The following is a 61,350-nucleotide window of genomic DNA, read 5'->3' on the forward strand; positions in this document are numbered from 1 at the left end:
TATATCAGCTGGGATAGCCCAGCTGGATGAGACTGGAGACAAAATGGATTTGGGGCTGTCAGTGAGGTGACAGAAGCTCAACGTCCACCTCTGTTTGAAGAAAGAGATTGCTTTGTCTTGCGCTAGTGATCACAACCTGACTGAGAAAGAAGGTTCTTTGCAGGGTCTTTCACTCATCCTGAGAACGGGCACCTTGCTCTATCCTGCTGCTCCAGTACAAAAGGGTCCAGTGGCTAAGCTTGCTGTTAAAAATTTGGACTTTGCCCAGGACGCATCCCCAAAATAGCCCTAGCAAAAGAGAAGAATCAACAATGTGGCATACTGGTCTCAAAAAAGAAAAATGTTCTCAATCCCAGTAAGACAGAGCCCGAGCGCTATTAAATCCCTTGCTCTAAGTGAATTTTACCCATACTCTACTTTTTTGACACATCCGTTTTGTAAGGGGAGGTCTCGGGTTTATTAACCACCCATCGTGGAATAGCAACACTTCCTGTTTAATCTATAGAAGAACAATAGGAGCATGGAGACAGTTGCAATGTGCATTCAACCGCACTGGGGTTCAGCTGCTTCATCTGTAGAAGGAATACCTGACAAACTCTAAAGTCCTTCTGGCTCTAAAACTTGACTTCTGCGACACAAGCCATCAAACTGCCGGCTTACTGCCACAAGCACTGACTGTTCTGCTGATTCCGGATCAAAACACACACAAGACAGATCTTGCTGTTGAAGAACTCAGTGTCCCAGGGGTTAACTATCAATTGGAATAAACTTCCTTCTTCTCATTTAAGATATTAAGGCACTAAGCCAAAGGTGTTCAGGAAGGATTAATTTCAAAAATCAAAGTACAAGGTATTGGAGAAATATTTTTGTTTTTAACATAAAGAACTGCTTCCTAGAGAAAATGGAGCAACTGGTTGATTATTTCGAAGTTGCTTTGTTTTTCTTCTTTAAAAAGATATACAGATTTTACTTGAAGAGTCTCTTCCAGCACCACAAATAGACATTTTATCACTTTGCATAAACAATACAAGTATGAGAAGGAGCGATCTTGGGCTATTGGAAAAAAACATCCAATCAGCAAATCCCATCATCGTTGTCTCTTGTCAGAAGAAAAGAAGGCAGAGGGAATGCCCCCCAAATTTGTTTTCGTGTTTGGTAATTAGGAACAGTGAGGTAGCTTGGAAGAGAAGTAAGGTTACAGAAGTATGGGCATCACGCTGGAATCTGCCTCCTGTGCTGCCCACGACAGAAAGGCACCTTCTGCTGACTGTGGGGATTTTACTATTAACCCTCTGCATATGATAGAGGCTCACCCAACATCGCTGAGGTATATACACTTTGACGTTTTCACAGTCGTGGTGAAGGGTTGGTGTGAACGATGCTGCGTGCCCTGCCTTGGTTCCCCTGGGGACGGAGCAAAACTAGCTGGGCTTCATAAGCACCGATGCTGCACCCTTCAATGTGAGTGTAAAGGATCCGGCAGATACATATAGATCACTTCAGTGGTTTCAGCTGCCAGACAAAGGAAATGACTCAGCCCGCACCCAGAGTGCAAGGAGCACAGGAGAAAGAAATGTCCAAATCAAATGGCGTCAATGCACGTTTTCTCAAGGCAATTAGCCCACTTTCTCTTCCAGCGTTCTGGGGTTACTGTTGTGGTTATTGTTTGGCTTTGCTGCTTAAATTTTATGTGCAATTGTGTAACAGATGAGTACCATTAAAATAGAGATCTCCATCAAACCACACCCGTGAATACAACATATGACCCACATTTGTGTTGTAAAAAAATTAATACCTAATAATTCATTTGTAGTCTATAGGACTATAGGGAATTAATAACTCTGTTCTGAGTTTATGAAAGGACTTCTGGCCCAGCTGGATTGAGATCTCTGTAGACTCCAAGAAAGGAAGAGATGAACTCCCTAATATATACTTAAAAATGAGATTTTAGGTATGCCCCAATTGAAGTTGCCGATATCTAGACTTTTTAAATGGCAAAATTCGAGATAAATTCATCAGAACAGAACCTTTGTCCTTTTCAGTGCCTCTGCTTTAACTGCTTACTAGACAACCCAGCTGATATTGGATGGTTAGCTTGGCCCCATCACTCCCAAGTGGGAGATGAAAATTTATACCTTTGTGAAATCACAAAAGAGTATGTGTCAAGAGCTTTGAATAAACATCTCCGAAGGAAGGAAATTCATGGGCTTTATCATAAGATAAAGACCTTTAGTTGTGGTTATTTGGGCCTCACAGTTTCTTCTGAGAGACTTACTCCTGACCAGCTGGGGTGTCATTTTATGTAAATGGTGCTCCTTTTACATTTTTTTGGTATTGAGGAGTCTAATAAAATAGGTTGTGTCCTATTCCCTGCTTTGACAAAAAAAAAAAAAAAAAAAAAAAAAAAAAAAAATTGACCTGAATTCAAAGCCATGGTCAATGGGTTCCTGGATTGTTGAACCAGTGTGAACACTAAGGGATGGATGTTGGCCCCAGAACCTTAGGTAGAAAAATCCAGAAGGCTCACTTTTCATGGGTGAAATGCTTTCCTACTCCAAGGCATCATCCAACACGATTTCATTTTGCTATTGCTGAACCCAATCCAGGCTCTAACCCAGGGCTCGATACTTTACAAATGAGAGAGGCCTGAAGACATATTCCCAGTAAGCTAGAACAACTCAGTGCAGTCACCCTCAAATACCTAGAGTGGGCGAAGTATAGCAGCAACACCCAGCAATGGAGATCGTTTGGAAAGCAGACATTCTTCGTATTTACTGAATAATTACTTAATCCTTAGAGACGAAGTATTGGAAACCTCCTTCTGACCTGCTCCTTTTGAACTAGGCTGCAGTACTGCCAATTCTTGGCATGGAACAATCAGACAGCACATGATCTCCTTCTGAAAGCTCATAGCTTTAAAAATTCTTCACTTTATGGCAAAGTTTGTATGTGTGTCTGTTGATAAATACATGCATTAAACACACACTTATTTTGTGTTGATAAATCCATGCATTAAACATACACTTATTTTGTGTACTAAGTGCCGTGAGCTGACCCAGGTGTCGGGAGACATCAGTGCACATCCCCACTCTCGTGGATGTGACATGCTGGTTCAGAGGCGTCTCACATAACCTGAGTCAACTGAGAGCTGGATGCATTTCACCAGAGAGCGCACTTTTTTCCATAGCTTGTCATAGTCAAAGAGGCCATTTGGGAAGAAAATTAAAACCGTTTCTAGTACCATGAAAATCTTTTGCAGTTTTAGTGTCCTAAAACCTGTATTAAAAGCATGTCTTTCAAAAGACCACCTTTTTTACAGCAAATGAACATATTTCTAAGCGATGAAAAGGATGAATATTTCTAAGCATGAATGGAAATGAGGAGACATGCTCTTATCCACATGAGTTTCCACATGGTAGATTCATTCTATTTTGAAAACGGCATAAAAATTCTACACTATTGTATAGTGTGGAATATGGATGACCTGACCCGAAGGATCAAATGATCTAAGTCTTAAAAGTGGCATCATTTCCTAACGAATGACCTGTTTAAGCAAAATAATAATAATATAATAATAATAATAATAATAATAATAATAAAAAATTATCTCATTTAATTCTCTATGGCAAATTATTTTACACACTACATCCTAAAGGTCCCAGCTGTGCTGAATGATACTGTACATACTCAGCGAAAACAGCACCTTAAATTATTGTGACATTTAGTAAAAGGGTCTAATTACTTTTTGAAGCTGGTTTTCTTTTTTTGAGTATATAAATAATTCTAAACTATTTCTTAACCTGTAAAATTTCACCTTCCTAAATGAGTAAGATTATTAAGAGATTATAGTCATTTCTCACCTTATCCTATAATCACACACATTTTTATTTACCACAGATACATATCAACATCTGTCACTATAAATAATATTTTTCAGTTGTAAATTTCATTCCATAGTTAAGGAAAAAAATTAACTTGTTTAAAATATTTATTCTCTCTATGGGATGGTCTCTCATCCTCCTGTATACCTTTTAAGAATATAGTTATCTAAAAATGAGAGTTTCATTTTCTGGAATACCATATTTTCCTTTATGCTCCTCAAATAATTTCCTCAGCTCCTCCATGTAGGTCTGATGCAGCTCCTCAACCTGCTCCGAGGTTGGGTTCGGAGTCTGATGAACAGGGATTGGGTGGCCAACTGCAAAAATAGAGAAGAATACATCAGACGTCAGAAACCAAAGCCACTCCACCAGACCTCTGCCTCCCATGGACAGTCCTGGAAAGATCCGCCAGTCAGAACCCACCGGGCCTGCTAGCTCCGATCCTTCTTTCATTTCACTGGCTGCCTACACCGGTCACACCATCCTCCTTGATAACAAATAAAGAACTTTCCTTCTCAGCAGACACTGGGTTGTTAGTACCCTGGTGGTTTTGACTTTGAGTCAAACGAACTACTGTGCCAACTGCAGCTGTGAGGTGAGAGAACACAGCTGTGTGTGTGTGTGTGTGTGTGTGTGTGTGTGTGTGTGTGTGAGACCAGCGTTCTTCCTCTGGTACAGCTGACAGCCAGACCACAGCACCCTGTTATGACTGGCTGTGAAATCTTGAATCATGAGGCAACAACCCTCTACTCTGACTCTTTTTGATGCCATCCTAAAAATTTAAAAGACTAGATATCTTCATAGCTAAATATCTGTCCTAGAACACACACACTAGCAAGGATTCTACTGCCTGTAACGGTGGGAAACAAAACCAAAAGTCTCGATAGAATGATTATTAAGTAAGCCACAGAAATCATTCAATGGAATCCTAGGCAACAACTTTTAAAAATGAAATGCTTTTGTAACTATGTATGATAATGAATGCTAACTAGATTTATTGTGATCATTTTGCAATATATACAAATATCAAATCATTGTGTTGTATATCTAAAATTGTTATATGCCAATTAACTTTCATTTAAAAAAATAAAATAATATGTGTGTATACACATACACAGAGATGTCTAAAATGTATTAAGTGGGAAAAACAAATAATATAGCATGATCCCATTTATGAAAAAAATATTATATTTCTAGGTGCATTATAAGCTTTTAGCATATTGAAAAAGTCTGGAAAGACTGATAACTGTTACACTGAGGGAGGGAGGACAGGGGAAACTTGCAGTTTATCTGCATTGTATGAATTTTCATTTTACAATGAGTATACACGTTTATGTTTTACCTATATAATTTAAAATGAACTAATTTTTTAAAACATGCAACTTCTATACGTATTTTAAAAGGCATTTATGTAACAAATAACATTTATCTACTTGTCTCAGATTCTGGGAAAATACAGCTAGGCACTCATGGCACATGACTTTGGCGCCTGCTCTCCTGGGTCCTCGCTGGTACTCATTGCGCCCTCTGCTGGTCCAACGCTGCTATTGATGCCAAGAGTTTAAGTAAAACACAGCATAGCATGTTCAGTGACCAGCTGGGCAGCAAACTGCTTCTTATTACCTTTCATTGCTTGGGCATGAGATCGAGTGAGGCTGTCGGTAATAGAATACAACTCGTAAAAGAGATTTCCTTTGGCCTAATCTGAGTCTCCCCGTGCTACAACCAAGATTCAAATCCATATCAGCAAGGTGGTTAGTTAAGGAAAAACCAGTAAGATTACATATGTATTATATATAATACATATATAATATATAGTATACACACACACACACACACACACATACACTCACCTATCGTTACTACATTAATGTTTTTAAATTGTTAAGTTTTTAACCAGATATAGCTTCAAGAAACACATCGTTTAATAGCTTAGATGTCAAATTTATATATAGTAGACATCAGATCTTTTTAATTCTCCATAAAAAACTAGAAACATAATCGTCTTGCTGTCAGTTGTGGTGGAAATGTGGGATGGGGTGGAACTGGGAGCCGGTGTTGCACAAAAAGCACCAGGCCAGACCAGGTCCAGCACTAGCTCACAAGCAAGTACATTGAGGTAGTAAGTAACTTCTTCCCTGGCCTTAACGTTTACAGGTATAAGATAAAAAAATAGAATTGAAATGACCTTGAAGCTTCTTTCCAGCTCTGAACTTTGTTGTTGTTTGAAGAAAAATTCGAGACATTTACATGCAAATTGAGAATCTGCATGCCAATCTGCTAACAAATTCGTGGTTTCCTAGAAAAAGCTGGTTTTCTTAGTTTTCTTAGCTGTCCCAAGGAGAGAGATCTCACACAATCATTCAGGGTGGGGGACTTATCAAGAGACACAGCCACTTAAGAAGATGAAGTGTGTTGTTCCCAGCTTACTTTAAGTCTTGTGAATTCTGAATTATTAGTCTTATTTTCTATGAGCTATCCTATTCTTAATTTTGATTTTGATTCTGTTCTCTTCTTAATGGTTTTATTATATTATAGATAGTTCTACTAGAGAACTCAAACATGCCCCTACGCACTGAATTTGTCATCATAAGTTTTCCCTTTAAAGTGAGACACAGTTATTCTTGCCTTTCTCTTGTTTACTGTAGAGAAAGTGAGATACGGAAAGTTCCTGAACTACACAAAAATAACAGAGGAAATGATCATTTAAACCCAGTACTTCCGCCCCTCATTATAAAACCCGAAATTGGATTAGAGGGTAAGAAACTCTTCTCAACTGCTTTTCAGAGATAAAGGAGGCAACAAACAAAAATCTGCAAAGCTGAGGAGGGTTCCCTGAGTCCTAGAAGACCAGAATTCTCTCTCTCCACAAAAGGAGATTTTTACTACTAAGGAGAAGAAAAAATCCTTTTTAACAGAGGACTAAGTTAGCTGCAAATAGCTGCATAATTCTTTTTACAACAGAAAAAAAAAGCCACATCAGGCTCCTCTTGGAAAGAGAACTGCTTGCCCTGCAGAAATCAGCCAACATCTACTTGTGGCAGGGTCAGGCATCACAGCCTCTGTTTATGTTTCTTTCAGTGGTTTCTGTAGCTGGCATGCTCGCCTGTTCCATTTCCAATTCCGTCCAACAGTTCGAGGTTAGTTGTGCATCTATTGTCCTTCTACAGCACTCTCGCTCTCATTTCTAGGGTGCTGTGCTGCATTTATAGAAGATGAAGAATGAGCAGCTTCATGAGCCATTGTACACACAGCTGGAAAAAAAACTGAAAATGGGCATTATTTTCTTCCCATTGAGGCAAAGAGTAGATCTTTCGTGTAAGAAATTTTTGTTCTACTATTTTATAATTATGAAAATTCCAGACTGTATCTCTAAGGATCTCACACAGGAATCACTCCTTCTCTAGATGCTAATTGCCTGTACGCTACAGAAAAATAGGCACGGAGCTGTGTGGCAGAGTGGGGTTGTGAGAAGTCGAAACGTGGGTGCCTGATGAAACCTGAGTTCAAGTCCAACCTCTGCCTACGGTGGAGACTTGAAAGATGCCCGATGTTAAGTGCGTGTTTGTGTAAGCACGTATATGGATGGTACATACATACACACCCATGAACACTTATTAAGCACTTAATATATCATACTTGCACCATACTAATCCCCTTAACGTTATTCTCGCCTTTAATCCTGGCTGTATAATTAAAATTTAAATTAAAGGGTTCTCTTTTCATTCCAGAGAATCGTTTAGCCTGCTTTTTTTCCCATCAAAATATAATGACTTGAAACATAATGATCTACTTTTATCCTTATGTGGTTTCAAACTTTATTTCAGTTCTATCGAAATAAAGTACATTCCCTTCTCATTTTATTTTTTAAAAATTTCAAACCTATAGAAAAAAATAATGCAATAAGCACTACTATCCCCTTCCTCTAGACTCACCAATTCTGAACCTTTTGCACACACACATATGTATATACCTAGGTATTATTATTATTTTTATTTCTGTAGAACCATTTGAAATTTGTGGACACCAATGATTCAACCGTATTAATCATCCCTAAATATTTCAGCACGTCAGAGCGAAAACACTATCTTATATTCCACCACCATTATCGTACCCAGGGAATTCAACTCCTACACAATATTATTTTGTGCTGAAGTCACATTCCAGTGTGATCCGTTGTCTCAATCATCTCCTTCACAGCTGTTTCCCCCCAATCCACAGCAGCTGCTGTGTCTCTTCCAATGCTCTTTTTGGTCTTCCACATCATTAATAGTTTTGAAGAGTCCAGACCAGTCGTTTTGTACAATGTCCCACAATTGTATTTGTTTGATTATTTCCTGATGATTCGACTCAGATGAACATTTCGGTGGGAATACTTACACAGGGAAACTGCAACAGACCTGCTAGCTCTCAACAATCTGGTCAGGAAGCCTTCTGCTCTCTACACCAACCTGCATTCGCCTAGCACCTGGGAGCACAAGGGGGTGCTTTTCCAGAATGATGTCATCTAGCCCCCAGTGACTCTGAGAGAAGACAGGACAATGATAACTCCCTCCTCTTTAGAGCTGGTAAAAACTGAGGCTCAGAGAAGATAAATGAAACATTCTAAGCCACTCCGAGTCAGACCTCAAACCCACACTGCTTCCTTCAGTACATTTGGCGGATGCATCGTAAACGCCCCCTTCACGTCACTGTCCACTGTGTGTGTGGCTGGTGCCTGAGCGTTAGCCGCGGCCATCACAGGGGGCCTACCGATAAAAAGACCCGATTCCTTAATGGCACCGTTTGCATTTTCTCATGTCGCCATAAGAATGAAAATGCAATAAACACTGCTATCCCATCCGTAATTGGAAGACAGGCTCAGGAGTTCATGGGAAGCCAGTGGCAGTCTCAAGGCTAGAGAAGATGAGAACGGAGCCCTTCCTGAGCCACCTGCAAACATAGCTGGTGAACCTCTCTGGGTATCCGTAATTCAAATCATCTAACACTGGGACTTTATGGTAAATGAATTAATATAGAAGGAATGCTAGATTTAGAAAATCACCAGTTTGCAGCCATGACTGTAATAACTGATTGAGGTAAGAACTATCAACAGATGTTATAAACATCAGGTAAAGTGTAATGAAGAACAGGGTAATTAGACAGTCTCTAAGGAACATTAGCCCCAGGTTACTTCTTAATGAAAAGGGAAAAAATATATTGATGAATATAAAAAATAAATATAAATTTATATAGATAAATCTATAACTTTATAGTAGAGAAATCTGGCAAACACCTCACCCACGTGATCAAAGTCACCAACAATGAGAAAAAGTGGCATCAAATGTCTCCTGATGAGATGTACTGAGGAGGACACAATCCCATTCTGTGGAATTCTTGCCAAATATAAATCCCCAGAATATAATCACGTTGAAATGTACCAACCCAAGGTAAGGGATATGCCATGAAACAATCGACCTGCATTCTTCGAAACGCCTCATGTTTGTCATAGATAAAGAAAAGCTGAAAAACGATTCCAGCTTAAAGTACACTAAAGAGATGCAAAAATTAAACGCAATGTATGATTTTGCTTATGGAAATATACCACTCCCCTCTCCCCACCAAAAAGCCACAACTGACGAGGAAATTTATTGTGGCAATTGGCAAAATATGAATACAGACTGTACACTAGTTAATCGTACTTTATCCATGTTAAATTTCCTGAACTGCACTGACATAATAAAAGACGATCATCTTGTTCTTAAGAAATATACAGAAAAGTAATTGGGAGCACATGGTCACAATGTCTGTACTATTCAAACAGTTCATAACAAGAGTAGGAAATGTATTTATTATACCATTAGAGACAGAAAGACTGTAGCCAGGTGTTAGCAACTGGTGAATCTGGGAAAAAGGCACACAGGAGTTTTCATTGTATTACTCATGAAACTTCTCTGAACCTCTGAAATTTTTCAACATGAAATTTTAAAAATTAAAAACAACATACACCTGAAATTTCCTCCTTTAAACAGCAAGTTGCCCTTGTATTTTATGTTCTTGTCCAAACATGCAATGTCCTGTCATAGCACCTGTACTGGCTCTATTACTTTAATATAAGTTCCCCTTAAAATTTTTAAAGTGTAATTGTTAGATGGCTGAAGAGTTAAGGAGGCCTAACTAAAGACTAGTTTGTTTTTTCACCAATGTGTCTTGAGCTCCTACTCTGTGGGCACTGGGAACACAGCAAAGAAAAAACGAAGCACAATTTCTGCCCTCCTGGAGCCCTGTAATACAGAAACAAGTAAAGCAAAGACCATGATTCTTTACACATCATTCGGAAGGTCTAAACGTATTTCCAATTGCCGCCCCTGGGCGTCAAGATGGATGTGACATTAAAACCAGTTTCTCTCCATTATTACGTAATGAAAGGCAATATACGTGAACGCTGTATTCTATTTTGATAAACTGATAATAATATGTATAAAATATCTAAATTATATACTATTTGTGAAATGTGTAAAGAAAATATACGGTAGCTGCTTTACAAATTATTCCCCATTAAGAATGACCCTCAGCAAAGAGAAAAGAGGGTTTTGATGGAGGATGCAGAGAAATCTGAGGGGTTAGCAAAGTTGGGTGGAGGAAAACAGGCAGAGAGGATAACTCTGACCCAATGCTGACACTTTGGGATCTAGTAGGAACAAGTTTTAAAGAGGTTTAATAAATAGTACATTAACGAAACCATTACAGCATTAGTGGTTCTCACTCGTGTTAGACAATCAGTGACACTAAAGTGAACACTCTGGTTGAGGTCACTGCGGAAGTGAGGTCTGAAAGATGTGATGGAAACTATTTATAGGATGGAGAATCAGGGCATCGCTGGCCACTTATGAACGAGAGGATTACAGATGAAGTGATCATTCAGGATGAGTTCAATTAATATTTATTGAGTTTGTATAATGCGAGGTAGAACTTATTTAAGTTAACATACTTAATTAACTAGGAAGAGAAGCAGAGGGGCCACAAAATAACTTGCTGCTCTAGATGCTGCCTGAATCGCACCTGGGGTATGTCAGGGGTCAGCAAAGAAACAATCCTGGGTTTGAAGTGCATGGATTTAAAATAGAAATGAACAAAGTAACTTAGATCACTGTTTCAACATCATATCCTGTTTCATTCTCTGTTGCATCTGACTGATACATAGCTTTGTTTTTGTTTATGGGATTTCAAATGTCTTATCCTCAACGTGTGATATTTCAAGTCAATAAACAAAAGTCTTTAAATACACATCGTCTAAGAGTCTGGTTCACACAAAATCAAGCTGCTCTCAATCATCTGACTCCCACTCTGCCACCCCAAGATCACAGCAGCTGAATCTTTGAAATGTTCATTTCTTAGCTTGGGTTTCAAAAGACCTTAACTAATAGTGGATACTGAGATGCCGGACTAGAAATGGTGTTTCTGAGGTGATTGTTTGGGGAGGATGTAGTGAAGTAAATGTTCCTTTTTCTGAGTCTTTAACAGAAAGTACTTTGGACAGGCGTGAGTGAAAACCAGAGCTATAGTTTTCTAGTTTTTACGATGAATTCAAATTTGGTCATTTCCATTTAACCCTTAACCAATTAATTACTTATCAATTGAGGAATAACCAGGCTGTATCGAATGACAAACTACTTCACTTTACTTTAAAATATATATGTTTAACCCAACCAGGTGATAACTGTAATCATTTAACTTCCCAAAATATACTTGCTTCCAACATTTCTAACTTATTTTACGGCACAAACTTTTAGTTCCTAAAATCATGTCTTATAATTTTCGTTACATTCTTCAAAATACCAAGTATAATACTTTGCACATAAGAAATCAAAAATGACTAATTAATAATATGCCCCCCAAAGTTACCAGCTTATCCTGAAAAACACAATTACGAACTTAAACTTATCTCAGTATTTCTGTTACAGTAACTAATCGAGTCTGCTAACATTCCCTCTGAGTTAAATATAGTATTTAAAATTAAAGTCACGTAACTACTTGTGAAATGCAAAGCTCTGATAAACTAACAGTAGTAAAATCCCATTCTAATGAAACAGACCTGAAAAAAAATCTGAATTTCATTTAATGAGCTATCCATAGTAAAACCAACACCTCTAGTTTCACACGAAGTATATAATTTTGGTTAATTCTGCTATTAGTAGACTCATCACTTTCTCATTTTCAACTCCTCGGTTCCTTTTCAACCTGAGTAGCTAATTACTTGCCTCCTCGGTCCTTTTATTAACATGGTCTGTCACCCTCCTCCCTCATCTCCGTCCCCGCAAACATGCGACTTTTAAAAACAAAAGTAGTCTGTATCAGGATACGTTAACCATAGCTAGCTGCAGAAAGAATGTCTAGCTGTAGAAACTGATGCCTGTGTGAACCGAATGTGAGGAAGACAGCTGTTATACAGAAATCTGCATTTATTAATAGACAGTTGTAAACTTGTTCATTGAAGAATTGCTGTGTTATAAACTGCCGGTCCAGAGAAATGGATGCATCCCAGAGGATTCGACATTTTATGTCTAAAACTGGGTTCTAAAACTAGTTCAATAGCAGTATGCTTGAAAGTAATCAATTCCCATTCATAATGGAAAATACAGTCATTTCATCAATAAAAGACAAACTGGAAATGAAGCTCAAATAACATCTATAGGATTATTATTTTAGGAAGTTCTTACTCAAACCCACTTGCACTAGCACATTAGCCAATAACAATACACATTGCTCAAAATGAGAGAATATTTTTACTTATTTTAACAAGCGTTTTAGTCTTTAATACATACCAACAGAGTAAATAGGTTTCCTATAGGGTATTAGGCCAAAATTGTATTGAAAAATTCCTCTGGCATGGAACAGCGGCAAAGCAAACCCCATGACCTTCTGCATTCTGTTCTGCAGAGTACGAAGCCACGAGCCCTCGGGGTTGCTAATTTGTTTAAACAGTTCGTTTTCACCAAAAGAGAACACTGGGACCAAATAGGCACTGCGAATAACAAAAAGGAAGAATAAGAATTTTCAACAGAAAGGATTTAAAGATTTTATTCTGCCTAGATGACTTTCACAACAAATTTCTAACGATTCTCTAGCGCCCCCCAGCCTCCCTTATACTGCTGCCTGCATGTTCCCCACGTTAAAACTGACGTATACTTGAAATTCTTTGGGGAGGTCCTGGAGCAGTCTAGCAATTTGTGCCATTTTACTCTATTGAAAATCAAAGTTCCAGGGAGCTTCTTTTTCACCTATAGCTTTGGCCATAGTTCCTTTGTTCATTTGGCTGGAAATTTTGTATGTTTTTTTTTGTTTGCTTTGTTTTTAAAGACAAATTCGTTGCCAGATGCCATAGCATTGAGATACCTTGGTGGGAAGGCCACATTCCATGCCCCCATGTACATCCAGCCTGCTTCCATAGTAAGGTCGATGAGGAGGAGGTCTGTCTTTAAGGCCTAGAAAAATGACTTCTTTGTGCTCATTTAATAATGTCTTACCTTCCCTGAGCCAGTCTCCCGAACGAAAGCCACTTACCCACAGGTCAAAGCAATTTTCACAAATCCTTTTCGCTGGCGGATGAACAGAGTGAATTTTCCTGGATGGGCATCTAAGGACTCCTCTGCACCCCCGAGGACAATGACTGAAATGTTCCCACCTGTCTCCTTGCTCAGCACGTGGGACACACTTTTCTTGGAAACTGAGACTGGCCCTTAGTGCATAAAATAAAAGGTGCAACTAGTTATCCTTTTTTAAAAAACGTAAACATTTCTATCATAATATTCTATGTATCAGTGAACACCTAACAAAATTTCTTACACTGCTTATATTTGGAGCACCTTGCAAGTTTATAATTTTTTCATAGGCAAATCTTTAGTAATATATTCCATGAATACGAGCTAACATTTTGGCAGGTAATGGATTAGGTCTTTAAACTGTTGCTGGATCATTATTAGGTCGTCTGCTTGTTAGGGTAGATTGTGTACTGCTGGATGTTACGGACTCCATATTGCATTCTAAGTAAAAGACGCCCCTGGAGTTGTTCAGTGCACAACCTGCATAGCTGTACGTGAGGGTCTTGATCACTGCCCTGGCGGGTCATTGCTTACAACTGCAAAGTGTATCTTCCAAGAGGTTGCAGTGGAGCTTCTGAACACACATTGTTTTCAGATATTCTATATAGAGTTTTGTTTTCCAAACCTGGATTTATAATGTAAATGGTTTCAAAAAAAAAAAAAAAAATCAGACATTTGACAAAGAACCTCAATCACTTGCTCGATCTCTACATGATTCCAAAATGTCTAGTCTGACTTGGTTGGTTATTTAAGACAGTTACATAATTGTTCAGTCTTTGTATCAGGCTTTTCCATGTAAATATAACTTCAAAGATTCCTTTTCAGATTTTTAAATGTACTACGTACTCTTAGAAGAAAATATTATGAACTCCTGGAAGAAAAGAGAAAGATGAAAACACAAACCACTCATGACCCATGTTTCAGAGATAATAGCTTTTCGATATCTTATTGTTTCCTCTCATTCTTGGTCTTACCTATTTTTTTAATTAAAATGACTGAGGTGTTATCTATTTTTTTTTTTTTTAGTTATAAAAAATGTGTTAGATGGGCTTTATAAAGACATACCAAACCTCATCTCTGGAAGGAAATTACAGGCTGTGGGTTCCTATTACTGGGGGAATGTAAAATTATGATAGCATTCTGAATGACCGACTACTCTCTTAAGAGAAGAGGCAGGGGTGGTGGGTTAGAGGGTAGAGAATCTGAGCCCAGATGGGTTTGAACTTTCCCTGAGTTCAGAGTATGGCCATCTTGCCTGCATGCCCTGAGGGCTGGATCACTTCCACCAGAAGGAGGGTCTCTTGGATGTTCAGACACTGGCCCTTCTAGTTTGCCTCTGTCACTTCTGTGTCCTCTTTAGGTTCTCTTTCTTTGGGCCATCCTAAAATGCTGCTATTTTTTAGGGTTCTATTAGAGACTGCATGTCTGTGTACCCCCTAAATTCATATGCTGAAATCCTAACCCCCAATAAGATAGTATTAGGAGGTGAGGCCTTTCGGAGGTAACCAGGTCTCCTAAGAGTAGCGCCCCCATGATGGGATTACCGGTATTAAAGGAAGAGAAAGAGGGATACCACGCAGTCTCGCCCTCGCTCCACCAGGCGAGAATACAACGGGAAGATGTCTGCCTGCCAGCTGGGAAGCAAACCTTCACCAGACCCTGGATCTGCCAGCATCCAGAACTGTGAGAAATAAATTCCCACTGTTTAAGCCACCCAGTCTGCGGCAATCACTAACAGCAGCCAGAGCTGACTAAGCCGTTGTCTCTACTGTCTTCTGAACTTACTTACATACATGGATTCACCTAACTTATGTGCGCTGAGTTCTCCTAAATCTATCTCCTGGACGACCTTCCTGCTAAAGCTTCAGGCCCACACCTCTAATGGCCCAGAGGACATCTCTACCTTGACAGCTCAAAGACACCTCAAACTCCGTGTGCCCAAACCCAACGCATTAAATTCTTCTTCAAAGCTGTTCCTCTTCCAACATTACCTATTGAGGTGAACAAAACCATCATCCATCCAGTCATGTGACTCAGAAACCAAGTTCCACATGTATCGTTCTCTTTTTAGGCACCACGTTGACTCATTATTCATTCATTCAAAAGCATTTATTGAGTACCTGTTACAGGGAAGACACTTGGCTAACTCCTGGAGGATGACAATATACAGTCGTTCCCTTCATGAGGTTGAATCAATCACTAAGTCTTGTTGAATCTGTTTATCAACTATTTTTATATCGATCCCCTCCTCTGTATTTCCACTGCCATCACTGTGCCAATCGACCCCTTATCACCTCTCCCTTGATCATTGCAATAGGCCCCTTCCAGCACCCCCGTCTCCAATGCATTCATCAAGCCCACCTCCCTTCAACTTGTCTCCAGGCTGCTGCCTGCATGATCTTTCTAACATGCAAAATCCAATCAGGTTCTTCTTTGTTCAAAATCCCTCACAAATTCCCGTGGCTTACCTACAAGATAAAACCTCAAGTCCCCTTCATGGTATATAAGGCCGCTGTGATCCGATCTCCACTACCGGCCCAGCCTAAATGGAGACAGAAGGGGACTCGAACCTTGAAACAGAGTGTTTTTGAAACTCTAATCCCATGTCTGACACCTGCTGAGTACAGATTCACCGAAATGGGCCAAGAGGAATGGTTTGGAGGTGGGGCTTATGAGGACTTAGAGCCACAGAAATCTCTTAGGTGAGAGCAAAACAGACACCTGACAGCAAAGGACCTCTGAATCCCCAGATTCCTCACTACATGAAGTCTGATGCACATGTCTGTCTGTCTGTCCTTCACACCTCAAGAGGCAGGTGCAGAGCAGCAGAACAGCCTCGGACCAGGGACCGACCTAGGAAGCAGGTTTTGGGAGGCTTAGGTTATAACAAATGAAAAGATCTCATGATGACATAAGCCAGTGATTGCAGACAAGTCTCATCTTGGCCATGGAGTCACTTTATGCAGAGACTCTAAAGTGGATTAGTTCTATCTGACATGACCGTGGGGAGGGTGAACTTACATCTTGTGTGCCATGAATTTGCCATACCTGATCTCAATCACACTACTCAAACTCACCCATAGATATACTTTAAATCAGTAAACTATATACTGTAAATATATTTCTTTGCTTTTTTGAAATTTTGCTTTTTTGAAATTTTTTAAAGTTTCCCTCTGATTTTCTCCCTTTTACAAAACTAATCCAATGTCTGCAAAACAAGGAAGAGAAGGGATATTTTTTCTCTACAGTAGTTTGGGGGTTTCAGTGCACCCCCTAGGGGCCATACTCAGTGGCAATCTAGATCGGACCTACAGTCCAGGGTTTTACACAAGGTCCATAAACAGAACCTAAAAAACCAAGCCACGGATCCTGGTCCTTCAGTGCTTAGTGATTTCCTACTGGGTATTAATGACAACAGAGACTTGAGGAATTAATAGGAACTAATAAAAACCTGGAAGACCATGAAAAATGCTATCTCCGATATGTTACTTACTGATCCTGAAACTGGGATTTTTCAAAAAGAGACTATCAACTTTTCTTTATATCCAAGAAATGCAAAGACAATAATAATTAACCTACACAATGATCACAAACATAAAGCACTTTGTAAGTTACTATAGCTCATGGTTAATCAATAAGTTAGTCAAGATGGAAAACCAAACAAAGTGAGCCTCTTAATTTGACATGAGAGCTATGAACACAAGTTTAGCCTTTTCTACACATTCATATAGTGTCTTTATAGCATTTCAGCTGAATTCTGTTCTCATAATTATAGTTGCACTACCCCCAAGAGTCTCTCACTTATTTAGAATAGCAAAGTAGAATGGACTCTTATTTCTAATACATTATATTTAATCTAGGAAGATAAAAATAGCAGATTGAGTATATTTGATTTATATACTGCCATTACTTCAAGACATACTAGAGGATATTTTTCATCTCTAATATTCATAAAAGCATTCAAAGTGCCTTTCCAAAGGTGCACTTTATCACTTACTCGATCCATGATTCTCTCTGCCACATCTGGATACACAGAATGCATTCATGAATTTATTCTTTCACATCTGTTGAACATTCCTATATTCCAGGCACGATGCCAGAAACTTGGGTAGAACAGCCAAAAAGGGACAGGCTGTGTCTTCTTGGCACTTACGGTGCAGTGGGGGAGGCAAGAAACATCTCAACAGCATAGAAGGTGCCAGATCAGGATAAAGACGCTAAGAAACAGTAAACTCCACTGGGTTTGGAGGAGAACATTCTTCGTGGTCCTGCCTCCCCTAGAACATGGCAGAAACAATGATCTGCCTCCACTTACCATGGCTCATCAGATATTCTCGGAAGAGAGGACACCAGAACCAATTTGGAAGCGTGTGAAGATACGCGGTAAAGCCGGGGAACAGCTTCTTGAAGTCCGAATAATTTGTACAAAAATTTCCAAAGGCTCCGGTCGCGAGCACTCCATGGGGGTGAAACCCAAACATGTAGTTGTGACTTGGATCCAGATCCGAAGTTTTGATGAGCTACGATGCATTTATATTGAGATTAAAAAAAAAAAAAAAGTCTACTGATTAGCTTCCAAAAAGAAATAAAAGGACCCATGATTTGTTCTTATGTCAAGAGGAAATAGAGGATATGACCTGTTTTTGTTCCCTGGGTTAGAGCTGTTCCCCCCAAATTTTTAACTATTTCCAGGGCCCGGAGTCCCTCATAATATCCTTCTAAATTTTGTGTTAGCTTAGAGTCCATTCAGTAACTTGGGCTGAACTGTAAGCTTTCTCTCTGTAAAAGGGGAAAAGTTTGAAATATAGGCGATGAAAAATTTTCATTGTTCTCCCAGCTCAAAATCATACTATCTAATAAGTCTACTCACATGAATTGGAAAATAGTCCTTAAAGTGCCTCCAAATAGCCCAGCTTCTGGTCCAGTTGCATCTCCTGCCTCCTTGCTCTGGGGTATGCCAATCGAAGTAAAGCCATGTAAAATAAGGAATGTAGAGAAACCAGTAGTTGCGTAGGACCAGTATCACGAGGATTCCGACGCACACCTCCGCTGTAAGAAAGGAAAAGACCTCAGGAATCGGGCTCCGCTGGCATCTGCTCACTGTGCTGAACAATCATCAGCCCATGGAGGAAGACTCAACATATCCAAAGGGTATTAAACGGAGCCTCAGTTCAAGCCAGTAATAAAACAACATAACAATGACGGTATCGTTTAACATTTATTAGATGTTTACTACATACTGAGTATTGTGTTCGCTGTCAAAATATTTCCATTTAGTTCTCATATGGCTACAGTATCAGTGAAGAAACCACAGTATCTTCAATGTCCTTTTTATAGAAGAGGAAATGGAAGCTTAGAGAGGTTAAAGGAATTGCCCAAGCCATACAGAGTGCAAGTAGTTGATCCATCTAAATTCGAAGTTCATGGCCCTATTCGCCCTCCCTGATATGAGATATGGGGGAACTGTCATTCATAGGAGGGAGGGACAGGTGTTTACCTTGACCACGGAGGGCACATTCTAGTGACAAACTTCATTTTCAGGCACTTTATTGCCAGAGATAGAGCTAGCTCAGGAGGGACTCTACATCTCAGCTTGTTCATCGCTGTTTGCAACATTTCATAACGATAGACTGGAAGCCAAATCGTCCGTGCTCCTAATGACATAGCTTCAAGATATGCGAAACAAAGACTGACCAAATTCAGCAAGAATGTATGCCTTAAAGTAAGACATTAAGCTAAGCTAGACATTTCTTTTTATGCCTGTACTGTGTGTTACACTAAAAAATATTTACAAAGAGAGATATATCAGTGAGAGGGGAGGGAGCATAAAGACATTAAAGCTTGGCACATAGTAAGTGCTCAATAAATGCCACCTATTACTATTACTTTAAGGAGCGCCTCTGTCTCTTTCTCTTCTGCGATGTGTTGCCGGTGATCTAGTGCTGACTTCAGTCTCCAAACTCCTATCCACTCCCTATCAACTTTATTGAAAAGAGTTTTGTCCCCACACAATCCATCATGGGTAATGGCACCTTGATCTATTATTTTTTTATAGATATAGATGTAGATATAGACTTTTTTTTTTTTTGCCAAAATCAGAACACGTGTGTGTGTGTGTGTGTGTGTGTGTGTGTGTGTGTGTTTCTGGAAATATTTAAATCAATAAATTTCCCAGTATAGATTTAACCCAGTCTACGGTCATGCTACCCTGAACAAGCCCGATCCCTGGCTGATCTGGGAAGCTAAGCAGTGTCGGGCCCGGTCAGTACTTGGGTGGGAGACCACCTAGGAAGACCGGTGCTGTAGGCATAAAAAATTTTTTAACATAAGGAATTGTAAACTGACAAGGTCCTTGCAATCTGTGAGGTCAACCAAGGGTTGCCCCGCCTAAAAAAAAAAAAAAAAAGATTTAACCCAAACACAGAACTGAACTCCATCAGAGAACTGACCTGCTCTCTTCAGGGTGGGTGACAGGTTAAAAGAATGCACGAAAGGTTAACAAAGCGTGTGCCCGGCACCGTGCTGTGGGTTGTTCTGCTACATTCTTGGAACTGCCGACGATGCTTCCACACATCCAGAAGCAAGGCCAGACGGGCGTTCTCTACCCTCGTTCCCACCAGGACCATCCCTTTTCATTTCACCTGCTTCCCTCTACCTGGATCTGAGTGCTGACAACTTACCGCCATTGGCTGATTTTGTTTATTTTACTAAAATGTGCAAAACATTTCTAAGAAACGTATGCAGGTCTCATTATTCTGTACTCCAAGTGAGGTCACGTGGGCCAAGGTGGAGCAGGGAAGGGAGAGACAGGTTATTGAGAAGTGACTGTCTCCCACTGGCGACCCTCAGCGTACCTATTACTGTCCCCATTTTGCACTTGTGGAAACTGAGGCTCAGGCACTTTCACTACCGAAAGGCCTTGAACCTAGATCTGCCTAATCTGTAAACCCATGCACTTTTTTGTACAAAACCAAACCATCTCCACTTAATGGTGCTAACACCATAAACTCACAAGTATTTATTACACATGTATAAGCAAGTTCACAAGCATAAAGACAGGGAACTTAGGCGTAGCATTTGTTTTATTTTGTGGGTTTTTTTTTTTTTTTTTTTTTGCTATAATGATGGAGAACTGAGACCAAAAGCAAATTAACCTGAGCCACAGAGTCAAGAGCAGATCCAGTAATAAACGTACCCAGCTAGTGGTGTTCCACTCACCCAAACACACACATCCTCTAACTGAATACACATTGCATATCTTTCATACTTATATGTTTTGCATGTGGTTAAGACACGGTTCTGGAATTAGACTCCTTATGTTGGAATATGCCACCGACTAGCTGCTTGACCTGGAGCAAATCCTTTTACTTCTTGAGCCTCAATTCTTTTACCTGTGAAATGGGACAATAACAGCAACTCTCTCCAAGGGCTGTGCAGAGGCTAAACATAGAGATGCTACAGTTCCTGGCACACAGCAAGCGCTTGACGATGGGGAGCCATTGTTATAATAATTTTGTTTCCTATTATACATCGGGGAATGCAAAAAGTAGAAGCAGACAAATATCATCCATATTCCAGTCACCCAACAAAAACTTAAAATTTTACTTGTTGTCTTTTTTCCTAGGAACAGGTTATGTTCCTTTAACAAGGCTGATCATATATCTTTTGTATTCTGTATTTTATCACAATGATCTCACATTAGCTGTTTGGTAAGAAAAAAATATGGTAATATAATCTTCATAAACATTATTTTTAATGACTGATCAACAGTCCATTGATTGTCAGTGCTAAATCAACCATTCTTTTATTTTTTAATATTTGGGCTTCTAACAAATTTTCTCTATAAATGTACTCCTGCATAAAGTTTCCCCACATTTTGATTTACTGCCATTGGACAGTAAGTCAAATACTGGATCACTAACCAGAAACATCTTTGTCACTTGATACACTTTGATACACTTACTATCTAAAGAAGTTCTAATTTAAACTCCACTCCACACATTGCATAAGTCCTTTCATATTTCATATCATAAACAGTACCAAAAGTTTTTTAATTCCTCGATACTAAATTGGAAGCAGAAAACCCTACAGAAACTAGGTGAATAGATCATCTCTATTTTCTATTTTTATCTCATTAAGCAATCCAAAGTAACACGGTTCTTCTAAATTGGAAGTCAAAGGCTACAAGGAAGATACAAAGCCTACTCCAATATGTTCTGCAGTTTTCAATGTTAATACCTGCTAAAACTGTCTAGATTCACAAACCAAGCTACACTGAAAGCCTGAATTTTAGCTGCCTTGATTTAGGTATATCCTGGGCTAAAAAACCACAGGTCAGCCCCTTATCCCTTATACTCCCATAGACTTGACTTTCTCTAACACTGTTGGGGAAGCTGCCTCCCACCATTTTTTAATGACGTGAAATTCATACAACATAAATTAACCATTTAGAAGAAATCAATCCAGCAGCATTTAGTGTATTAATAATTTTGTACAACAACCACTTCTACTTAGTTCTAAAATGCTTAAATCATTCCAAAATAAAACACTTGTATTCATTAAGCAGTTACTTCTCATACCCCTCTCCCTTACCCCTGGCAACCAATAATCTGCATTCTGTTTTTGTATGGATTTATCTATTCCAGATATTTCATATAAATGGAATGATCCCATATGTAACCTTTTGTAGACTTTACAAAAACGTGTAAACCTCAAGTTTTTGAGGTTCATCTGTGTTGTAGCTTGTATCAAGTACTTCATTCCTTTTTATGGCTGAATAAAATTCCCGTGTATGGATACGTCGCAATTTGTTTATCTAGTCATTCGCCGATGCACATCTGGGTTGTTTTCACCGTTTGGTTACTGTGAATAGTACTGTCATACTCCCCTCACGTTAACAGTACTAAAAGTCAGAAACGAATACGGCTCAGCCAAAGGGTATGCACCATCAATAAAGGGACAAAGTGAAATATGCCTCTCGTTACGATCTAATGGAAAATACACCCTGTCGCCTATGTGGTCTTCTTGCCAAAAATGTTTAACCTGACTCTAATCATGAGGGCATAATTTGGCAACTCCAGACTGCGGGGGCCATTTCTAAAAATCAGTTATAGAATATTAAAAAACAAAAGACAAATAAAAGGAACTGGTCTAGATTTAAAGGCAAATGTAAAGACTATTAGGGAAATTTGAATATGAACCATATATTAAATAAGATTATTATATCACTGATAAATTACTTGGAGATGATAATGGGATTGTGATTATGTCTTCTTTTCAGGAGACACACTCTACAGTATTTCAAGATGAAGTACCATGATGTCTACAGCTTAATTTCTTACTTTCAAAGGTTCAAGAGCAACAATAACAACGAAGTGTGTATGTATGTCTGTGTGTACAGACAGAGAGAGAAAGCAAATGTAATGCTAAAAGTTGGTCCATAAAAGTAAAAATAATATTTACTGAGCTATTCTTTCAGTACTTCTTGAAATTTTCTAAATTAAAAGATAGAGGGAAATATATGAGTGACTCATATAACTGATAATAATGCATAGCAGGTTAAACACTGCTGCCAGGCTGGGGACCAGTTGGAACCTCACAGAAAGGCCTACATTTGCCAGAAAGTCTTGACTTCTAATCTCATCCAAGTAGAGGGAATGGTTGATCCAATGACCCACTTTTAGCTTCAAGGCTGCCTTTAGATATTCCCAGCTTTCTAGAAAAGAAGTATTCTAGCAAAATCGGGGCTGTAAATGTCATTTTTTCCCTCATGAACTGAAGAGTTTGGGCAAGGAATGGTGTCCAGGTCTACGGCTATTGGGTGGATGGTCCTTCAGAGCCCACGTGGACACTTCCCATCTCTGCAGCTCTTGGTAATGATCTTCCTCTGCTGCCTCCACCCTTTCCAATGCCAATGCACTCACCTGGATACTTAAAATCAGTGAAATTGTGCTGAATGAGAAAATACAAATTAAAATGGATTGGACCATGTCTGGCCCAGGACCAATGGTCCATCAATGTTAGCAGAATTTGAAAAGTAAATGAGTCCTAATGACACACTTGGCCTATAGGCACTTCTCCAGTCAAAGACCTGATGTGTGTAAATTGATCAACTCCTTTAAGTCCTGGGTTTTTCTTTATTGGTTTTTCAAAATTTAGCATAGTAAGTTTAATATGGAAAAATAATTTTATGGAAAAATAATTGGTTAGTGAAGCTAATAAAATAATACACAGAAAACATTTAAACATATAGAAAACTCTCAATAAATGTTAATTAACTACTGTTGACTGCTTGAGACCCTCAAAAACACCAGTTTCATAGGGTTCAACCCAATATGTGATTTGATTTGTTTTCTAGTGCATATATTATTTTGGTAAAAATAAAATCTTTCAAATGGGTAAGCAGGAGGAAAGGAATATGCCAAAATTTTAAGAATAGCTATCTCTAGATGGGAATATGGAATTTTTCTAGTCTCTCCTAAAAGCTCTTTTACATTTTCCAATTTTTCTAATAGCTAGCATGAATTATAATAAAAAATCACTTATAAAATAAATAAAATGGTTCCACTAACAGGGGCGGGGGGGACTAAACAAAACTTTGTAGAACAAATCTACTTATATAAGAATATTCTCATCTTTAACATGATTCAATTAAATTTCCATGAGCAAACGGCATCAGAAAAACATTGTACCAACCATTGAAAGTTGATTTACTCGCATTAGTGATCGATATAAAGAAACAGTTTAAAATATTTAACTTGTATGTATATCTTTCCCACTTGTGTCCAAGAAGTTTTCATTTCCCACCCCCCCTCGAAAATTGTTTCTGTACTTATTTTAACTACTTCACATAATATGGAGAAAGCAAATGAAATTCGGAAGCAAACAAAATCCTTCAGCATATCACATTCTTTTCCTTTTATCCTGAGGCATTGTATTTCAAAACACCATCTGCTGAATATAAGAATGTAAGCATAACATTCTTCTGATTTTTGAAATTCCTGTTTTAAGAGAAATTGCCTCCTACAGTGTCTTAGGGCAGTGCTGAACGGCAAATGTAAGACCTTTTTGCTGAAATGTGCAGGCCAGTATTTCTAATATGGGGGTCTGCTCCACACTGCATTTTAAAAGTATTGTGTATTGGAAATCACATTGGTCTTGTTTAAAAGCAAATCCATTACTAAACCTACTTCTTTGCCTGATGGAAGCAAATAAATTATAATAAGGATCTGGTTGAAACTAGTCCCATGTTATTAAGATTTAAAGGTTTACGAACTTAATGACAAAATAAACACAAATACTTTGTATAGCTACAAACTGAAAACTGCAGATATAAGTCAGAATAAAAGTGACACAATCATATTTATAGAAGTCCAAGAATCTCACATAAATCACTCAAGTGACTGTTAAAATTCACTCCCTCAAAATTGTCCAGATTAAAGGCGACTAAATCGGAAAAACAAAATACAACGTATGAATTCTTTTGCTATAAAGAACATTAGTGGGGTAATGGCTGAAATATGAATAGGGTCTATGTATAGATTAGATCACAGGACTGCATCTGATTTGGATAATTGTACTATGGTTATGTAAGAGAATGTCCTTGGTTTTAGGAAAGATATACTAAAGTACTTAAGAAAAAAAGGAAACCATGAGTGTAACTTATTCTTAAACAGTTAAAAGAATGAGAGAGAGAGAGAGAGAGAGAAAAGACAGAGAGAGAGACAGAGACAGGTAAAGGAAACATGGTGAAATGTTAACATTTTGAGAATTCGAAATTTTCTAGGACTTTTATTTTCTATAATTATTATTTCTGAAATTATTTCAAAATAAAAAGTTAAAAAATGTTAATGACTCTCCCTGAGATCTCCAGAATTAAAATCTCCAAGGAATTTGAATTTTAACAAAAATCCCTAGGTGATTCTTAAATACACTCTAAAGTTTGGAAACTTCTGATATAAATAAAATCACACAGTGTAAGACTCAATATTTTTGAGATGTCAGTTCTCTTGGAATTCAATCTCTAGACAAATCTTAATCAAAAAGCAATAGCAGTGAAAATCTCAGCGGGCTTTTTGGTGGAAATCGATGAGCCGATTCTAAAATGCATATGGAAATGCAAAGAACCTGTAATAGTCAAAACGACTCTGAGAAAAAAAGAACAAAGTCTAAGGGTTAACACTGTCTGATTTTGGGAATTACTATAAAGCCACTGTAATCAAAACAGTATGGACAGGCATCAAGATAGGAATATAGATCAGTGAAGCAGAACAGAGTCCAGAAATAAACCACGTGTATATGGACAACTGACTTTTGACAAGGGCACAAAGGCAATGCAACAGAGAAAAGATAGCTTTTTTTTTTCTTTAAAGCAAATGGATCTGGAAAAATTGGATTATACATATGCCAAAAAAAATGAATTGATCTTACATAATATGCAAAAATTAACCCAAAATATATCTATATAAAACCTAAAACTATAAAACTTGTTGAAAGCATAAAAAATCTTTGTGACCTTAGATTAGCAAAGATTTCTTATCTATATCATCGAAACACAATTCGTTAAAAAAAAAAAAAATGGATAAATTGGATTTCATGAAAATTAAAACTTCTGCTCTTCAAAACACAATTTCAAAAACACATAGATAATCCACAGGCTAGAAAAAACACTTATACAAAGCATACACCTGATAAAAGACTTATATGCAGAACAGAACTCTCAAAACTCAGTAATAAGAAAATAAACAAACAAATTAAAAATGTGCAAACTATTTAAATAGGTACCTCACCAAAGAAAATATACAGATGGCAACTAAGCACATGAAAAGATGCTCAATGTCAATAGCCATTAGAGAAATGCAAACTAAAGACACGATGAGAAACCACTACACACCTATTACAATTGCAAAGATAAAAATGACTGATTATTTCAAGTGATAGCCAGGATATGGAGCAAGCAGAACTCCCATGCATGGCTGGTGAGAACGTACAATAATATAACCACCTGGGAAGAAAGTTTGGCAGTTTCTTAAAAAGTTAAATCTGTACCTACTATACCATGATCAGCCATTTCATTCCTAGGTTTATCCAAAAATAAAGAAAGCATATGTTCATACAAAGACTTGCAGGCAGATTCACAGCAGTTATTCATAATACCTACAATCCAAATATTCATCAACAGATGCATGGACAAACTGCAATATATCTTTCACTAGAATACAACTTCAAAACAAAAAGGCAACAAACTATTTATACCTACGACATAAATAATCTCAAAACAATTATGTTGAAAGAAGCCAGATAAAAAAGAGTACATATGATGTGACTCCATTTATATAAAACACTAGAAGAGGCAAACTAATCTGTATGACAGAAAGCACATCAGTGGATGCTTGGAGGGATTAAAAAAAGGATATGAGAAACCTTTAGGGATATTGACCATGTTCGCTATGTTAATTGTGATGATGGTTTTATATATGCACATAAACATAATGTAATATATATAATCACAAATTGTCAAATTATTTATTTTAAATGTGTGTAGTTTGTTGTATGTCAGCACCCAGTAAGGCTGCTTAAATAAATAAGTAAAAGATCATGGTCCCATCCAAGTGATCTTAGGGAAGATGCTTAGCCTCTTAAGTGTCAGTTTTATCATCTAAAATAAGAAATCTAATAATCTCTGCCACATGGGGTTAAAGGTGGAAGATGGTCAATAAATGTTGGCCCTTTTTCAGTTTTCTACTTTTCAGGTAGCGGATTAGTAAGTAATGTTTCTGTTTCTTGAATATTAAGATTGCATGACAGGTGATCCAGCAATCTCACTTCTGGATATTTATCCAAGGGAAATGAAATCACTGTCTCAAAAAGATATCTGTACCCTCTGTGTTCACTGCAGCATTATTTACAATATCCAAGACATAGAAACAACCTAAGTGTCCATTGACAGATGGAAAAAATGTGATAGATATCTAATGGAATACTACTCAGCCATAAAAAAGAGGGAAGGAAAGCCTGCCATTTACAACAACATGGATGGACCCTGAGGGCATTATGCCAAGTGGAATAAGTCAGACAGAGAAAGACAAATACTATATGATCTCATTTATATATGGAATCTAAAAAATAAAAAAATCTAATTTATAGATATAGAGAATAGACTGGTGTTGCCAGAAGAGGGGGTGGAGGGGTAGGACAGTGGGTAGAGGTAGGGTAAAATGGGTGAAGGTGGTCAAAAGTTACAAATTTTCAGTTATAAGATAAATAAGTCCTGGAGATGTAAAAATGCTAAAACAGTAAATCCTTAAAGTTCTCATCATGAGGAAACAAAAATTGTAACTGTGTGGTGACGGATGTTAACTAAATAGATTGTGGTGATCATTCTGTAATATATATGACTAAGTATATTGTGGTGATCGCTTTGCAATATATACCTGTGTGTATACACGTATCATATTATTATTGTATGTCAAAACTAATACAATGTTATAAGATTGGATGACAGGTACTTAACATTTATCCCAAAGAAACAGTGTTTCATTTCATGACTAAATGAAACATTTTTCTATTTTTTAATATGTCCCAAGGGCTAATAGTTTAAACTCATTTCCTGATGATGGAAAGCAAAATGCATTCCAAGATTTTGATTGAGAGATCTTAGAATATATAGTTAATAAAAACCACTGGAAGTAGCTAGTACATCAATTCCTTACTTTAAAGTTGGGAATTATGTAGAAAGAAATAAGTAAACTTTTATCCTACCTTTCCTGTAAGAACTGGATTATAGGATAGTCAAATGGCCCTAGATGATGGGAAAAAGTATTCCTTGCATGAATTCTAGCTAATAAGTGAAGCATGGAAAAAAGAATAAGAAAACTACTTTTTGCAGACTCAAAACAGTTAATTTAGGCAAGAATCATTAATAGAGACTTAAACCACTAGGCGAAGAGGGAACTTTTATCTGCAGCATGACAATTACCACCTCTCAGATTACTGGACCACTGATCACTCTTAGACACTAATAATGGGACACCTGGACATTATGTACATCGTGACACAATGCAATGGGAAGCACACAGCAGCACCTAGGAAGAGGCTATGCAAAGAGGCCTCATCTAAATCTAATCAAGCCTTTAGCATCCACTTCCATTTTAGAGACAACGTATAGGAGGTTGGGGAATAACTTAATACTATGAAGAAGGAATCAGACAAATCCTGAAGGCAAAGCATCTTGTAGGACAGATAACCTGGCTTCTTCCACACTCCAATGACAAGAAAACAAATAGGAGAGCACTGTTCTGAATTAAAAGAATAAATGCAACCTGAAGTTCTTATTAGATCCTGGTTCAAATAAGTCACCAAAAAAAGTGTGTTTTGGGCATAATTTAGGAAATGTTATTTGTTTAAAAATGTTTTTGCAAATTAATAGATGAAACTAATATACCAAATTGTGAAAATAATTATAAACCCGGGTAACGGGTCTATGGGAGTTTATAGCCTTCTCGCTGCTGTTCTGTATGTTTGAAATTTTCCATAATAAAATTTCCAAAATATATGATAATATGAAATAATTTGCTGCTAGTAACACACATGAGAAATGCATGCAATAAAGACATTTACATAACTTGTTTGCCAGGCTACCGTAGTTCGATTCAAATTAGAAATTGTCGGCAATGTCCAAGTCACTAATACAGTCACATTTAACACTTGTGGTCCCACCAATCACTTTGAACCACGTGCTCCTAAGCAATTAACTTCACCCCCGAGCTCTCATTTGCGTTGCCGTGAGGATGACTTGGGTTGATACGAGTACGAACATGCCCCTTCTGAGTGACAGAGTGGAGATAGTCACTCAACAAATATTTATTTGGTATCTTCCATGGGCCAGACACATGCTGAGTGGTTTCTCACTGAGCTTGTAAACAAGGATGGCAATACAGACATTTCTCAAGTAACCACTGGCATACACAAATAAAGCAATGACAAATGCTATGAAAGAAAAGGACAGTGTGCTCTCACAGATGAGCAGATTGATCAGTAAGGAAGTCAGTCTCCAAGTTCAAGCTATTAAAACAGGAGGCATAGGAGTTAAAGCAGGGGCTCTGGGTAGAATACTTGGATTTGCATCCAGCTCCTCCACCTCCGACTAGCTGTGTGACCTTGAACAATTTACTTGAGCTCTTAGTTCCCTCATCTGTACAAGTGCAGTACCATGAGAAGAGTCCGCAAGTCGTGGGGTTGTAGTGAAGATGACAAGGTTAATAGCGTATGGTGCTTTGAACAGGACCTGGCCCATACTACACCCTCCAGAAGTGTGTCGGTTATTATCTCAATGGTCCTTTGGTCCAGAGCAAAACAAAGTAATGCTATTAACCCTGTCTGTTTGGCCTATGAGGACTTAATGAATTAATGTTTTTAATTTCATTTTTCAGGAAACCCTAGGTGCACATTAGAGTCGCTTGGAGTTTGTTTTAAAAAATTTATTATTATTATTATTATTTATGCCTACAGCACCTAGTCTTCCTAGGTGGTTTCCTATCCAAGTACTAACCAGGCTCGACCCTGCTTAGCTTCGGAGATCAGACATGAGGCTTGTTCAGGGTGGCCGGTGGCTATAGACCATGGACCGTGGTTCCACTAGGGTGCGAACCCAGGACCTTTTGCATGTAAAGGAGCCCTGCTAACCGCTACACTATGGAATCACGACCAAAAAATTTTAAAGTATATAAATGCAAATTATATAAATATAGAAATATGAACACACATACAGATGCACGGGCTCCGTTCTGAAATAAATGAACTAGAAATTCGAGGGATAGAGCCTGGGTGTCCATACGTTTTAGAAACTCCTTCCAGTGACTCATACGCAGGAAGGCAATCAAAAGGTAAAAACCCTTTCCCAGTTGTAAATCTCTCTAGCGCAGTGAGTTGACCATTACTGTTACTATTGTGGCCTCAACAGTGTACAAACCATGACCTAATCTTACAGCGAGCGAAGGATGTTAGCCTTCGGGAAAATTAAGTTCCCAATAATTCCTCTCTCTTCTCACACCATCCCCCATTTCTCCAAGAGCAGAACAAACATCCTGACGAAAAGCGTTCAGGTGAGCTTCCCGCCGCTGCCCATCTGTGACAGGCTCCGGTGCGTTTCTGCGCGCGCTTATTTTACGAACATGCTAGAACACACTCCAGGGCGAATTATTTATTTACAGATAGAAGCCACCCAACCCAGTCCAAAGATTGGAGCAGTCTTCTGGGCAGCCAGGTACCCTTCTGCATCCGGAAGGTCTTAAACACGGAAAAGCTAACACGGCTGTTTGTCATGAGGGTGGGGAGAAGGAATCGAGAGTTTCAGACGTGGGCATTGTTTTTCCATTTATGAATGGACAATTCAAGAAACGAGTTTATCAACCTTTGAGGGGCTCGACTGGGTCGTGGTTACAGGAGTGCATACATTTGCTAAAAAGGGTAGGGCTGTATTCTTATAGTCGGTGCCGTTTATTGTAGTTAAGGTACATCTCAGTTTAAAATATTTTAAAAGTACAGGGGAAAATCAAGTTGGCATGCAGTCGTCCGCTACGCGGTTCGCGTGGAGAGAGAAACCCAAGAGGAGAGTCCCAAGTTAGCTCGAAACGCCCTCTTTGACCTGCGCGCTCTGGCTCGCAGAGGGGAAAGGGCTCCAGGGTCTAAGCACGTCCTTGGACAAGGACTGTCGGGGTGGGAGCGGACAGGGCCCCATGCACTGAGGTGTTGTGCCTGGATCTGGCGCAGCCGGGAGCGCGTGGGGTTCTTACCGAGTACCAAGAAGCACAGGACAAAATACAGCACCGCCGCCGTCTGCAGCCGCCTCGCGAGCGGGATGTTGAGTGGCGCAAACTCGACCTTCATGGCCGGGCGGGGAGAAGACAGCGCCGACCGCCGCCGCCTGGAACCTCGCTGCTCTGCAGCGCCTGGGGAAAGTGCGCGGCTGCCTCCGAGCCCCGCGTGGGGCACCAGCCTAAAAAAGAGGGAAGGAGGCTGTGGCCCAGGAGTGGGCGGGGACTGGACTTTGTCTTGAGTGGGAGGGCGCACCCGGGCCGAGCTGGGGGTTGCCGGTGACGCGCGACTGGGTCCCGGAGCAGCTAGCGCGCCCGGGACGCATTGGCTGGAGCGCCCCGGCGCCCGCGGGAGGCGGAGAGGGATCCCCTGGCTGCCCGCCCCGAGCCAGGCAGCGTGGGCCCCTGCAACCTTGCCGAATCCCTGGGACCTCCACTGGAGTCTGTCTATTGTTCAAAGGATCGATCACTGTGCGCTCGGCTTCAGCATCCGCCTTTAAACCCACCCCTTCCTCTGGACCCTCTGTGGCTGGGGAAGGATTAGTTCCAGGAATCGCCCACCACCTGGAGGAGGGCGTGGGAGTTAGCGTCTGTGGAAGTTAGCGTCTCTGAGAGCAGGGTACTCATCTGTTTATTGGTCTGTGTCCCCCTACACCACCCCCAAATTGGGGGAGGCGGGAACCTGCCCTCCTCAGATTCCTACACGAGTCCTGGAACTCTTTCACTTATTAATTATTCAACAGACATTTATTGAGTACCTACCACATATGTGAGCTGGAGAGTCCTTGAAGTGGGGGAGGGAGGGAGCTATGGGAAAACATGTTAGCTGGAGAGCACTGGGCAGGATCGGGGGAGAGAGCAGTTTTAGCTGAGTGGGTCATTTCTGCAGGCCCTTTCCTTTGCATTTTTTTCTGATGCCTCCTCTCCTCTCTCAGTAAGACTTGCCACCGAAAGATTTCAATTATAATGTGCTAAATAGAAGGATGAATTCCAAGTAGTGAGCACCCACTATGTTTTCTTTATAAATACTAATTACTGTATAGTTGAAAAACACCAGGCGGCAGGTGGCTGTCAACTTCATTGCTAAAAGAGACTGGAACAGGGCCAAATACAGTCATGAGTCAAGGATAGAGATATGTTTGAGAAATGCATTATTAAGCAATTTTGTCGTTGTATGAACATCGTAGAGTATACTTAACACTGGTATAGCCTACTATATACCTAGGCTATGTGGTAGTGCCTGTTGCTCTGTAGAGGAGGAAAAATAAATTTTCTTCTACTTTCCTGGGTTCTTAGCTAAGACATTGCTGTAATAAAAGACAATTAACAGGAGTAAAACAAACAAACGTTTAATAAAATGTATACCTCCTGTGCACATAGGAGAGACTCAGGAACACCGAGTAACTCACCAAAATGGCTGAAGCCACCACCTTAAATACCATCTTCTCCCCCTTCCAAGACAAAAGAAGAAGCAGTCAGTTATAGGAGGCTACCAGAAAAAACGCAGTAAACAAGGATGACATTGTTATGCATATTTAAGTAGTTGCCTTCTGCATTGGTAAGTTTTTAGAGATAAAGTCATCCCCTTCTACCTGGTACAGTGAGGGAAAAACTCTTACAAATAAAGATTTCCCTTACAGGTGTAATTTCTACTTGGTTTTCAGAGCTTCTGCCAGGTCTACTGTTTCTTACCATTAACAAGTCTAAAATAATCCTTATGCCAATGAGGTGAAAATTCTATTTTAGGGTGAAAATTCTGTTCTCCTATTGCTCCTAGGCTACAAATCTGTATAGTATATTAGTGTACTGAATACCATAGGTAATTATAACACAATGGTAGCTATTTTCATAATGCATTGTTCTACCACATGAGACAGTGAAGCAATAGAAAATTTTTTGCTCCATTATGGCACCACTGTTGTGTATATCATCTTTCATTGACCAAAACGTTTGCCATGCCCTTCTCAATATTTTAATTGAGAGAAGATTAGATAAAAATGAATACCAAGCCTGGGTAGTTCAGGGAGTTGTTTGTGACTTTTTGTATGTAAAACTTTCTGGTTTGGGTTCTTCTGCTAGTAGAGCGGTCAATTTCTTTTTCCTTTTTAGATTTCTTCCCTGAACCTCTCCCCAGGGCTAGGTGGGGATACTATGAGTACATGCCCATAAGACATTGTACAAAGCCCTTCACCCCAGAGCAAACATGAGAAATAAGCTTGAGCTCCAGTTTTGCAGCCAAAGACGTCCAGGCTCAAAGTCACACAGCAGGTATTTAAAAAACAGTTTTGTCTGCAACCTGGAGAGGAGAGTCATCCCTTCATCAATCCAATCAAACATGAACAGACATTTGATGAGCGCCTGTTTTGCATTTGGCATTCCCCTGGGTTCTGATGATGGAAAAGTGAATTAAGACATGGTCTGTAAGCCTTTGAGAATTTGCACCCATTCATTCATTGACTATTTGTGGAAAGGCTTCTGTGTGTTGGCACTGGGTGGGGAGAGGAGACGAGCTGCGACAGTGAATAAGAAAGCTCTCTGTCCTCATGGGACTCACAGTCTAGTGGGAGAAACAAAAAATAACCACATAGGTATATAACCAAATGTGACAGTGCCCTGACAGAAACATACAGATTCCAGTGACTGAAAATAATTAGCACTGATTTCTATCAGATGGGAGGAAAGAAGAGTGGAAATAGGGAGGCTCTAAGAAGCCGTGGGTAGGGTAAGAGTAGAAAACAGTGGCTCGGTCTACTGTGGTACAAAGAATAGAGATGGGGTTGGGATTTGCACAAGAGATATAAATGACAGGACTGACTGATAAATTGAATTCACAATCAATCGGTAAATAAGAAAAGCAAGACACCCAACTCTTACTCCTAATCACTTGGAGTTTACTGGACTGACTCATGTTTTTGTCACTTTCCTAGAGCCCTTAGCTGGTAGGAAAAAACCATCATCTCTCACCAAGCTGACTGAAGCAAAGCATGGACCCACCAGGCCTCGGACAATGCGACAGCCCATCATCATTTAGCTCATCCACTCAGCTGACGTTCAACACGTTTATCTGTGTACATATTGTGTCCCAGATAATTGGAGTCGAATGGTTATTGCAATTAAAAGATGAGAAAGTTTTAACTCATTAGGCTATTCAAGACAACTCATCTATATGAGTTTAGCTGATTTCTGGAACTAAAACTAACAGGAAAACATGGACCTCAGACATTACCTTTTCAAGCTACACATTTTGTGGAATAGGGAGCCAACAGCAGAGAAGCGATTGCCCAAGATAATCCAGCCAGTTACTGGCAGGGAGTAGACCTAAATCTCTTTATAGCCACACTAAAACGGGAGAAGCCATGCGGTGTGGGATAATGGTTTTAAACTTTGATTTTACCAGGAGAATCTTTTTAATCTTCAAAGAACTCCAATTTATAAGAGAAATTCAAGTGAAACTGCTCTTGTTGGAAAGGAATACAGAAACTGGCTCTCACTTCTCAGTATCTTCCTTCTTCCTGCAGTGACTGTATTTTTGGAAAAAAAAATGAAATCAACATCAAATAGGTATAGAAATTCTGAGGATTCAGCAAAACTCAGGTTGGAAATCACTGCTTATTTACTTTTTTCTCTTTCTTTTCTTCTTCACTCTTGTGTGTGTGTATGGGGGCTGGGGATAGACTAATATTTGGAGAAATACTTGTTTGAATGGGGTTGCAGTTTAAAAAAAAAAGTGATATATCAACATTACTGAGTACTTATGCCTACCAGGTATTTTTCCTGTCTGTTCTGATTTAAATCCTGCAGCAACTCTTCAGAGGAGGTTCTGTCATCCCTTTTACCTATAAAGAAATGAGAGTAAATGTCAAACTAGTTGTTCACCTAGTGAGTAGAAAAACCAGGTTCCTGATTTTTGAAAATAGGTTTGTCTGTTTCTAGAGCCTGAGAAAATAACTCCCATATTAAGCTGTCTTTCAGATGATATCACAAGGAAGGGAGGGCATGTTTTCTGGAACAAAGGAACAAGTCACTGAATAGTGGGCAGAATGCAGAGGACCAAATTTGTCAAAGTTTGGGTTCAGGTTCGTTATCCATTCAATCGACAAATATTTACTAATCACATACTATATGTTTGGCTTTAGGTATTTATGAATACTAAAACGTACATATATTTTTCAATATGTTCATTCGACAAAAATGCATCAAGCACCTCTGCTACAACAAGTCCTGAGGAGAGAGTGGTGTTAGGCAGTCAACACTGTCCTGCTTGAAGATCTGACATCCTGGTGACCTGTGACCGAGAGGGTGGTTCCTTTTCCTATTTTGCAACTCTAATTATGGAAATAGAAGGTGACAGTTCAGATTGCCTCACAGATTACAAAAGCCAGCTCTGGGGCATGAATAATTTCAAATCATTTCTTTGTTTCATTTTTTTTCTCTGTGCATTTTACCATAGATAACTTCTACAAGCAAGAACATAATGTCTTTCTATAACATGACATTTTGTTGTCACTTAAGTTAAAACGTTCCTGTCGTTAAGTTAAAAAGGAAATAGTATTCTTTCTAGATCGAGAGTCCTTAGTGTGCACAGTTTAGGACGAAGGTCACTGTTCTGGTTGTCACAGGGTGCATTCATTATAAAAGTTACAATTACACATACATACACATGCACACACGGAACCCAAATGTCGTGGTCACCGTAATTCATTAAGAGTGACCAGCTCTGGTTAAAGTCACGTAGAAGCCCGTCACTCTGGTAGTTTCAGTGGAATGTCCTTCAAGAAGTTCTATTTTCAAGGCCCTTCTGAACTAAGTTCAAGAAATTTGCTCTGGCCCCACTGTTTTCTTATTGTCTTCTTGATTAAGTACTTTATCAGCTTGACAGGGCTCAATATGCTCACTCTGGGCAAAGTTGCAGGAGTCTTGCCTAAGACAGTGACGCTTCATAGCCACTATGATTACAACGCAAGGTTTCCTTCCCTTCATATTTTCTTGTTGCTATAAGCACATACAAGGCCTCAGATTCTATACACCCTTTGTGCCTTCCTTTCTTTCATGTTCTCCTTTGAAAGCTCCATTGACATAGTTCAATTGCTACCTTTCTCTTAGTTCATGGCAGTATACTATGTTTGCTCTACAAAGTAGGTACTCTTTCTTACAACACTGTGAGTGATTACTATTAGAAATTATCATGGTAATTACTGATAGTGATTAAATGTACTTTCTTTTTCCATGACCCTCACCTCCACTTTTGTTTGCACTTGGCCTGGGAACCTACTTGAGGCCCCAACAACTCAAGCAAGGGAGGAACAAGGAGAAAGAGACTGGGAGGGTCTATTGCACCTAACCTGGGTCCACAGCAGGCTCTTGAAAGAGGCAGTCTACTCAAACAGCAGTGTCTTTGGAGGTGCAGCAAAGCGGGCTCCATCACTTACCTCCAGCTTCCAAGAAGGTCCAACTCATCAGACGGGCTTGCATTCGTGTTGGTATTTTTTTAGTTCTTTATGGCTACTTGGTGTATGACCTGCTGATTCCTCTGCTCTATTATTATTACTTTTTTTACACATGCCATTTCCCCAGTCTTGGCTGCTTTATCCCTGGATTATTGCAACCTCTTAACTGGTCTCCATGCCTTGAGTTTTGCCCCACCCCAGACTACCATTTCTAATCCCTTGTCCACAGCATACTTAAAGTCATCTTTCCAAAACACCAAGTTGATCGTGTCATTTCTTTGCTTAAAATCTTTGATTTTCTTCCCACTGCTCTTAAGATAAAGTCTAAATTCTGTGTCGTAGTTTCAAACCCTGCATTATAAGGCATCAACTACCTCTTCAGTCTCAGCTGGAACCCTCTAATTCACACACACTAAGCTTTAAGCCATCCGAGTTTCATTCAGTTGGAGAACCATGTTCCTCAATCATAACCAGTTAAAAGAAAGAAATGGAGGAGGAGGAATTAGGTCGATATCAGTCTTTATGGCTCGGATAACTCTGTGGATAGTGGTGATATTGAAAAAGATGGGGAAGACATGGGGAAGGGGAAAGTTCCATTTTCGACATGTTAGGTATGAGATGACCGCCCGTCGAACATGCAGGTGCAGATGTTCAGAAGCTGGTAAGACATATGTGCAGAAGGGAGATAAAGGTTGGAGATTAGAATGGGAGCCATCTGTGTTTAGGTGGTAGTGGAACCTGAGGTCTTTTGAGAAGATCACGAAAGACAGAACTCTGGAAGATCCCCCCACACTGAAGGTGGGGAAAAGCTAGTGTAGGATGTAGAAGAGGCTGTGAGAGAGTCAATATTTATCAAGTGTTTACGATGCGCCAAACCCCACTACTTCTTTAAAAATTTATACAACCATCCTATGGTATACCTATAAGGTAGGTGTTACTTATCTTCAATTTATAAAGAATCAAGGCTTATCGATATTCAGAAATTGATCCATGCTCTCAGTCAATGAGCAGTAGATACAGGATTTTAATCAGTGACTACCTTAATCTGTGACTCATTTTTTTAACATTTCATTGTGTCGCCTCTCACGTAGTGATAGCAGCAAAATCCAGAGAGGAGTCTCAGGTCAGGAAAATCGAGAAAGGAGAATTTCAGGAATGAGGGAATGGTCAATAATAGGTAATGTCTAACAAGTTTATTTTTAAAATTCAATTTAAAACAACCATCAGTTTGACAATTAGGAAGTCAGTACTGACTGATCAACCTGATTTTCGATGGGTCTAGCAGACCTTCTTGGTTCCAGATAGATCATTTACAGAAACCCAAGAAGACGGATGGACTTTGGTCATGTCCTAAGAGTTTCAGGGAAATCTACAAGGGGCTTAGTGTGCCTTGGGAAATGTAGAGGAAAGGCATATCAGGTTTTAACCAGAACAGAACCAGTTTAGGGTACACAGCAATTAAAACAAAGCCAGTTGTAGTAAGTTGTATTATTTATTCCCTGAGTTTACAGCCCTGCCTCACCCTCCTGGAGACAGCAGCCTGAGTTTTACTAAGCTTAATACCAGAGAGAATTTACAGTCTTGGATCACTTAGGTTATTACCTTGAGTATAAATAATATTTGAGTGTTAGATATATCTTGAATATATCTAATATTTGAAGGACATTTTTCAGGTTTCAAACTGTTCCCACCTACACTATCCCTGCAACCATCTGATAAGGTCCTACTCCATTTTATGAAGCTGGAAGTGGACAATGTCTGTTTTTAGAGAGGAAAGCACTACACATAACACTAGCATACCATTTTAAACTCTCTCCTGCTCCAGTGTAAAATATCATTAGACACAGTACTGTATTTTTAGGACCTGAAATATGTAGGACGGATTAAGTGGCACAATTATTTCAGAAACTTTTTCTTTGCTGCTACATGTCTTACGGGCAAAATTGATCACGATCACATGGATCTATGCAGTCTCTGATCATATGTGGATAAAAGAGTTGGATTGCTTACCAATGTTTGATAGGCAAGGAGGAGAACTCAACATGACTGGGTTTTTTCCCCTCATAATGACTGTTAACACTTTGGTGTATATCATACTAGCTGTTTCATTTTTGTTCATACTCAATGTATACATGCATTTAAAAAAAATCAAGTATTTTAAGTATATTGTTTAGTAACTTGTTTTCACATAATATGTTGTGGACTCTTTTTTTCCCATGTTAAAAATGTAGTTCTCAAGTATCATTTTAATATTCACATAATATTCTATCATATGAAGGTATCAGACTTTATTTAATCAAGCCCCATATTGTTGGACATTCAGGTTGTTTCCAAATTTTCTGTATTACAAACAGAAAAATACTTCCTTGATTATTTCCTTAGAATAATTCCAAGAGTGGGATTTCAGGGTCAAAGAGAATACATAGTTTTTAAAAATTAAAAAAAATTTTCAGTTATGGTTAACATTTAATATATTAGTTTCAGGTGTATAGCATAGTGGTTAGACATTTATAAAACTTATGAAGGGATCACCCCAATAAGTTTAGTACCCACCTGGCACCATAGTTATTACAATATTATCGACTATGTTCCCTATTCTGTACTTTACATCCCCATGACTATTTTATAACTGCCAATATTTACTTCTTAAGCCCTTTCACCTAGTCCCCTACATTCTCTTCTCATCTGACAACTATCGGTTTGTTCAAAGAGAATACATATTTAAGTTTTTTATTCATATCGTCAAACTGCTATTTATATTCATGACAGGTGTGTCTAAGAGTGCCAGCTTCCTAAATCACTGCCAACACAAAATAGTATCGTTGTCTCTTTAGTCTCTGGCAGTCTCCCTGGAGAAAATATCTCTGCTATTATTGTTTTAATTTACATTTCTTCTCTCCTCCTCGCTTTTTCTTTTTTGCTTGTATTTAATGAATTGTTTGTTCATTTCCTTTGTCCATTTTTTTATTGCAGTATATATTTTAAAAAAGAAAAGATAATATACCAAGTATTCCTATCATTAAAAGAAAATTTCAAATATTTATCGAGGGTTTGCTTTGTGCCAGTCACTGTTTGAGGTTCTTGGCATATATTAGTGAACAAAATACAAAAAAATCTCTGCCCTATGGAACTTATGTTTTAGCAGGTTAGAGACATTAATGTCTAATACCCATAATAAATAGTGCAGTCAGGGATAGGTCTTTCTGAGAACACTTGTAAGAGCTGAGGGAGCTAGCCCTGTGTGCGTCTGGGGGCAAGAACATTCTAGCAGAGAGAACTGCTGGTTCAAAGACTCCAAAATGGGTCATTGCCTGGTATGTTCAAAAACTTGCATGGGGGCCGTGGTTCTTGGATAGAAAGATCCCTAAACTAACTCATAAATTAATATGATTCTTAATAAAGTATCAAAAGAATGTTTTTCAAAACTTGACAAAATTCTAATCAAGAAAACATAACATGTGAGAATAGTCAGGATGTTTTTGAAAAAGAAATCATGAAAGGTCCACTAACTCTTCCAAATATTGAAATGTATGATACATTATAATCAAAAATAGTTTGGTATTGGCAACGGAATCATTTTCAGCAATAGATCCAAATATATACGGAATTTCAAATACCCTGCAGAAGGTATTTCACATCTGTGGAAAAAAAAGAAACTTGTTTAATAAATCGTGTTGTTTTTAACTGGATCACTGTTTGAAAACAAAATAAAGCTGATTCATTTGCTTGCTCCAAAACCAAAACAAATTTCAGAAAGAGCTGAGATTTAAATGGAGTAGTGGTTGGGGGAAGAATCCATTCAAGTCCTTTAAGAAGTATACATGATTCTAAAAAAAAAATCTTGGAGTGGCGAAAGACTTTTTAAAACATAACCTAACACCCAGAATCTATAAAGAAAAAGAATTATAAGTTAGACTAAAACTATGGAAAAAAGCTTTTTATGAAAAAAATAACAAAATCATATATTAATATTCCTATTGTGTTTCTACTCAGCTATAGGCCATCGAGCATTTGTTTACCTCACTCCCCAAAAAAGAATGTCACATTCATCTCTTGTTTCTCACCTTCATCTTTACTTTCTTACAATACATCCGTGAAGATATACCAGGTAAAATAGAACATTATCAATATTTTTGAAACCCTTTCAGTAGTATCCCAACTTCCTAGGTTGTATCCTTTCAATCTCACTTAGAACTCCCTCCTCTGAGATTTCGTGTTTATTATCCCTTTCTTTTTAGTCATAATATCTATTTATGTATGCCTAAACAATATTCTCTTTAGGTTAGCCTGTTTTTCTTTTTTATATAAATGGCACCATGCGGTATATATACTTCTGCAATTTACTTTTTTATCCAAGTTTACGCATACAGCCGAAGTTCACTTATTTGCATAGCTGTATGTGCTGCATTGCATTCATTCATCATAATGGTTTATCCATTCTAATATTGACGGACATTGGGATGTTTCCTACTTTTTGTTGTAATGAACAATGTAACTATAAACATTCTTATTTTGGTGCACATGGGTATGAGATTCCGTGAGGAATATTTCTGGGCCAGTAATTGCTGGGCAGTAGGGCATGCACATGTTCTGTTTTTCTAGATCAGGCCATATTTCCCAAATGATTGTATCAGTTTATACTCTCACTTACTTGCCAATATCTGATTTTGTCAGATTGTCACATTTTTACCAACTCAGTGGCTATGAAAATATATTTCATTATAATTTTAATTTGCATCTCCCTAATTTCTAATGAGTGGAGAATTTTTTTTATGTTTATTAGCCAGCCTGTTTTTCATTTCTAGGAAATGCTGTCACCTTATTCTTGCTCTCAGGCTGGCCCTAAAATTAGATGAGAGAAGCACTTACCTACATTTTATGATATGGTATCTTAAGGTTTTCCGATTATCTTTCCCATCCATCATCCAATGTCATTTGCGATGAGCACTCATGGCCTAGTTTCCCTTTTCTCTATGACAGCTTAGCTAGTCATAGAGAAGGTACAAAGGTGTGTGTGCAAAGGTGAAAAGCAGGATGGATGAGCTGGAGCTAGTGGGGGAGGAGTATGCCCCTGGATAGTCTGAGAATAGCTGGTTCAGGCGTAGTCAGGAAACCCAATAATGGGATAGATAACAATAATTACAGCTTCCTAGTTTTCAAGACCGATGACAAAGAACTATACTAGTCATTTATGAGTACTGTTTCTAATCCTTATAATAATTCTCTAAGGTGTGTATTATTAACTTTTATAGACAAGGAAATTGCAGTTCAGAGGCCACAGAACTTTTTGGAACGCTCAGAGGAGAGCAGGTCAGCATGCAATAATTCAGGAAATCTTTTATTCATTAACTGAATACTGAATACCAATTTGTGAAAAGAGTTTTACTTGACATTGGAGATGTTTGCCATAGATTGCCTCTGACAATCTATTATGTTGGGCACTGGGAAGTGACTTCCTTTAGCCATAGAGGGAAGCTAATAAAATGAAAAACTGCTTGACTGGCAGTAAGGGAGGCCTAATCCAACCTAGCTACTGGCCTCTCACCTAAATGGCCTTAGAGAGCTTTACTCAATGTAACAGTTTTTCCTGTTTCCAGATTTGCACATGCTTGTCTCCTGGCAGCCTCGGACCCGCCCACTCTCAGTCTCACCACCGCCCCGCGAGGGTTCGTCACCTCGAAGCCCGGCCCCCTACTACGCGCCCGCCCCTCTTGCCCCGCCCGCTAGTTTGGCGTCATCCGCCGTAGTGCGTCAGAGACGTCAGAGCCTTCACGGTCTGTCCTTCCCATTGACCATCAAATCATAGCATATTCTATTAAATTCTGTCTCCTTTACCAGCCTGTAGGTTATTCACCCAATGCAGTTAGATTTACTAAGTTTAATAGTGGAATTTACTTGCGTTCAGATGAAAAACGAAAGGAGAAGCGGTTGGAAGCAGACTGGCAATATTCAAGACAGCCCACACGGGAAGGGCCGGGTCCTGTAAGTCTCCTGTCTCTGAGCGCTGGCCCGCTCGCCGCGCAGGCGCAGTGGGCCCGACTCGCCATGCCGACTGTCAGCGTGAAGCGCGATCTCCTTTTCCAAGCCCTGGGTCGGACCTACAGTGAGTGTCGGCCGCATAGCCTGAGCATTGTGGCTCTCCTCGGCGGCTGGGACCGTCCCCACCCCCACCCCCACCTCCGAAAAGGGCAACGATCATGCAGCCCGGCATGTTTTGGCCTCAGGCGGTCGCGAAGGGAGGGTGCTGACTCCCGGAGCGGCGGGCCTGGGCTGATTAACGTAGCCTCTAGGGACCGGTTTCCCTGCGGCAGCCTTTGCATCACCCGCACATGCCTGGCTCGCCCTGTATGTAGTTCGTTCAGGGATCTCGCATGGAGCGCTTACTGCGTCCCTGGTACCAGGGGACAGATTAAGGATAGAGCCCTGGGTTGCATCCCGAGTGTAACTGGTTGAATGTATTAAGAACCGTATGGGAACTGGGGTTTTCATCTACCCTCTCAAAGACCACTTCCTGTTCCCATAGCTATTCCCGTGTTTCCCCCATGTTTTGTTATGGCAGCTCTCCACTTCCAGGGACTAAAGTCTGTATTATCTGTTGCCGTATAACAAATTACTCCAGCACTTAGGCGTGTGAAACAACAGGCCTTTGTTATTTCACGCAGTTTTTGAGAGGTAGGAATCGAGGGGTGGCTTAGCTGGGTGGTTCTGGTTCGAGTCTCTCACCGTGTTGTAGTCGAGCTGTCAGCTGGGCTCAAGGCTTTGCTGGAGAATGTGCTCCCAGCTCACTCATGTGGTTGCTTCAGACCTCAGTTCACACAAGGATATGAATACCAGGAGGCAGGGATTCCTGGGGCCTCTTTTTTCCTGCCTCAGTCACGGGTACCCCCACCAGAGACCTAGGACTCATTTAGGCTCCTGCTCTCTCACGGTGCCCAGCTCCCATTCAGTCACTGAGTCTTACAGATTTCTGCTTTAACCAAGTTCTCAGTGTATTTTACTTGTTGGAGTAGATCCTTGATCCAGTCCATCCGCCACCCTGCCACCATCCCTTTTTAAAAAATTTTTGTTCAATTACAGTTGACATACAATATTATATTAGTTTCAGGTGTACAACAATAGCGATTAGACGTATACCTTGTCACCATTCTTTAAAATGCAGATGTAATCATGCTTTTTGCTCAGCTGAAAATCCTTCAGTTTAACTGCCCATTGCTTGCAGGCAGGAGAGAGGGCAAATCCCTTGGCTTCTCATGACTTGAGTTCTGCCTCATTGTTCCTTGTATCTCTTCCTAACGTGAATTTTAATGTTTCATCCATATTGAACTTTCCACATACTGTGCCATACTGTTATCTCACTCCCCACGATCTTTGACTAATGAACTCATCCTTTCCATGAGGATTTAGTTGACCCCAAGTGGAGCTGATTACTTTCTTTGTGCCACCTCTGTACCTTGCACTCAACTATGTTTACATGTCTGGTTTCTTTATTAGAGTAGGAAGTAATTAACGCAGGAATTCTGTTTTATTTATCTTTGCAGCCCTGGCACATAGTGCAGTGGCTTGCATATAGTAGGTGTTCAACAAATGTTTATTAAATTGAAGGTTGGTGTCGGGATCAGGAATCTTAAGACCAGCTTTTCACTTGACTATACTGGTAGTGATGGTTTGTGTTTGATTTTTGGTAATGAGAAGATCCTGAAAATGCTGTACTGAGTAGCAAAGCAAAGTAGAACAAAATTTAAAAATGAGAAAGAGAACTGTTTTATTGCAGACCTACTACTTTTCAGGGCACTATGCCAGGCCCATTATCTGTATGAACTCATTTAAATCTTTCCAACAGTTGGCATGCTATATAAATAAATGACTGTAAAATGCTACTTATGGATGAGGAATTTTGATTCACTTTATGGATGAGGCATAGGAATTAGAAAGTTTACATGAAATGCCAAGCTCTCAGAACTAGTAAGTGGCATAGTCAGAATTCAGACTCATTGGCCTGGCTCCAAAGCCACCTCAGAGAATTTCAAATAATAGGATTTATATGATGTTATTTCATTGTGTTGGATCTGTGATTTGGAGCTTACTTTACATTCGATCCCTGCTTAATAAGTTGTTTTTCTTCTAAGTAAATATAAAATTCCCAGTAGATGTAACCTAATTCTATAGGTGATATTAGATATATTAGGTCTTTAATTTATGGGTTTTTTTTCTTATTTTCATACTTTTTTGTTTAAGCTTTTTTTTGTTTATAATGGTGATACAGGATGGCTGATATTTAGAATTCTTGGGGCGAGGCAATAAGAAACTGCAATTTATATACATTTATGCTGATCAGATTAAAATTAGCAATCTCTTTTTTTCTAGCTGACGAAGAATTTGATGAACTATGTTTTGAATTTGGTCTGGAACTTGATGAAATCGTATGTATTGTATATTTATTTTTCAAATATTCCGCACATAAGCACATTTTTCAGAGGTTTACTATATAGTTTATCTTTGTTACCTCATAGTTAAAGGTGAAACACTTGTGGGCCGTGGGGATTTCTGTGTTCTCTGTGTTAAGGGGCTAAGCTCTGGTCTTGAGAGTGTCTTGCTTTGCTTAAAATCTCAAAAGGAGTTCCTGCCTCATTCTGTGTGCAGTCACCTCAAGGTCTCAGGCTGGTGCTGTGGAGACGGGTAGACAGACCATCTAGGTAACTCTAGAATCAGAGTGAGGGGCCTTACTGCAGGGTAACCACATGGAAAGGGGCCTGAGAGCAGTGGAAATGTTGCTGCAGCCAGAGTCACTGTCTCCCCCTCCTTCACTTCGTCTGTCCCCTGCTCCCACCTTCCTCCTTTTCTTTTTGGTGTTAATTTATTCCTAATTCATTACTATATACAGTAGTCTTGTAAAATAATCTTATTTTTTGAAGAATTGCCTATAAAAATGATTATGAAGTGTTTTCCTAGTCTTTTGATTGTGTGATGATTAAAATACTTAAAAAGCCTTATTTGCAAAATAGCTTAACTAGTAATGATTATGTATTAAAGACACTGTACTTATAACTAAAAAGATGAGTTTATGTTTGTCTCGTAATTAGTTTTATTTTTTTCTTAAGCCTTTTATCTTCATCTATTCAATGTTTTATAAACTATAAGGCTAAAAAATCTTCAGGCTGACAAATATGTACTTTGGCCTTGTTTCTGCCGCATACTAATATTATAGAAGTTTTTTTTTATATTGAGCATCTGTATGCTTGACAAGTTGGCTGAGATTTCTGTACATTATATTCATAAGTTGCTATTAATAATTTTATTAGACCTCAAAATTATGTTCGAGGATGTGTGATACCTAAGGGTATTGGTCTGGGTATCAGAAAACTTGAGTAATCATTTGAGCTCCCACATTTACTGGCTTGGACAATCACACTGGCTGTCTGGGCCTCCTTTCCATCTGTGAAATAAGGGGTTTGGATTATATGATTCCTGTAGAGCTCTCCTGGCTCTGAAATTTCTGTGGTCTTTGATTTGTATAAGGTTTTTGTTAGCACTGACAAACCCATTCCTCACATACGGTTTTTGCATGAATCGAGATGCTGAAAATGAAAGATTTAAGTTGCAGTGTCTTTTTTGCAAAGGGATTAGGCCATTTTCTATTCAGATACCTTCATTTCCCTGGTTACCACATTTTCTCCCCTTCTTTTAGAGTTCCCTCCTGAAGTCCAGCATCCCCTATGCAGTGACTCATCTTTCTTTGCTAAAGAATGGCAATTTTATTGACCCCTGTGACTGAACTCTAAATTCTAATGCTGCTTCCTCCTCTCATGTCATTCTCTCATTCCGCCATCTCTTTTCTTCCCTCCTGTTCCCTCCCCTTTTTCCCCCACCTCCTCCTCATTCTGCTCTTTTGCTTTTATTTTTTTTCATCCTCTGTAATTTTAAAAATATGCCTCCCAAGTTTGAGAAGCCCATCATAGATGTTTCATGGAGCCCAGCACAGCTTTGCACGGTCCCAGCCTCGTCTGGACCTCTGTGGTTCCTTAGGGGTGACTTGGGTGCGTAATGCTTACTGACTAAAATGAATTTCCTGTGCAGGTGTTGACTATAATTCTTTATTTGGGCAATAATTTGAACTGCTCATATTGTGGCAGTGGGAGGACATCATGTAAAACAAAAGCCATTGCATATTTTGATAGCACTCCATCAGTTACTTTAGCAGGTTATAGGTGGTAGAAATAGTGGGAGTTCTGCATAAGTTTGTAGACAATTAATTTGTAACATTAATTAATTGTAGCATTAACAATTGGAATGTAACTTTTGAGCATTTCGATTGAAAAAAATTTAAATATATATTTTAGTTCCCTGCTGTAGTAAACATAAGAAAGACTTTAACTTCATAGTTATATTTAAGACAGTCCGTTATTATTCTCTGCTATAATGTGGTGATTCCGATATTCAAAACTTTTTGCCACTGTATTAAAAATTATTAGTTTAGTAATATTTCTCGGTTGCCTTCATTCTTGCTGCTCTATATCTTTGCTGTCACGACATTGCTTCCCATTGTACCGATAATCCCTTCTGATTTACACCAGAGCTTATGGTCTCCTCAGGTGTTTTTGTTTCTATGTGATTACTCTCATTCTCATGTTGCTCCTAGGCTTGGGTGCTCACAGGAATTAGCTTTTAGAGTCATTGCCTTATAAGAAGTTGTATTTCTTTTAGTTGGTGAATCATCTTTACTTTACCTCAGTGACACTTTTGTTTTTAATGTTGTTGCCCTGTGTTCTTAGCGGTGGTTTCATTTCCTTCTGTATCAGGGATGGGCAAACTACTTAAAGGGCCAGATGATAAGCTTTGTAGGCTGTATAGTCTCTGTTAAAACTCAGCCGTTGCAATGTGTAAGTAACAAAAGATAATATGTAAACAGATGGGCCTGGCGATGTTCCAGTAAAACTTTATTTCCAAAAACAAGTGGCAGGCATGATTTGGCCATGGGCCATCATTTGCTGACCCTCGCTTTAGAAGGATTTGTGGTGTTCTGGAGTGAATGAAGATCCTAGCCGTCTGAACTCAGTAAAAGTCATTTCTGTTATTTTTCCTGTAGATATAATAAACTTGTGTTCTTTTGCAGAAAAGAACATGTATAATATAGTTAGTGCTTTAAAGGGCTGACCACTACTTTTTCAAAAGAATTTATTTGGTTTTACTTTATTTTTTGTGCTTGTTTTAGACTTCTGAGAAGGAAATTATAAGTAAGGAACAAGGTAATGAAAAAGCACAGGGGGCATCTGATGTTGTTCTTTACAAAATTGACGTCCCCGCTAATAGATATGATCTCCTGTGTCTGGAAGGATTGGTTCGAGGACTTCAAGTCTTTAAAGAAAGGTAAGGTAATATATTTATTAAATACTCTGCCAAGCTAGATTTCTTCAGCAACTCTATTTACGTTTCTAGAAGAAACCTCGTTGGACAGGTGCACAGCTCTGGTCTGCACAGAGGGGTGACTGGAGGGTGAGATTCATGTAGAATGTAGCCATTTGAAACTGAGAGTATTGAGTCATAGCCTTTCATTTAGGGAGCATATTTTTAAATGGAGTGGTTAACGATTTTATGACTTTAAAAAAATTCTTTAGTGGGTTCATGTGAGTTCCCTGAGTAACCCAATTGGAATAGATGGTTCATTGGATTAATTAAAGTTTGGGAGGAAAAGTGGAGGTGACAAAACTTTATACGCTGTTTTCTTAAGATTTCTAAGGACGCTTGGGTGGAGCTTTCTCATCGGAAAACTGAAGATCTTAACAATGGTCGTTTAGTCTTGGGCAAGTTCATTGGCCTTTCTAGTTTCAATCTCTTAATTTATATTGAAGATTTTAAGTTTGCTTCTAACCCTTCATGTAATAGATATGGAAAGTAATGAATATATTAAAGCGAATAAGTGGTTAAGGTGGTTAAAATTTGGGGGGTTGACCGAGTTGGTGTAATAATCAGTTGGTATAATATAATCAGATGCTTATATTTTAGGTTTAGAGACATTCCCTTAGAGTGTTTCCAAAGCTGCCTGATTAAAATTTCTAACGGCATGTCTGTGACTTTTATGATCAGACAATTAGGAAAGTGACTTAAAACCTTTGCTATTCAAAGTATGATCCAAGGACCAGCATCATCTGCTTTACCTGGGAGCTTATTAGCAGTGTAGATCTCAGCTTCCACCCAAGACCTATTGAATCAGGATTTGTGGCTTAACAGCTTCCCTCGTCGATTGTAAGCACATTGAAGTTTGAGAAACACTCGACTCCTCATAAGAATTACCTGGACTGTGCCTTCAAACTGTACATTTACCAAGCCTTTCCCTTGAATATCCTGATTCAGTTAGGTCCAGATCTGTATCTTTAACCCTGTTTTTCTTAGGAGTTCAGAATCTCGTCCTTGGAATAAAACTTTACCATCGTTTAAACCTCAGCTGATGTTTCAGTGTTCCTCATACAGTTGCTTAGTTAATGGTTTTCTAGCTTCTTGCTGAGACTTCCAGTGATAGGACTCTCATTACCTGAGACATTCTGTACTGTTTTGGGGCAACTTTAAATGTTAGAAAGTTAGTTTTTGTTTTTTTTTGATACTCAGTTCAAATTTGATTTGGTGTAACTTCAATCGATTGTTTTAGTTCTGTTCATTTTTTTTTTTTTTACTTTCTATACCCAGAAGAGAGTATAGTTAATCAAATGTTTTGTTTAATAACGAGCACATTTGTTTTAATTTGTTGTAGGATAAAGGCTCCAGTGTATAAACGAGTAATGCCTATTGGGGAAATCCAGAAATTGATCATCACAGAAGAGGTAATAAGGATGAAATCTCATTTTCCTTCTGAAAACAATCTCTTTTGTGTATGTCTATAACGTGGGGAGGAAAAAAAGAACAAAGCTGACCCAGTGTAATTTCTTTGATCGTTTGCTAAAATGGATGTATATTTAACCTCTAGCTCTTAAAAATTGTCAATTTGTTTTTACCAAGAAATGAAAGAGAACAAAGACATCTGTTTTCCATGAATAATTTTGGAAAATAACATCCAAATGTTTATTTAAGAGATACAATTGTGGTTTAGTAATAGAATTGAGAAGAAAAAATATAAGGAGAGGTTATTTTGGTTAAAAAAAAAAATCAAGTATAAGCAAACTACTTAAAGATTAATTTTTTTCTCAATTATTTAGTAAATTTTCAGACATCTTACTGAAATATAAATTCCATTAGGACAGTGACTTTGTCTCTCGTCACCACTGTATTTCATTACTTGTTGGATGAATGAATATATACTTGTTTGAATGAAAATGCGTGACAGTTATCGAGTGCAGCTAACTTTCTATTACAAAATATTATTACAAAGAAAAGCTTCATATTTGCCATCTCTAATGACATGATGAATTTTAGACAGCTAAAATACGCCCTTATGCTGTAGCAGCGGTTCTCCGAAATATAAAGTTTACAAAAGATCGATATGACAGCTTCATCGAACTTCAAGAGAAATTACATCAGAACATTTGCAGGTTTGTGGTTGCATCTTCTTTTCTCCTTGCCTCTCTCCCCCGCCACCCAGCGCCTCCCATCCCTTTGTCTCTCCCCTCTCTGTATCCTTTTTCTTTCCCTTCCTGTTTCCCTCCCTTCTTCCTTTCTTCTTTGTCTACAGATTTTTCTTCAAAACCTTTCTGGAATAATAATAACGTGAGAGTAACAAGAGTTTAAATTTGCTTTACCAGACAGCTATTTGTTACTGCTTACAAATAGTGTATGCATGGAGGAATGAGAGATAGGGTTTAAATGCTATATAGAGAAGAAATATCTAGTCCTAGAGATTTTCTTGGTTTTGTTTGTTAGTAGTGGTTTATACTAATAAATACTAAACCATGGTAATTTGAGGTATGAGCTGTCATTTTAAAATGGAAAAATTTTTTTTAGCTTACACTGAGTTTTTGAGTATTATTATAAATTGCTACAACTCAAGACTTTTAAATGACTTTTATTGTGTCTTTGACTTTGCTATATACACCATCTCCCGTGTGTAAGATTCCTAACAAGGAGAGGTATAGCGAGGAAGTGATCGAACCACGGTATCTGCTCTGGACATACTTTCTTTGAAAAATTCATTTTTACCTAAGTCACAAGGCATTTCCTCACTTAATTTAACTTTAAGCTCTGTTTTATTTGGTAGATTTGGAAATCGTGAGCTTTTCCAAAGGGGAGGAATAAATCACATCCTAGTACTCTGTGTGCCAGAGTCCTTATCTGCCAGTAAATCCTAATCAGTCTTGTGAGTGAACTTCGGAAGTTTGTGTTTTTCAAGAAATATATTCATTTACTCTAAGTTATAGCATTTATCGGCATAAAGTTTTTGTAATGTTCTCTGGTTATCCTTTTAATATCTGTAGTACCTGCAGTGATATCACCTTTTTCATTCTGTGTCTTTTTTTCCCTTGAAAAAAGGGAAAGATTTTTTCCCTTGAAAAAAGTGGCTAAGTTTTATCGATTTATATTGATCTTTTCAAAGAACCAGCATTTGCTACATTGACTTTTCTTTGCTTTTTTTTCCCCTCTGTTTTTCAGTTTTTCACTGATTGAACAATAATCTCTGTAGGGCTAATTAGTTGCTAATTAGGGCTAATTAGTTGCTATGACCGAGGCAGGTCCTTTGTGCCTACTTTACGCATGGCCACTGAGCAGTGGGTTTTCTTTCTGTTTGGACAGCAGTGTTCCTCCTAGTTCCCTTGGATGGCTCTTCCCTGTTGCCTCGGGGTGTCTCTTCACACGCACGTGCACGTGCCCATCGGTACTCAGCTGAATGCTTGAGGGGGCCCCTCCACGGAGCTCCAGAGCTCACTCCCTCTGTAGCTCTCCCCGCAGTACTCTGTCCGTTGAACTCTGGCCCTCTTAGTCTCCCTCAGCTCTGTCTCTTTAAGCCAGGGAGTCCTCTGGGCTCCAGCTACCTTCTCCCACCTTTCCTGCCCTGCAACTTGGAGACCCTTTCAGGCAGTAAACTGGGGCAATCTGGGGCTCACCTCACTTGTTTCCTGTCTCTCAGAAATTGCTGCCCTTCATTGCCTAATATCCAGTGCCGGCCATGAAAACCATTGTTTTATATATTTTGCACCTTTAATGGTTGTTTCAGGCAGGAGAGTAAGTCCAGTCTCTGTTACTCCATCTTGGCCGGAAATATCCACTGAACTTTTTGCTTCAGTTATTGTACTTTTCATCTCTAGAATCCATTTGGTTCTTTTTTTAAAAGTTGCTCTTTTTCTGCTGATAACTTCCTTATATTTTCATTTTGTGTCAACTTTTCCCATAATTCTTGAACAATTTTTTTTTGTTTTGTCCTAGCACTTTTGAAATCTGGTGATTTGAAAACCTGGGTGACCTTAGCACTGATTTTTGTGCACAGGTTTTGTTTGGAGTATGAGTCAATCTCTGTTTCTTCCCACGTCCACTGCTTTTTGACTGCGTTATAGAAGATGCTCCTGATTGTGTTCTGTTTCTCAGAGGCGTGGTCTTGTTCTTGCAGGCAAAGGCTTGAGTATTTGGCTAGACTCAGGCTTGAAACACTTGGCTGGATGAGACCTCTGCAGTTGGCAGCCCCTGAATTTGCTACCAGTCCTTTCAGTTTTCACCTGCTGCCTTTTCAGACCAGTGCTTTAAATTTTTTGTCAGTGTAATAAGTAAAATCTTGATTTTAACTATTTTTAGTTTTCATAGCTATATGTATATTTGGGATAGTAATCATTTTTCTATATATATATATATAGTAAAGCTTTTCTATCAGTGTGTCTTTTGGCGTTGGGGGTTTTTGGATATGTGTTTTCAATTTGGCTAGTCACATTTATTATTTATCAGTCTTCTTATGTGAACTCTGTTTTGTGTCTAGCTTAAGAAGGGGCATCTTATTCCAGAGCTTTAAGCATTGTTATCCTATATTTTCTTCAAATAATTTTTATGGTTTCTTTTGTGTGTGTGTATATTTGTCTCTTGTTTTTCAAAATGCATAGCTCTTTGATTCATCTGGAATTTTTTTTGCGATTGGTTTGAAGTTGAAATTTGGTGATATTTTGAGGTATTGTTTTAGGATTAAGAGACCATTATTAATACCTAAGAAAGCATAGACTTTCTTACTCATGGATTTGTCCATTGTTAATTTATCTAAACTGAACAAACCATGTATATTTTTCAACCTATGGTAGTTCTGGGGTTACCTTCCATAAGCCTGTAACTCATTGGGTAAAGTAACACTTTTTTTCTGATTCTTGTCAACAATATTATTCAATTCAACTATATTTATTAAAGGTTTAGTCACTGGCCTTAGATATTGGTTTCCTACAATATTGGTTTCCTGCAAATTTTAAAAACTATTTCATAGTTCATATAACAGATTTTAATAAAATCCTTGATCACTAATGCAATTCATTTGTTTGGTATGTATATGTGGTTATGCATAAATATGCAAATGTATGTGCACATACATCTAAAACCAATTTATGACATCTTAAGAACATTAAACTCTGACCAAGTTTCTCTTTTCGAATTGTCTGATGGAAAGTTTAGAGCCAAATTTGTGAACCTCTCTATAAGATTGTGGACCTTTAGATTATAATTGAGTATTAACATCATTCCTGGCTCTGTTTTACACCCCTGCTTCTATTTTTTTCTCTCCTAATTTGTTACTTATAAATTCCTAAAATACCTTAAATCCTTGGCAGATAAAGTGCAAAACAAATGACATTAATAGCTTTTGAACTTTCCCTGCACTTTAAACTTTAAATGTAATTTACAGTTCTTAAAAGTAATTTTTCTCCATTATTAAGGCAATACAGCTGTGTGACAGAAAATTTAGGAAAATACAGAAAAGCCAAAAAATAAAGCAATTCGGTACTTTAATAAAAAGTTTATGTTTACTTGAGGACACTAAGGGGAAATAAGGTTAGAAAAAGGTAGAGGGAATGTTGACCTTGAAAACATTAAGTAACATTACTTAGGAAAGCATAGTGGCAAGGAATACACTTCAGCTACTGAAATAATGTTTTTAGTAGCTTTGTAATTTCTCATTGCTTTTGATGGTTGTGAGAATATGTTGCTTATATTCCCCTAAAGTTGTCATACAGCAACAGGCAATTTTAGGGAAGTGTCTAAAAATAATTTTTAAAAACCTATAGTCTGTGTTATCTTTAGAATTTCTGCTTTGGAATAGTCAAATCTTCTTTTCTATGTCTCTTTCTCCCTCTCATCATTTAGGAAAAGAGCATTGGTTGCTATTGGTACCCATGATTTGGACACTTTGTCAGGCCCATTTACTTATACTGCGAAGCGACCTTCTGATATCAGATTTAAGCCTCTAAATAAGACGAAGGAGTATACAGCCTGTGAACTGATGAACATATACAAGGTAAGTGTTCTTTTATATCATGCAGTAGCTCTACATAAATCATGAAATTTCTTCAAAGTCAGTTCTTGGAATTAGAGAAATGTAATGAGTGCTTTAAAAAAAAAAAAAAGCAATGTCTGAGCTCTAACCCAGAGATACTGATTATTTGATCTAAAGAGAGGCTGGAAGTAGTTTTGTTTTGTTTATTATTACGTTTTTATCCTCTTTGACGATTTTAATGTACAGCCAGGATTGAGACCCACTGAAGTAGACCATACCACATTGTAATATTTATTTGGATACGATGCAAGGATAAAGAACAATAAGTTTAGCCAGTTTTGTGGAGGGGGGAACTATTACAGAGTGCCTAACTCTCATATTATCATTTTAGAGTTCAGCAGTGAAAATGAATTCAGTAGTCACTTTAAATTGCACATAATGAATAAAAGTAGTGGGTAGCATTTGAAAAAAGTAGCTGTTTTCCTTGGCCTTTGCCAGTGATTTCTTCTGATTTATCTGAATAGTTTTTGTGATAGTGTGTTTTATTTGAGATGATTCAGCCTTACCAGTGCAAATTTATTTTCACTTTTGAAAAATAGCTCAATTGTGTTCTCATCTCTCTCCAGTAGGAGATGAGGCTGTATGAGGATATTGAGATATTAATTCATGTTAGAAACTTTTATAAACTTAGAACTTTCTATAATTTGGAGCTGTTTGGTTTCCTTGCCCCTCCCCCATTTTTTTATACTAGGTAAACTAATTGCATTGATAGAAATAAAAAACTAATTTCGTTTGACTTAATTTCTTTCAGAATGACAATCACCTTAAACATTACTTACATATCATTGAAAATAAACCCCTGTACCCAGTTATCTGTGATAGCAATGGTGTTATCCTTTCAATGCCTCCAATCATCAATGGTGAGTTATCGCTTAAGCATCAGATTTTTTGCTGTCTCTTTTCATTCTTCAGCATTTCTGTAGAATTCTCAATAGACTTGGCTGAATTAAATAACTCAATCTGAGAATCTCAAGTCTTTTGTAGATTTTATTGTAATGGTTCTTTTTATTCATTTATTTAACAACATTTTACTTGGGATTTTTTTACAATTTATAAATGCCTAAATATGTGTAAGTTTATAAATACTTTCTGATGCTGGTCTCTGGATTCTGTTATATTCATCCAAAGGGTTTTGATGTTTAGGTTTCAGCAGGTAATTCACTTGGTTAAAGTCAAAGTCAAATTCTGTTTTGCCTGCTGTTATTTTATAGTTAAACTAAAGCTTTCAAACTGAATTTTACCCTCTTAACTCCTTTCTGAAGTCTTTTTGATAAGGAAACATGAATGTGTTTATACGATTTAATGATGTCGAAGCCGTAGGTATTTGCTTTTCTAGAGGTGAGCAGGGCGATTAGTTGATTCATGATTGGAAGGAGAGTCTTTGTCGTCTCAAGATCTTAGACTTCAGCAGCTATAGTGGCTAAGAACCTGGGCTTCAGAGTTAGCCAGATCCAGGTCCAAGTCTTACTATCCCTGCTTCTTAATACCTGTGATCGTGGTCAGTGAGCTTAATCTCTGAATCTTAGTTGTCCTGCCGACAGCTCTGACACAGAGTCATGGTGAAGATGAGATGAAGCAACCTCTGTTAAGAGCTTGACATAGCACCTGACACACTGCATGCACTCAGTAAGGCTTGTTATTATTTTATTTTTATTTTCTAGCCTGCAATGGGGCTTAAAAGTTGTACATCACCTTACTTTGAGATGTTAGTTTATATTGTATTTTAAATTAAAATGCACTTTGTTTTTAGAGCTTTTTAGTACACTTATATTGCTGAAACTGATAGTTTTGTTATTGTCATTTTATGTTTGTTGTAGGAAATCATTCCAAAATAACAGTAAATACTAGAAATGTATTTATCGAATGCACAGGAACTGACTTTACTAAGGTAAGTAAAACTTTTTTTCTTTTTTTTGTGCTGTCAGACAGGACAGATTTTACTTCTGGACCAAGATTATGTGGGAACATATTTTAGAAATTTAGAATATTAGATACAGGTGTTCTGTACTTTGTCATTCAATCAACAAATATTTAATGAACACCTACTGTCTTCCTAGTGCTGCAAATTTAATAACGAACATGTTTCTTGATTTCAAGGAACTCATAGTCTAGTGGGAGAATTAGCCATATGCCTAACTGTAGAACAGAATGGGATAAGTATTGTAATGTGATCTGTTTCAATTATTTATCTTGGTTGGCTTAATTTATGCGCTAAGTAATTTGGTACCTTTGTGTACTTGGTAAAAAATTTTTTAAAACAAACCGTCTATAAAGAAGTGTTATTTAGCAGATTGATACAGTGTTTATGCACACAGTGATATCTAGAATATGGAGAATACTAGTTATTCATTCACTTTTAGCCACAACGCGGATTGAATTGGTATGGAAGTTTTTTTCTGCAGCATATGATTTCTTTATACATGTTAAGTAAGGAAGTCATAGAGCAGTTTAAGAAAGGTAAACTTGAATCGCAGGAGAAGGCTGGAGTATAGAAGTAGGACCAATAATGACATTCACAGATACCTTGCGGAATTGGCATCCATTGTTAGGTGTTTTATTTATAACTTTATGTACTATATTTGCCTTGAAAAATATTGTCAGGTTAATGTTCCTATTAAAAACTTTTTTAAAAAAATTCATGCATTAGCAGAACTTGGAAGTCTTCTTGAAGCTTGTATATAGAGTGAGGTATATATAAAAGCAAAGCATATATCCCAATAAAGTTATTGTATTTTTTCCTAAGCATTTTTTTTTTCAATTAAAATTTAACAAATCTCTGTGGCCTTCATTATGTGTCAGGCATTGTTCGTTGTTTGTTACATGTATACACACATACACGGGCACACATAGACGCATATATAATCTTCATAATAACTAAATGTGGTAGGAACTTTATAACCCCCTCTTAACAGATGAAACTAAGGTTCAAAGACAGTAGGTAATTTGCAGAGTCAGACTGCTAGTAAGGGGCTGAGCCATGAGTCAGATCTGGCTGCAGAGACTCGTGAGATTGATAAGGTTTACTGCCCTGGTTAGCCATATGTCTCTCTCAAAACCTGGTAAACCCAAGGGAGTGGGCGGGAGGAGGTAACTTATTTGTCTCAGTCACGTATTGTAGCTCTAGGAGAACCGAATAAATGCAGAACACCTGAAAATAAGGGCAGGCCAACATTAGCCTGGGTTTATTTCACTCCCTTTTTTTAGAATTATATAAAGGTCCATTTTTAAGATGTTTAAGGACTTATTATATTAGATATTATTCATTTCCATCTGAGTGAAGAGATAATATGCATATTTATAGGTTAGCATAATATTTGTCTTTTTCCTTTGCAGGCAAAAATAGTTCTTGATATTATTGTCACCACGTTCAGTGAATATTGTGAGAATCAATTTACGTAAGTTCATTTGGCACCTTTATCGATGGCCTGTTGTTCTAAAGGCAGAGCTAAATATAAAGATGAAAATGGTTTTCCTATAACTAGAAAGTATAATCTCTTTAAGGAGCTAAGACATGTACATAAATAATGTATAAAATAAAATGTGATAAGTGCTCTGAAAGTTTCAGTGATGTTCCGGCCGTTTGTAAGGGCAAATTACTGCCTCCTGAGGCAATCTAGGCAGGTCTTACGGAGGCAGTGACATTTAAGCTGTGTTTAAGGCTCATTGAATTTGAGGATGTAAACATGGAACAGCAAAAGGAAGAGCTAAACAAGAGTAGAGAAGCATATGTAAGAGCAAGGATCCCCTATATATAGCAATAAGATTATTGTAATTTTAAAAAATTTAACAGACCTATATGGCCCTCACTGTATACCAGCATCATAGTTTATTCTAGAATATTAATTATAATTCAAAATAAATGTGTTACTGTAGAAAGCGGGACTGAAATTTTATGGGCAATATCAGTTGCTGCTTTTTTCATTGATTCGTGCTTTAGTGGTTGTGTCGGTCAGTTTCCATTGTGTAACACACCACTCTGCTGAAGCCTGGACTGTGTTTATCACTCACTTGGTGAGGAGTCCACAGAGAGGATGCACAATTTGCAGTATTGGGAAACAACCGTATCAGGTGGGTGCTACCCAAAGGGACATGGGAGCCACAGGCGAAGGAATGGTAATGTTGTATTGAGAGGGATTAATCCACGCAGCGCTGTTGGAATGTGAATAGTTTGGAGTGTTGAGGCTACAGTTGCAGAACAAGTGAAAAATTGATTAACCATACACATTTCTAGAATTTATGGACCCTTTTTTTATTTTTTCAGGGTTGAAGCAGCTGAGGTAGTTTTTCCTAATGGAAAATCGTATACCTTTCCAGTGAGTATTTAAGAAGTGACTTGATGATGATGATGACAATAATAATAATAATGGCTTTAGAGTGCTTGTGGTCTATCAGTCCATCCATCCACCCACATGCCAAGCTCTAGATATGCATTATATGGATTTAATTTTCACATTAACCCTGTGAAGGTGGTTCATCCTAGATGGAGATACAGAGACCTTGAGATGTTAAATAGCTTGCCTATTAGTGTTAAATGGTACAGCTAGGATTTAAGCCCTGACTGACAGTTCAACTTTAGCTCCCAACATGCTGCATTATACCACAGTATTACATGGTCATGATTTATGAGATTTATTCTCTTATTAACTAGTTAACTGGTAATTTATAGTCTCACCCCTTTTAAGATTGCTCAGCCCTCCAAACCTAATGAGTGTGTCCACATTTGAATTAACAGTTGCTAAGGGCCATCACTGTAACTAATAACTCCAAATGTATTACCAGGACTGATTTAGTGGTAAATACAATTATATAGAATCTTGAAGATATAGAATCTTGGCAAAAAATCTAAACGAGCATTATCATCTGTGCTTTTTTCCCCCAAGATGGCTTTATAAATATGAAGATGGCCATTTTGATATATGACATGGTCATTTTAATATATGACAGTATTCCAGTCATTTGGTTATGGTTCTGATTCAGTGAGGCTATTTTTTGATGAGCTCTTTTTCTTTGAATTTTTCACTATTCCTGTTATTTATAAAGTGAATCAGAGCCTAGAATAGTTCCTATTATTCAAATAGCTTTTAAAGTAGATAAAACCTGCCAAGATCAAAACCTTCCTTTTGCTGATAACATTAGCATTTAGCATCATATTTTATCCTAGAGTATTAATTATAATTTAAAATAAATGTATAACTGTAGAAAGCATGACTAAAATTATGAACACTATCATTTTTTTAAAAAATTGATTTTAGTGGCTGTTATCAGTTAGCTTTTGTTATGTAACAAACTACCCCAAGAATGAGTGACATAAAATAACTGATTTGTGTATTTCATGATTCTGTTGGTCACCTGGTTCCTCTGGTCTGGGCTGGCTTGGCTAACCTCCGCTGGGCTCACTCCTGTTTAGTCAGCCCGTTTGTAGGCTAGTACCTGGATGACCTGGAATAGTCTCACTCACAGGTCTGTTTCCTGGCCATGGGGCTGACACGTCAAGGGTTTCTCATCAGCAGCCTAGGTTGGTTTTCATTACATGATGGTGGTTGCAAGATTCCCAACAGCAAGAGAACATGTCTAATGCTCAAGTGCTTTTAAGCAAGATACCTCAGTGGCCAAAGCCAGTAATTTTGCTAGATTGAGGAGAAATGAATCCAAGACCATGGGCACAGAGACTGGAAGAATTTGTGGCCATTTATACAGTTTACTACCATGTAGATGGGATTAGCCAGAGATAGCTTTTTAGTCTGTTTTAAAATAATGTCTGATTTGAAAAAGTTTCTTTTTAATATGAAGAATTGTCAAGTGTTAAAAGTGAAATACGTACTTTTGGGAAGAAAAAGAAATATGTTAAAATTTAGTTCTCATGTAGATAATTTTTTGAAATCATTAATATTGTAAAAAGCTTTTGTAAATTATTAATAAATGATTAATTAATTAATGATTTTGTAAATCATTAATATTGTAAAAAGCTTTTGTAAATTTGAAATGGTGGGCTTTCTGTAAAGGAATACTATACCAGTGTGTGACCTTTTGTTAACTTCTTTCTTTCTAAATTTAGACTAGAAAAGCTCATAGATTGTCCTCTCAAGAAAGAATGATCCTTGGGGGAAACTGATTCTTTCTCACATAAAATAGCATATTTTTCCAAATACTTCGAAAGTTCTTTCCTAGTTTTCTGTTATTTCATATAAAAGAATAGAGTTTGGAATAAGAGAGCTCGAAGAGGAGAAAGTGTTAGGTAGTCAGAGAGTCGTGGTTAATGGTGTGAGCTTTGAAATTAAGCTACCTGAACTTGTTTATTCATTAATTCGTTCATTTATTGCTTCATGAATGCTTATATTCGTTAACTATATACCAAGTGCTTATTATCTAAAAAGCATTTTTTCAAGCACTGGGAATATAACAGCACTAGAGTTAAGCAGCTTACTATCATTGTGATCTGGGACTCATTATTAATCTAAAACTCAGATTCCTTAATGGTAAATTGAGAATACTAATGATATCTGTTATGAGGGTTGTGATTATCTTAAAAGTGCCTTGTGCTGTTTAGGTCATAATAGCTATTCAGTAAAAGTTTGCTATTACTGTTACAAGCATTAGCACCCTGTCCAATGCTTCCCAAACTCTAACGTGCATTCACATCACCTAGAGCTCTTGATAACATTCAGTTTCAGATTCGGTAGGTCTAGTGTAACTGCCGCTAGCTATGAAGGCTTGAGAGTCTGCATCTCTAACAAACACTAGGGAGGCAATGATGCTTCTGCCCAAGAATTGCACTTTGAATAGCAAAGCTCTGGCTCATCGTTTTTACCTGAGTCCAAACAGGTTTTTAAATTTATAGCCTTTTTGCTAGTGGCCGTTATATTTTTGAGGGTAATTAACGATAAGAAATATTCATACAGATGCTCCAAAAGTGCTGAAAAGTCTGGATTTTATGTGAGTTTGTTCCTGCCTAACATGATAGAGTTACATATTGTTCAAAGGCCTGTGGGTACCAATTCACGAGATACTCCCAGCAGTGCCGTCTCCTGGAGCAGCTTGACAGCTACGACTGGAAGCGTGGTTGAATCTCCCCACCTGGAAAAATGAAAGGAATGTTTTCATAATACTTCTGGACTTAGTATGATGGCTAGTACATTGTGACATGAATTATTATATCTTATTCATAAACACCTGCTTCCATGCTATAATGCTAAA

At 38.3% G+C, this 61,350-nt stretch overlaps 2 protein-coding genes, 1 long non-coding RNA gene and 1 pseudogene across 3 annotated transcripts in view; 2 read left to right on the forward strand and 2 right to left on the reverse strand.

Annotated features, from left to right (window-relative positions):
• Positions 1-3,864: 3,864 nt before the first annotated feature.
• MOGAT1 (monoacylglycerol O-acyltransferase 1) lies at positions 3,865-31,906 on the reverse strand. The gene is made up of 7 exons (XM_015585444.2): positions 31,782-31,906; positions 31,255-31,457; positions 18,333-18,511; positions 17,778-17,982; positions 13,425-13,599; positions 12,686-12,885; positions 3,865-4,198 (listed from the first exon to the last, which is right to left on the reverse strand). The coding sequence occupies exons 2-7, from the start codon at positions 31,346-31,348 to the stop codon at positions 4,044-4,046; spliced, it is 1,008 nt and encodes a 335-aa protein (XP_015440930.1). The 5' UTR covers positions 31,349-31,457; positions 31,782-31,906; the 3' UTR covers positions 3,865-4,043.
• On the reverse strand, positions 14,440-17,771 carry LOC112475394. Its single transcript, XR_003044696.1, has 2 exons — positions 15,931-17,771; positions 14,440-15,582 (listed from the first exon to the last, which is right to left on the reverse strand). It is a non-coding gene; the product is annotated as an uncharacterized LOC112475394 (long non-coding RNA).
• Positions 19,653-19,771, forward strand: LOC112475445 (annotated as a pseudogene).
• A 10,584-nt stretch (positions 31,907-42,490) lies between the features above and the next one.
• FARSB (phenylalanyl-tRNA synthetase subunit beta) overlaps positions 42,491-61,350 on the forward strand; it is a 58,765-nt gene continuing 39,905 nt past the window's right edge. The window contains exons 1-10 of the mRNA XM_006906671.3: positions 42,491-42,825; positions 45,087-45,142; positions 47,932-48,086; positions 49,465-49,534; positions 50,124-50,239; positions 53,967-54,117; positions 54,908-55,016; positions 55,974-56,044; positions 57,490-57,551; positions 58,418-58,469. Coding sequence (XP_006906733.1) covers positions 42,768-42,825; positions 45,087-45,142; positions 47,932-48,086; positions 49,465-49,534; positions 50,124-50,239; positions 53,967-54,117; positions 54,908-55,016; positions 55,974-56,044; positions 57,490-57,551; positions 58,418-58,469 — 900 coding nt within the window. The 5' untranslated portion in view covers positions 42,491-42,767. The remainder of the gene's footprint in view (positions 42,826-45,086; positions 45,143-47,931; positions 48,087-49,464; positions 49,535-50,123; positions 50,240-53,966; positions 54,118-54,907; positions 55,017-55,973; positions 56,045-57,489; positions 57,552-58,417; positions 58,470-61,350) is intronic.

The sequence above is a fragment of the Pteropus alecto genome, unplaced genomic scaffold (assembly GCF_000325575.1).
Source record: "Pteropus alecto unplaced genomic scaffold, ASM32557v1 scaffold110, whole genome shotgun sequence".
NCBI classification, from domain to species: Eukaryota; Metazoa; Chordata; class Mammalia; order Chiroptera; family Pteropodidae; genus Pteropus; species Pteropus alecto.

Coding starts and splice junctions, on each gene's coding strand:
- MOGAT1 (XM_015585444.2), bottom strand. CDS start 31,348: ATGAAGGTCGAGTTTGCGCCACTCAACATCCCGCTCGCGAGGCGGCTG. Junction 13,600..17,777: donor AGAATATCTGATGAGCCATG/GTAAGTGGAGGC, acceptor TTATGCACTAAG/GGCCAGTCTCAGTTTCCAAG. Junction 12,886..13,424: donor AAAATTGCTTTGACCTGTGG/GTAAGTGGCTTT, acceptor TGTTATTCGCAG/TGCCTATTTGGTCCCAGTGT.